This window comes from Cheilinus undulatus, linkage group 15, assembly GCF_018320785.1.
Source record: "Cheilinus undulatus linkage group 15, ASM1832078v1, whole genome shotgun sequence".
Lineage (NCBI taxonomy): Eukaryota > Metazoa > Chordata > Actinopteri > Labriformes > Labridae > Cheilinus > Cheilinus undulatus.
In genome coordinates this window covers 24,982,448-25,052,055 of record NC_054879.1, presented here as the reverse complement: position 1 = coordinate 25,052,055, position 69,608 = coordinate 24,982,448, and the positions used below count along the sequence as shown (strand labels likewise).

Sequence of the window (69,608 nt, the reverse complement as noted above, 5' to 3'; positions counted from 1 at the left end):
TCAAATTAATTGAGATAAATCTGACACCCCTGTGTTGCAATAATTGTCACAACTTATGTTATAACTTAACTATTATTTACCTATGGTTTAGTGTAGACCTTATTCCATAGCTAAAGATATAATTTACACATTACTGATGCAACAGGCCTCAGAATAAAAGGAAAACAAGGCATTTGACCTGTAAAAATGTATAAAATATCTTCCAACCCTCCTAAAACTAATTTAGTTCAACATTTTTAATTTTGTAAATAGCTTTAGTAGAGTCATGGCCCTCTTTGAGTCACTTCACAACATCTTTTTGTAGTATGTTGGCCTCACAGGATCCAGCTTTTAGTATTTGAAGTGTAACAATGAGTCTGACAGATTTCCTGAACCAGGAGTAGAAAAAGGCGTAGATCAGGGGGTTTAGACAGGAGTTAAAGTAGAAGAGATATATGACAAAGGAACCAGATGAAGCATTGAATAAATAGTCCTGTTCTGAAAGTGCGACACAGAAATATGGGCAAAGGCAAACAAGAAACACCACTACAACAACCCCAAGAGTCCTGGCTGCTTTGATTTCAGATTTCTTAGCAGTTGCTGATTTGTGGAGGGAGGAAGCTGCAACATGAAACCTCATGACTCGAGCCTGTAACACAGCCACCACAAAGACCCGCACATACAGAACTATGATGACAGTGACAGAAGCAATGAAAGTAAAAAATAGATCAACAACTCCCGTAATATAATGTTTAAGAGCAACACACTCTCCAGAGCAGGAAGTAAACTTGCCTGGATGTTCAAAGTCCTCTTTCATGAGAATATTGCAGTAAATAAAAGAACAGATCCAACAGAGAACAATAGAGACTGAAGCTCGTCTCACAGTGACTTTAGTTAAATAGTGCAGGGGATCACAAATGGCAATATAGCGATCAACTGATATGAGCACCATGTTTCCTACAGAGGAGGATGTAATCATAATGTCAAAAAATAAATACAGATTACACATGTTGTCACCAAGGTACCAGCAGCCATCTATGAGCAGAAATTGAAACAATATGAGGAGGCCGACAAAGAAATCGGAGACAGCCAGAGAGAGGAGGAGGAGGTTAGTAGGGGTGTGGAGCTTCCTGGAGGTTAAGAAAACAACAAATATTTCAGCATGGCATTTCACTTCAGCAGATAAAACATGATCAAGTAAGAATGAAATTGGAATCAGTTCAAGATTTTGTTTGTCTCAGTAATGATAACCATGTTTTAAACAGTTAAAATTAGTACTTGAAGTGAAAGATGGAGATGATCACCAGCAGGTTAAGAATCACAGTGAGCACTGAGATAAAGGAGAGCATGATATGAATCAGCACAAAGCTAGAGCTGTTTCGCTTTTTGCAGGAGGTGTTGAGATGTGGAAAACAGAGTTCATTCTCCTCCATCATCAGAGAGAGGAGGGGATGCAACACCTCCTCACTGAGGCAGTGTTTGACTAAGGCCTGCCTTTTTATAATCTAATACTAGGCTTTTGATCCTCATCTGACAACCTCTTTCTTTGGGGCTGATAAGCACCTCCTACCTTGCTCTTTACATCTTTTCAGTTAGATTTTTTTCCTGAAGATAAATCCAGACTTTTCAGAATGATTTATGTTCCCACAGCTGGACTCAAAAATGTCAAAGAGTAAAGTGTCACTGAAATGCTCAGTTATGCTTCTTTCAGGAATCAAAATAGATCTGAATGGTTTACATAGGGCTGTCATTGTTAATGCATGAGTCGCAAAGCAGTGAAGGTCAGACATTAACTTGTTAATATTGTTTTAATCTCATACAGTTATGTTCTCAGGCTAACCATTGTTTAGCTTCTGCAGCAGGGAAGCTGTTGAGTTCTAATCACCCTTTTTACACAATAAGGCAGTTTACACCAATTTGTTGTGGTAAAGCTCTTGCCATTACTTTTGATCTACCAGAAGTTCCTGGTTTCCTGTCAAAATAAATGTAGGCTTTGATTGAACAGATGGCTAAGTACCCTAACTTTAGGGCAATAAGGGGTGTGACAAGATGCTTATCTCACAAGACGAGACAAGATTTGGGCTCACAAGAGCGAGAAAAGATGAGATTTTACACTGGGTTTTAAAACTTTGATAACAAAATATATGATTTTTTTTCTTCAATTAAAGTGAAAGACAAAATACAAAGATTGCAGGTCCATTTATCATCTAGCACTGAATAATAACACTGCAAACATGTCTGCTGTAGTTTATGTCTTGCTATAACTCAAACATGCATTTAGTAGTACTTCATATCAAATACTCATGAATGTTCATACTGTCACTTCCTCATTACTTCATTTCCTATTCCTGTTGTACCAATGAGAAAGAGAAGTGGATAAACAGTTCGATCAGTCTGAACTATATTTACAGTGCTTAACAAATTTATTAGACCACCTGTCATATTTGCCTCAGAGACCATCCAGCATCATGAAGTGCTTTAATGCGGACTCTTTCATTTTTAGTGAGCTCTCCATGTTTTACCATTTTGAACAGAAATAAGGAATTTCAAATTGAATTCACCTTTTTATACACAAATTTGAGCCGGCTCACTGGGCTTCTCTGAGAAGTCAGAAATTAATCAAGTATAACATTCAACCACTAAAACTATTTTTTTCTGTTCAGGAATGCAAGTAAATAACTATAATTTGACATATTAATCAAAAAATATTAATGTGCTTTACTATTTTTCAGGTTTTTTGTAAATCAGTACATTTGAAAATTCATGGATAACAATAATAATTATATTTTAGCATTAAAAATATCATTTCGGTTTATGAGCTTCTACATATTGGTGTATTAACCATTGCAGAAGCATAAAAGTATTTCTCATCCTCTTTCATCTTTACAAACCCTAAAGGAAATCTGTTCCCAAAATCCATCTTGAAATGGAAAAAAAGAGTTTCGGGTATGCTGCTCCTGCAGCCTGGAATCTGCTACAGAAGACCTTGTGTCTTGAGAAGCTGATCCCTTTAAATCTTTTGAAAGGTAGATTGAAGGCCGGCAGATGCCTCAGTTTATAGATGTTTTGACTGATGACTTTGTGCTCTGTGACTCAGGATGTATCTCTGTGATTGTAACTATTCTGTTTTATAATTCTGTGTCTTTGATAAATGTGCTGCTGCCTGTCTTGGCCAGGACATTCTTAGAAAGGAGACTTTTAATCTCAAAGAGATCATCAAGTCAAACAGAGACATCTGTTTGACTTGATGTGATTCACTAAGAAGCTGCAATTTATTATAATATAATACATAAATGGTATCATGAGTCTACCTGCTTGGTTATCAAGGAATATTCAGAGAATAATGATAGTTTTGAAGTGTGAATTTCTCAACTCAAAAAAATACAAATACATTATAAGGTTACTTCTGCAAAGTGAAAATGATGAGGCAATATTGTAAAAAAAAAAAAAAAAAAAAAAAAAATCCAGACTTTTATGCTGTTATGTATGTGGTGCAATAATTGTCTTTCATATGCCCTGAAAATATGAATAATTGGGATAAACTTTTAAAATTCAGTGACTCAATTTGATTGAAAATAATAAATTATATGGAAGTCAAAGCCCTAGTACAGGTCAGGTAACATTCCCTTTATATTGTTTCATGTTTTTTGTTTGTTTGTTGGTTTGTGCATAGTGCATACTACATGGGAAAAAAGTCAAATTTTGTAACCTAGTAATAATACATACTGATGATAGGAGCTCTCAAACTGAGATTGTAAGAATTTCCAGCTCAAAACATGACATCTATGGAAATTTCCATAACACTCAACTAAATTTTGATGCTTGATGCTGATGTTCATCTTTTTGTTTATTCATTTTTTTCTGTTGCTGGTAAAAGTTTGACTAACAGTTTATTTTGTGCCAGAAACTGGTGGGAGAAATAGCACAAATACAACGATTTGCATAGCGCTGCTTTATTTGAGAAGAATCAATGAGCATCTGATATTTCTGCAATTCTCAGCAAAATATCACAGAAGGACAAAAGAGAAATGTAACATAGTGAACTGGTTGTAGTGCAACAGGAAAACAGGCCCTTACATTTCTTTTAATGGTGATTATTTCAAGGGGTTTAAACCATTCATTACATTTTACTCTAGTGGATGCCAGTAATCTTCAGTTTCAAATTGTTTCGAACAATGCACACATTTTCCTATATCTTGAAAACACTGTGGGATTAAAGTGAACAAAGAAATTCTTGCAATAACAGAAAAGACCAACCTATTCATATGAAATATAAGAGGTCACAAAGAGGACTATTTTATTTATGATTTTCACATGCTGTATATCCATAAGTGTTTATAATTCAGTGATCATGGAAAATTAATTAGTTGTTGCTCCTGTTAGGAGTTAATGGTACACCATGTTCATGTCAGATGCTGCTAATCAAACCAATATCTTTCCAATACCACAATAAACATTTAAACTATTTCAGCAGAAACAAGCCAGAAACCAAAGATAGATAAAAATAGTTTTCATGCTGTAGACATTGGTATGCTAATCTAATTTTGACAAGTCTACTGGCACAGATTAAGGATGATAGTAAGTGGTTCACTCCTCATCAGAGCAGATAAAAATCCAGCATTGATGGGGTATTGATCTCATTGGTCTGTCCAAATCTTGAGAGAAACCTGCCAAGATAAACAAACCAAAGTTATGGTCAATTCATTCATAAATCCTGGACACCAAAAATAGGGGTTGACTAATAATTGGTCTGTCCGATTATCAGCACTGATATTTGGCATTTTGGCAGTAATCGATATCTGTGATTTTTTTGACTGATCACCGATAAAATTAGTTGATAAAATCTGCTGCTTCTTTGGCTCAGTTGCCACTCTCTCTCTATACTAAATATCTTACCACCAGCACAATCTGATTGGCTAAAGCCCAGTTCAGACCAAAGATTCGCGGTGAGATGAGTTGAAACTTGCAACTGATTGCAATGTTTCAATCTATGATGCTCTAAACACCTCCTAGTTCACACTGCTGCGATTGAAGGAGATGATGCATCGTTTCCATGGCAATGACAGCTGTGCAATTTTATGGCACATATGTATACAAAAAGGCTTTGCTAGAAGATATCCACTGAGTATTTTTTTTTCCCACGGACAGATTTAGTGAAGACAGCCTTTAATTTCTCCCATATTAGCCTATCTTACAAAGTGCCGTGTGTCCTGTCCGTGCGCAGCTGGAAAGAGAGAGCCTTTTCAAACGATATAATCTATTAACCTTTTATTCTTTTTTATATTATGTGTCTCTTGGAAATGATCACATCGATCCTTTTTGTTGTTATTACACAGAAACTTTATTCTGTCAGCTGCGCATTGTAGCCTGATGTGCAGTTGCTGGAGGAGGCAAGAAGTTTCACAGCAAAGCAACGCAGCTCAACAGCACATACAAACACAAAATTACTTTTCTAGCTCACTCATATCATAACGAACATATCCACTGAGAAAAATACATTTTCCACACACAGATTAGCTTATTCAGCCTGTTAATTTCTCATGGATTATCCCAAAAAGCACAGTGTGTCCTGTCCATGCACGGCTGGAAAGAGAGAACCTCTTCAAACGATAATCTATTAACCTTTCATTAATTAAATTATTTATTTATTTATTGCATTATTTTCCTCTTGGAAATGATCACATTGATCCTCTTTTTTGTTTGTTTTTACACCAAAACTTCAGTCCTCAGTCGATGCAAGCCCAGTTATTTCCAAGAAGCAGATAAATGTGAAAAATTGAAACAGAAACATTGTTTAGAAAAGGCACTCCGTTACTTTAGCTCGCTTCATTTTACGGAATGATCCATGAGAAATTCAAGGCTGCAGGAGCTGAATTTGTCAGTGCAAAATTAATTATTCTCAGCGGACATCTTCTTTATAAAAAGACTTCTAGCAAAGCAGCTTTGTGTTTATATGTGCCGTGAAATTTCACTGCCATGCTGCGACAGTGATGACAAGTGATGAGGATCGATGAGGAAAGAGATGTGTCTAAAATTAACAGCATGGTTATCTGATGGAACTGGCATATATGCCTTTCAAAACAAGATTTATATTCCCCTTTTCACACTTCTGTGCTTGCTGCATTCCAAAGCCCCTCTCTGGGATGTGAAAGGCTGAATCGCTGGCGACTACATCAGACAGCTTGATTTGAGCTGCAACTATCGGATCAGACTGCTGCGACTCTAATCAGGGACATTCAAAAACTGTCTCGTCGCGTTGCGTATATTTGTTCTGAACTGGGCTCAAGACATCACATGAGATCTAGCCAGTCAGCTCTACAGCCTAACAAGAAGTGAAAAAACAGCAGGCAGAAGAAGAATGAAGTAGTCTGCTGCTTTTTAAAGGTCATGCAGGGGTTATTACTGAAGTTCCCAAAAACACCATGGTCCTGTCGCAGTTTCTACGATGATAAGCCTGTCCAAAAATAAGGATGAGTACCGAAACCTGGTACCAACGTGGCACCGGTGTCAACACGTCTGATACCTACTGAACCAAATCAAAACAAAGATTTAATTGCTGCATTTCAGTGCTGCACCGCTTCAACGCACCCCTCTCCAGTTCAAACGCAGTCCTAATGCAGTTCACGTTGTCCTACACTCGTGTGTCTTTATTGTATTACCTTCATGAGTTGTTTCTGATGCAGCGCCAGTAGATGAATATTAGGTGAGCATTTTCTTCGAGAAGTCAACTGTTTATTTTGTGTATTCTGGTATTTTGGGTATTCTAGTTAGCATGTTTTAAAGATAATTGTTTGAATTGTTTAGGCCTATGGTACTGAAATAGCCCTCCTCAGTGTTTAAATTGATTCACTTGAGCACGCTACTGCACTGCTCTTAAAGTCTAAAAATAGTAATCATGGTACCCACTGTTTTTGTTCTGTTTCAGAGAAATCACTCTTTGATGACCAGGATAGATAACTGTTTGCTTATATTCATAGTGGAGGGAGGGAGGGGAGGGAGAGATCATCAACGAGTGATGGCCTGAAATGGAGAGCGTGGTGTGCTAGGCACTGTATTAACAAGCTCATCCCTGCAAAAAAAAAAAATATATAAAAAATCAGACAATGAAGGACTTTTATGGACTACTTCTCACACTCTCTAAGTCCTCCATCTCATCCTCATCAAATAAATGTCTACTTACTGTGCTGTACATTGTGATTATGGACCACGCCTGTGTAATTGTGTGATGTGAAGTTTGGAATTTGTTTCAGTTTGAGCTGCCATTAGTTCTCCTGTAAAATAATCCTGAATGTCCAAATTGATTGTTTAATAAAATATTGATTTCTGCAGAAGGAAGTTTAACACCATATTGAAGTACTAATTGTGGGCAGTTTAGCCTCTGAAGATAATCAGTGCAAATTCTTTTGTGAATTACTTGCAAAAGAGGAGCTTTTTGTGGGCCCATTTTTTGCTCCGGGCTAATAGCACTAACTTAAGCACGAAGGAAAAAGTTTTAGTGGATCAGCCCCTTTGTTTGGCTGCTAACGTGTTCGGCAGCCTTCTGTTTAAATCAGTGGGGTTTGAAACAATGTATTGAGCCCCGATTAATGTTTCTTATAAAGTTACACTGGTGTCAGTGAAACAGGGACGTATTTAAGTTTCCTGACTAGTAATGTAACATTACTTACCTGTTTGAGTTCAGGTTTTTATGTTATGTAACGTAACATTGGCCAACAATCACATTTAATTTTTAAGCCACTTAAAGCATGCTGAATGTGTTAAAAAGGTTTTTAGCTGGTTCATCTTGTAACCAGATGTCTAAACAATGAAAGACTATGCCTCCATTTCAAACACTTCCCATATTAGAGCTCCCTAGAATAGTCACTGTGATGAAGCTGTTTCTGGTAACATTATAGAGGACATACAATTGTTGTTGTAATAATTACAGCAATTTACAGCTTATTATATACAGCAATAAAAATGATAGAAATAAAACCATTTTTGTAAATACTCACGCACCAGCCAGCAGGTGTGCACTGCACTTTAAAGGCATCAGAGATGTTGCTCTGATTGGTCTAAGTGATGTTAAACCCAAAACATGTATGTATAATCAGGGCACAAAATACATCATGGTTTTGCACCAAGATTATGTGCTGCAAAGATAGCAAAATGTAGACAAACACACCCCACATAAGTTTGCACCACATACGTTAGACAAAATCCTGATCAAAATGGGGCCCCTAGTACTTTAAAAGGAACCCTGCATGATCAGACAAGTTCATCTTGTTGGATAGATTTTTGCATCTCTCATATACATAATAAACTATAAAACTCACATTATCTGCATTTTGAGTCATTTGAGTTTATAAATGAGTTTATAAATTCACCCAGAGACCGCCATATTTTGGTCCGTGTCGGTGCTGTGATGTCACAGTTCCGCGGTGATCCTCACCGTTCCTAAGCACTAACAGCTGTTTCAGACTGGCAGCCAGTGTTAGGGCTGCATCTCAGAAACGCAGCACATCTCACGCATGGAGAATTTTAAAATTTGAGGTCTCTTCTATCTTATATTTGCACCACAAGCAGTTATCTGTCCATCTAGACAGGAAAATGATAAATACAGAGCCATATTGACCTTGTTGTAGCAAATATGTACGTCCACATGGGTAGAAAATGTTTGAAATCTGTTTCTTGATGAACCAGATGAAGGCCATGAACTAAAATGTGTCTGTTTAATAAAGTTGTTCCCCGAACTTCTACTCTTTATGAAGCTTTCTGTTTCCACACGGTTCAGGTAAAGATAAACACAATACATAAGGAAGTTCAGTTTGCACCTTTCAAAGTAAAAGTCCACTTTAGCATTTCTTTGGAGAAGCTCCATTCGTATGTAATAATACTTTTATTTTGAAAAGCACGCTTCCACTATACACTGAATTCAGTCACTTGTAGGAGGTTTATTGAGGTAAAATTATTTATTGAGGAATGAGAGCTTTGACAGCAGGGATACAAAACCAACACACAGCAAACTCATGGCAGCAAGCAGAAAAACCGTCTGAAAAACGGTTACTGCTTAGCAAGGGAGAGGAGCGCTGCGGAACAATGACATCACATTATCAGCACGGATCAAAACATGGCAGTCTCCTGCTGAGTCTATGAGCTGAAATGTACTCAAAATACAGATATGTGGGATATTTAGTGAGTTTTTTAGTTTAATATACATTTGAGACATACAAATATCTATCCAACAAGATGAACTTGTCTGATCATGCAGGGTTCCTTTTAATAGCCGTTTTTATGGAAGGACAAGATTTTCTAATTGTATGCAATGTCCCAGACTTCTATTTCCTGTAATACAGAGAAGTGTTTAACTCACTTAAGATGTCCAGGCCATGGTAATGAAGGCAGGGTTCTCATCTTCATAACTTGGCATGATAGATCTACGCCATCTTCCAGATTGGGTGCATTTCTGAAGGCAAATAAATCAAACATCAGTGTTTGGGTTTGGTCAGTGTAAGTATTTGAGACCAAAATAATTCTGACTATTTTTACCATGAATTTCCTAGTCTTTATTCCAGTATTATTGAGGTGATGGATTATTATTGAACAAAACAACTTTTGTATTCTTTTTTGATGACATTCAAAGAAGTAGGAATACCGGTACACAGTCGTGTCCTTGCTTAACACAAAGCTGTACTTTGCAGTGCAAGTAGACATCGCTATTCTTTGCCGTGAACTGGAACGTGTTGAAAGAGAAAACACTGTCTGTTCCCATTCCATTGTTCTCCACTCTCACCGTCTCATCAGCAGGATTAGGGCAGCTGCTCAAAAACATGAAGACAGTCATGTCAGAAACTGGCAAAAGAAACAACAGAAACAGGTTTGATGACTGTGAGCATATCTTTGTATCTCACCCTTTGATAACCAGGTCATATTTCAGGTTTCCCGCTGGTGAAGGCTGATCGGTAGCCCAGCATGAGTCAGTCACCACATGGACTAAAGTTTCATCCAGCCCTTCTGTCTTAAGCTCCACCCAGATTCTCTCATTGAGTGAGAGATCAGTATTTGAGTCAATGGCTCCCAAACGTGCAGGATCGGTATAGGCCTTCATTGTCAGATTGTAACTCCAAGCTCCAGAAGTAATCTTCTGCTCCACAGAACTGGAAAGAAACACAGAACTCAGTCCACTTAAACTCACATACAGAAAAACTGAGTGGAGCACGTTTTCTGTCCTAATACTATCAACTGTTTTCCCTCAGCAGTTATTTTCAATGAAGTCAGCTTATGGACAGATATTTTGTGTAAGCCTGTGGTAAAACTCCCAGAATCTATATACACTTACAATGCAGCATTTTCTTTGTAACTCTTTCAAGCTCTTTTGTTATAATAACATTTGCACAATGATTACAATTATTGTGTTAGCTTTAGCTTTAATATATAGGAAGCAGCTAATGTAACCATTAATTTCGGCTGCACAGAACAGAACTAGACAGAATTGCATTGTTTATAGTGCAGGGTACAGGCAGAGGATTGAAGTGCAACATTGTAGGTAAAAAAAAAAAGTGGTCTTATTTCTCTCAGGATGTTTAAAGTTTATTGTCCTTATAGATGCTTTTTAATAGGGAAATACTAAGATTAAACCAGTTGTCAGATTCTCAACACGTGGAAAACAACCTGGAATATACCAGTATGACATGATAACAGTATTTGAGCTTCCCACCCTGAGTGTGATGTCACATGAACATGGCTGTCAGGGTCCATCAGGACTACTCCGGATGAACCTCTCTGTGCCCACCTGTGTTTAAGTTTGAAGCCCATGGTTTTTATATCCGGCTGATTGTAGTAACAGGAGAAGTCAATGTGCACTTGGTCGTGACGGTAAATTGGACCAGCTGTGGAGATGCTCTGTGTCGTGATAGTGTTCTTGTAGATGATTTTGCTGCCATTCACCTAAACAGTCAACCAGACATCAGCATTGTTGTTGCATAATTTGCTGTAATTATTTCTGTAATTTTCAAGTTTTTAATTTCTGCAAATTCTGAAGACTTTCTCGTTTTAAGATGGCAGAATACATCCAGAATTAAGAGTAATTATTAACACCAAGAGAAGGTTCTCACCTTGGCCACTGTGCCACAAGTTCTGCTGCTGTTGAAGCTGAATGTCACCATATGAGTCTCTGGCTCAATTTTGCCTTTGCAGGCCTGGTCATTTAGGTGTAGAACAGAGTAGTCTATGCCATGTTCCTCCAAGAGACATTTAGCCAGCGTTACTGAAGCCCCCTTGTGTTCACAGACAGTAGGCTCTCCTGAACACACAGAACAAACATCATTGCTACATCAATGTATCAGTTAATTCTGACCATTTCACACAGAGACGGCACATGATAGTCAAGTATGTGAATAGTCATTTGTTTATAAGGAATAGAAGATTTTACACAACATTCAGCGCTATGGTCTGCTTCGGCATGGGTTTGCAATTGTTGCAGGTGGGATTTGCCATTGTGTTTAATGGCTGCAGTAGTTATTAGTTTGGATGTAGCTGTAGGAAAGTGTCTGTGTAATTGGAACTGGACTACATTTCTTTTTTACAACAAGAGCAATTAGCCACACTAAAACTTTGTCTCAGCAGAGTTTTTGCATATCTCCCGACTGGCCTTGGCATCCATTTAAATAATCGAGAAATTCTGCCATTAACAATCTGTGGCAGCGGTAGCATGTCAGCTCAAGATTAGCGCACGCATACAACATCATTTTGTCCTGTTGCTCTGATTGGCCCATAGTGAATGAGACAGACACAACGTTCCTCCAATCACCTTACAAGAATTTTTTGAAAAACCTTTCATTTCCAAACACGAACTATTGGAGCTTTCCCAAATGATTGTGAAATACTTCCATGCAATGGATATTTGAAACAGTTGATCTGGTCTGTCAGTTTATGTAGTTTTATTACTGCTGCATAGGTGATATACACATGCCACACCGCAGATCATTTTAAGTCATAAATTTGCTTTAAATGGCCATTTTATCTCTGATCCAAATCTGTATTTTGTTTTATCTCAACTGTATGTGAAGATTGACAACACAACTCTACCTATTTTCAGATAAACACTCAACTAGCTAGTCCATAGAAGATGGTAAAAAGTTGCTTTCAAGCTGTTCATAATACCACTTTAACCTGTATGTTCTAGTAGAAGACCAGAGTTGCCAAAGCTGTTTGATAAATTTCTAACACTTCCCAATAAAAGTCTTCCAGTTTCCATATCTTGTGTCTCGACTTACCATAAGTGCTTTCGGACCTGTACTTGGAAGCAAAAATGGCGCGACACAGGCACTGGGGTTGCCCACCGATGAACTTCTGTCCACAGAACTCGTGATCACTGCAGAACTTGTCCTGACAGGAGGGCTGAGCATCTGCAAAAACATAGATGATTTACTACAGAAAACAAACAAACCCTTAAACCTTGTGTGATTAAACAAGACTTCAGGAGAAAAACAAATATGGAGGAGGATCAACCCCATCTACTGGCAGTCCTGGCATGCCTGTATAAGACAATATAAAAATGCCCATGTTGTTGCATTTTTACACAAGAAGTTTTCCCTTTGCAGTATTGCAGGTAACTCAGGCCCTAGTTGTGTTAGTTAGCTGCCATGTTTGTGAGCTTTAAGCATGCAGTATCCAGCTGGTTCACACTTCCCGGTTTGCTTGATCTCATTGGCTATTGTAGGTAGAAAGCAGCCCGATCAGGAATCTTAGAGCATCTCCTCCTCTCTCAAATTGGAAACTCTTATAAATATCTGACTTAATCAGGAGTATCACACTTGGGTATTTAGACAAAGAATTAGTTGCGAAAAGACCTGAAAGCCAGCGTTATAAATAACAGCCTTACAGCATCTCGTCTTTGTCCTCCAGTCCTCCATCTTGACTTTTCCATGATGGCCACAGGCCATGGCATAGGCCTCCAGAAACATACAACTCACTCCATCCACTGCTGGGTATTTGCACAGATTGTCTGTACAGGCACTTATAAAGGGCTCTGGGTTGATGATGTTGTGACAAGCTGTGAAGGGAGCCTGCTTCAGGAGATTGCACCTTGTGTGAAAATGCAAAAACAAAGTTAAGCCATGCAGGACTCTTAAGAAAGACTAACACATGACAGTACGTGCGTCAGATTTTAAACTTCAATATAATACAAGTGAACATGAAAAAATATCGATGCCTGTATCATGGCATCAGATATAGAAGTCCAAGCCAATAGTTACAGTAACAAGGCTGTAAAAATTCAAGGTTGGGTTGTCCACTGACTTTTGGCTATGTAGTACAAATTTGCTAGTGCAAAATTTACGTAACATATTTGTCTAATTAAGGTATCTAATCTGCATTTACCATTTAGTTTGGGCATCACAGTTTATAGTACCATCAGCAGTGTCCTCATGCTTCATGTCACACCTGTGGAGAAACAAACATCAAAAGATTAACAACATGACAACATCCAAATACTAAAACTAAAATAAAACTCTTTTGCTCAAGTGATTAGCTGTGCAAATAAGATTTGTTGTTTGAGGTCTCACCCTCTAGAACTGTATTCTGCAACTTTTTCTCCACCAAGAGGCCCGCTGGATTCTCCACACAAACCTTGGATGGTGGCTTTGGGTTCTGATCAGTTTAAGGAGGAAATATAGCAGTTATGTAAATGTATTCGGAGCTCATCAATTAAGAATAACACTCATTAAAAATGCTATCATCATTTGAAGTTGAGATTTGCTTGATTGATTTAAATCTATATTATAAGCAAACATTATTCTATCTAGTCAGAATTGTTGTATTTTTCTGTGCAGATGACACAATTTTAAAAGAGTTCCACATTTGCTAGCACAGCCCATCTCTAATCAGAGCAGAAGTATTATCAGCCAGAAAATCTGAAGGAACATGATTGTTTGGAAAGACTTAACCCTCTCTTTGTCCAGAAAAAAAAGCCTAAAATGAATCTGGAGATGGGATGGAGTTAAATATTGTGATTATAGAGATATTAGAGTTTTACCCGATGTATGGAGTAGCACTTTGTTGCCATCAAAGAAGACTGAAACCATGCTGTTGGAGGCTAATATTTTAGCAGTTACTCCTCTTTCATCCTTGGAGAGCTCCACACCATTGAACACCAGAGCAGTTGCGTTGAGCTTTAACTCTTCACCATTCATCTTCATGACAGTAGAGAAGAAGACACAGGCAGAGGAGATGAGTAGTAAATGCAGCTGTGGGCAGTCACAGTAAATCTACTCGAGTACTGTACTTAACTACATTTTTGTGTATCTGTGCCTTATTTTTGAGAAAACAACTTTGAATCCATTGTAATCCACTTTTAATTTAGCTTATGAAATTTCTTTTCTTCTCCAAAAGCAGATCACAAAGATGAAAAACTGTAATCATGTCGTTCTGCATGCACGGTTAGTTTTGACCTTGACCTACAATCTCTAATTTCAAATCAGTTCATCCTTAAATCAAAGTGTACATTTGTGCAAAGTTTAAAGAAGATCCCTGTAATTTTTTTTGAGCTGTAGCATTCAGTGGAATGGTATCCATGAATGCACAAGGATGACATGCAGACTTTACAGAAGAAAGTCTTGTTGGCAAGTCTAACTTACACTGAGCGACTGTGACTGTACAAAACCTACCATGACTCTGCCACCTTGTTCTAGGGAAATCTTAACACCGGCTTGATCCAGACTCAGTATCACATCTTTTAAAAAGCTGACATCTTTGCGGCGTTGTTCCTGAAACACTCCATGCACCTTGAGCCCTGGGAAAGATGCAGGGCTCAACAGAGTGTATCCACACCTATCTGGGACAGTTTGGACTTTTCCATCAACACCGATAACAGCAGAGCCAACCACGGTGCACATGTTGATTGGGACACAACTGATGAGGAAAAAGAGAGAAGACAGAAGCAGAACATTGACATTTTAGTGGTAGACCTGCAAAAAAGTAATGAAAAAACACATCTGACAAACTTAGGGTGCTTTCACATTTGGCACAGATGTTCTGCAATTGCCCCAGTATCTGGCTCCTACTCCCCTCTCCCCCGTGGGGTTGCTTTCCCATTAGCAAAATCGATCCATGCCTGGGCCCACTAGCACTTGTACTCAGTCTTATACAGCAGGGGGCAGTATGCACATAGCTGGTTTACAAATCTGCCGGGGGAAAGAAGTTTTGCTTTTACAATTATGTCATAATGCTTTGTCCCAACTCGAGGAGTGATTGCACCCATGTCTTATTCGATCCTTGCCGGAGTTCTCTCAAATCAAGCCCGAGACCAGTTTTCCCAAGTGGGCCAGGGCCCTGTGCCAGGATGCAGTTCATTTGCATTCACTCTGACCAAAATGAACCAGACTTTGGGCTCAAATATAATCAGATGCTGAACTGTTCCCCTAAAGTGAAAGCACCCAATAAGTTTAATGTAAGAAAATGTAGCTGTGATGTTTAGATATCATTCAATAATCTACTTTTTGATCAACCTTTCTTGTGCTATGTTTGTGAGATTTAATTACCACCATTATTCTCAAGTATTTACCTCCCATCACCCTTGCAGTGCTCCATAGGACCACATTTACTGTACACAGAGGCAACTCCCTCCACATCACAGATCACAGTAGAGCAGGTTTTGGGGTCTGATGTTGATGTGTTTGTCCTATAAACCATACCTGGATGTTATAAAAGATTTTTGTTGTTAGTTTTAACTGTAAGACAATTTATGAACAGCATCAGCATCATTTGAGGAGTACAAGGCAAAAGATATACTGGGGTTTAGTTGCACTACAAGTAGGTAAATATTTGCAGCCAGTAGAGCAATTAGCTTTGATATAGCTATAGCACAGTTTTTATCAGGGCTGGACAACATTTCTTTAGGAAAAGAAAAGCAAAGAACCACACTGAAAAGCTTTTCCTGGTTCTCCTGGCCAGCTCCAGGAAGAACTTAACTTCCCAACTGGCTCCACTGATAGTGACCTGCCTGTCAAGCTCATGTTATACACTTTACTCCCTAGGGCTGTGCATGCCCACTACGTCATATATTTTGTTGCTCAGACTGGTCCATAAGGAATGTGACAGAATGTTTGTCCAGTCACCCTTTGAGATATTTTTAAAGGTTATGCTTTTCCTAAACACAGCCAATGGGCAGTTGCCCAAATGGATGTAAAAATATCCCATGCTGTGGATATGTTAACAGTCCAGCTAGTGTGTCAGGTTAGTTTCATCAGCAATGGGCAGTACGGTAGTACTGGCCAGCAAACTCCTGTAGGATGGGGCACTACCAACTTCCTATAGCAAATCTCAAATGAGATAGTCTTTAGTATCTTAAAATACCAGTGTCTATTTCTTTTGGACATTAATAACAAGCCAACAACATTAGCAGTAGCTGGTCTACATACAAACCTCACACATTTATATGGTTAGGTTGGTGATGTTAGCTTGTGGTCTGCTCATAAAATAACAGTTGTGCTGTTTCATTCATGTAGTAGGGTTTGCAATGAGGGAGCATGCTCATTGTACCCGCAGTGGACTGCTGTGTTAGCTCTGGCAGCCATGTTTCTTTTAGTGGAGCACCAACAAGTTGCCATTGGTTGCTTGCAAGCTAGTATTCTGCTAAACTGTTTAGAGCTGGTTTACACAGGGTAAGAATTTGACTGGTGCTTGATCCATCATATTTTGACCAAAGCATGGTACAGTTATTTCATTTAGATCACAGGGGACTGTGTCAAAAGACTGTCATGTTTTACCTTCACACTTTCCCAGATTTATCAGTGGACTTACCGGAGAGTCTGCATCCACTCACATCAGTGACGACACCAGAATTTGTATCAGATGTCATAAATTTCTGTTTAGAAATGGTTTTGCCATCTACTTGGGAATCTGCCACCTGGAAAAAAGAAAACAGTAAATTTCTGACACAGAGGATGATTAATGAACAGGTCAGGATTTCAGGGTTTTAACAGGTGCTTGAAATACTTGTAAAAGCTAAAAAGCGCTAAGATTTAGTACAGATAAAGTACTTGGAAATACCTGCATTAAATGTTCCTCTCTCTTACGCTGAATAATAATTACTTCTCTGTGTGGCTTACAAAAACGTTAGTTTTTATGTGAAGTCTGAAAAAGCCTGAAATTATGATTATTAAGATTAGGTCAATCAATAAGTGGTCTGGCCTGATTATTGCCACTGATATTTGGCATTTTACATTATCAATATTGGCATTTTGTTCACCGATCAGCAATATATAAGTGATTAATTAAAAAGTCTACTACTTTGGCTCTGCTGTATGTGTGTCGTCCCCTCTGGTTCAGTTGCCACTGTCTCTCCCTTACCAGTCTGACTGGCTAATGACGTCACATGAGATCTGCTCATTCAACACTGCAGCCTGACCACAAAAAAATAGATCAGGCATCAGCGAAGCGGACTGCCGATGCTGCTTGAGAAAAAAATACAGCGGTCATTCATGAAGCAGATTTTTTTAAATTAAAGTTACAGTAGCGCCAGTGTTATTTGCCGTCACATTGACATTGACTATAGCGTGTAATGTCAACTCACTTACAAAGTGTTGAATGTGTTCGAAAACATCGTTTACTGGTTCATCATTTAACCAGATGACTAAACAATGACAGACTATGCCGTTATTTCTCACACATCGAAGTTCCCTTTTAACAGTCACGCTACTGAAATGTCCTAAACCAGTTTCAGGAAACATAAGGAGGGGGTAAATTGCTGTAATAGACTTTAGGCTTAATGCTGTATCCTAGACATCTGTAAACCCAAGTGGTGGAATAATAACATATATTTAGGACACTCATGTACTGTATATTTGAGGTACTTAACTGGTACTTCATAAATACCCTCCATCACGGATTTAGGTTATCAAATAAAAGTCTACTTAGACATTTATGTGCTTTCCTGATAAAGCAGTTCATCTTACTAAGTTTCAGTTTAACAATCTTTAACATTTAGGTAATTAAAACATTAATGCATCAGTAGTTATAATCAAGTTTTACAACATTTTAAGAAATGCTGTTTTACTTTTGTCACATTAAATGTATTTTGTTTAACATACAGAAATTAAATTTACCTCCATAACGTTTTGAGTGTAGCTGTAGAAGGTGTAACACTTTCAGAGAACTACTCACCTTTATTGCTTTTGTGCCTACCTATCTTTACTAATTCCAATTTAGAATTTGAATATCAGTAAATAAATGTCAGTTTCAAATAGTGGTTATCAATTTCATGTAAAGATGGGTCCTGAATCCGGTACGTTTATAGGTACCGACCAAATCTGTCGGTACTCCCAAGTACCGATTCACGTAAAATCAAACAGTACCCTGTTTCGATACCTAAACACATCTTTGTGCAAGAGATTGGTAGAGTAGTCAATTTTCCATACCAGGCACGAACGCAGCATTGCACGCACAGGAGTAATGACGTTGGTAGCAGCTTACTGAATCAACAAAACAAGTATGGATGATAGGAAGCGGTTGAAGGTAGCGCTCAACTTTTTAAAATACGACGCAGGTTAAGCTGCAATATTTGTGACATGAAGTTCAAGGTTTACCACAACAAAACTTCTAATCTGAGGAAGCAGTGAGATGATTGATGATTCAGACTGGCTCCCGCTGTTTCCTGCTTGTTCTCCCTCCTCCCTCTCTCTTTTCTCTCCTCCCTCTCTCTTTTCTCTCTCAACAATTCCTCACTTTAAACACAGTGATTTGCCTGTTTATCGTGTGGATATCAACCATGGAAATATACAAGATAGAGGGATATGTTTGTTCGCTCGATCACCTAACACCAACTCGATTAGGCACGGCATGGGTTGCCTTCTGTGAGTGCATCCTAAAAATTGCTCTCCATCTCTCCAACTTGGCAAAGCTGAGGCTGTATGAAGCGCTCTGTCAGGATGGATGGATGGATTTAGTGTGATTTCGATGGAGTGACAGAGCCACCCGCTCATCCTCACTGCTTATTATCTCCATCACTCAAGAGCAGCCACCGAGCCAAATGTCACCCAGCTGACTCAGTGTAATCAACGTGACGCACGGTTGTGAGATAAATGTGTGATGTCTGTAATAACAGCAACATACATCAAACATTGAGTTTGCTCAGTTTGCAAAGCTTCTCTGTCAAACCTTTCTGTGGCTTCGACACAAACTGTGAGCTGCAATATTTCAACTTGGTTTGACTTGAGCCCAGCACTACAACCATTTGTGTAGTAATGGCTTAAACAACTGTTTTTAAAGGTGTGTTTAACTCATGGCTCAGATGTTTGAAGTCTATGATGATGCAATGAAGTGAGCCATGTAGTTAAAGGAGGTTTGAGAAGCAGCAGTAAACATAGTAGCTCTGTACACTCACCCACACCTCTGCTAAAGCTTAGTTAAAAGAATGATAAACTGAGAACTGACAATAAAAGTCTGTAGTTTGTTTGTTTGTTTATTCTTGTAAGGCTTTTTATGAATGCCCACATCAGGGAATGTAGTGTTCTGAGTAGCAGCTTGACCCACATTAACAGGAGAGAAATGAAACTTAAAACTAGAGGTAAAAAGAAGTGAAAACATTTAGATTTATAAAATCATTTTCTGACATCTTATGCTTAGACATGAGTTGAGTATGCCATCATAGGCCTGTTTTAGGGGAAGAAGAAAGGTTATAACACCTGAATATAACAGCTGAAATGGGATATCTCTTTCAATTATGCAATATAATGAAATTACCAAAAAGGGCAAAAAAAAAAAAAAACAATAAAAAATACTTGCATATAGATTGTAGGCCATATCTTCCAGCCATATTAACAATTTTATTCAAATTGCCTGAATATTTGTAAGTCAATCCTATCACTGACCAACGTTTTATGATAGTCAAGCACATACTGTGCGTTTTTGGCCATCTACAAGCCACCCATTTTTCCAACACCACATACTTCTACTTACAACATCAGCATTTGTGTAGCCAGAATAGGTCTTGATGGCTAGAATTGCTTGTGCCCCAAAGTTGCCGAGTTCAACTTGTTTTATCTAAAAGCAAGACATCACCACAAAACATGCAACAGAAGATTGGTTACACCAATATGTCATCTTATTTGATTGATTATTTCACAAAGGAAAAAAAACAAAAAAAAGCGCTAATGGAAAAAAGACTAAAATTAAACAAAAACTGTTAACTTACGTCCGATTCTTGATTGTCCTTCAAAGGGATCACATTGACACATTTGCCAGGGCGATTCAGGATTGGCAGAAGTTTATGAATCCCAGATCCAATGGGTATTTCTTTGGTAAGAACTTGCAGGAAACCTCTGTCAGCTGTCCCTCCAGACATCAGGATACAGTCATTTTGAACTTCAGGGGAGTATAAACCATTGAAGCAAAATGCTAATTTGTTAGCATCACTACTAACCTGTAAGAAACAAGACAAAAGAGCCCAAATCAACACAATATTGAACAGATAGGTTTGATTTTTTTCATAAACTTAAAATGTATGCTTGTGTACTTGTTATTTAAGTTGTATTTTTTACACTAAAACTATAAATCTGGTACACCAGATAGTGTTTCGTTTATCCATTGCATGGATCTATTTCACAATTATTTGGGAAAGCTCCGATAGTAAGTGTTTAGGAATGGTAGGACTTTTCAAAAAGTTCTTGAAAGGTGATTGGAAGAACATTCTATCTATTGCATGCATGACAGGCCAAACAGAGCAAAATGAGACTTTTCCTCTCTCTTGAGCTGACAGGCTAAGTCGGAGCTAATCAGTCTACTAGCAGCCACTGTACCAGTCACACAGCAATTAACCCCAGTGGCCCCTGTAACAACCACAGACTCATGCCGAAGCAGGTCAGCAGAAGAGGGAAAACTTCTTTAACATCATGAAAAGCTTATGGTATTTTTATTCTTTGTTTCATTCGGACATGTGTTCCAGTTCTAGTAAAATTGTCGCTATGCTGAAGCTACACCCGAGGTAATCACTGCGCTGAGGCCCTTATGCAAACAGCTTTAAAAACAACTAAACCCCGCCTGTCACTACCACCTTCTTCTCCTCAGCTGACTCTGATTGGCCCAAACAGTCTTCGGTGTGGCACAAAGTTTGTGCATCGGAGCTTTTCAAGATAGATTTTCCTGATGACAGAGATGGAGTCTGGCAAATCCATCTGCTTTGCAAGATTATTAAAAGGGAGTTGATAGCAGAAACTTTTTAACGTATACAGATGTTTTAAAGTAAATTTACTCACGAAGATCTTTTCATATCTTTGTCCAAAATAGGTGATGGGGCAGGAGGAGATGTTCATCTCTCCAGAGCTGGTAAAAGTTTGATATAATGCTGCAGAACCTGAAAATCACAGACAAAAAAACAACATGTTCTTTTATATCCAACCACGGTTGATAAATCAAGGTGTTATAAAGGCTGACAGAAGTTTATATATTATAATATTTGCAAAGAATGTTATAATAATTCTGAAGATTAATACAGGAGTCAAGTGTAAATTTAGATCTAAAAAGTCTAAATAATGTAATACCATGTATGTACCACTGTGACAAAAATCCACTATTATCACAAAATTACAAAAAAAGATACATTATGTTTAGTTTTTTTTTTTTTTATTGTTTTAATTTTAGACTCATGATGTAAAATGAAAGATCACTAGATGGGGGGTTGTGAGCCTGACTAATTCTTTGATTTGGATTCAGTGGGAAAAAATTCAGAGCGATCTTGAGCCCTCTCACCTGTCAGGAGGCTGAATGCAGCCAGGTAACGCACAAAGCCAAACATGTTGGTCGTCCACTCACCACGACCTAAAACAAAGAAGACAATTTGATGTTTAATTAGGACTGGGCAACATGGACCAAAAGTCTTATCTCCATAGTTTGAGGCTTAGTATTTATATTGATTTTTATTTATTTATTTTTTATAATAAAACAACACAAATGATTGTCACTTAACCAGAATAATGAACTTTGTTATGATACTTGTAAAACTCAAACCAGCAGAAAAACCTGTTTGATACCGCAACAACAAAAGTCCTAGACACCTAGTATTCTACATTTTTCATTTTTAATTACAAAATATAGCAGATAATTCCTTCATTCTGTTTAAAATATATTTTAAAAAAGGCAAAATTACTGCAAATTTTCTATGTTTTTGAATACCATGTGTTTTCAAATGATCAGTGGTGTCAAAACATACAGATACCTAATGATCTTCGGTCATATTTTTTAACCAAAAGAAAAAGAGCACTGACAACATTGCGCAAATATGTTGGCAACATATGGTAAAATGTACAGAGCTGATGAGAAAGAGGGTTTCCTTTCGAAAAACGTAAAAATAAATGATAGGTCCCCTATTCAGACTAAACATGTCAAATAGATAATCTTGTGGTCAATAAGCATAGGGCTGTCAAGATTAATCAAATTAATCAAGATTAATTTAGGTCCACATGTAGTGAACTATTTTTCTAATTGCATGATTTATTGTCCTTTTAGCACACCCAAGTCAGCATCTACAGCCGCAGTGATGTAAAATAACTCCACCACTGCTCGTTAATGTCTCATTTTACATTAAAAAAAAAACAAAAAAAAAAACAGACACCTCAGTGGAGAAGTCAAATATCATCCGCACTTTGTGTTATTGAACATTTACCTTTTTACTATCCCCTCATATCCTTTTCAATCCAAAACAAGTTCCTTTTTCTGTACTTAAGTTCATAAAATAATCTTTGAACTACCTTCAATATCAGGTCCATGTCCAAACAGGAAGTCAAAGTGACACAACAACAATTTAAAATGCAAAATAGTGGAAGACTAAAGTGCAGGGGGAAAAGAGTGCTATTAATCACGATTAACTGCAGAAATTCTGAGATTAAAAGCCCTAATATTAATGTTTGTGGTTCTTGCAGTAACCTTTCTTTTTACTGATCATTAGGCTTGGCATCTTGTGTTTTAAACCCACATGACTGTAAAATAAATCAATATAAACAATACTCTCTTATGCTTTATTGTATTTGAAAATACATCTTTGAAACTTGATTAATTGTTCGGCCTTGATATCAACCAATAAGTGAATCCTTGTTTGTGCACTTAATCGCTTAAATATTCTGATGCAATACATGTAGTTTTGACAAAAAAAAAAAACAACTCAAAATAATCTCAACAAAGACAAAATGATTGATTTATAGACAATCTAGAAGCATTCCTCAGTTGTACTGAAGGCAGAGTAGAGTGGGTAGTACTTTTAGGGTTCCCTGGGTTATCTGGTGACATGAGCAGCACTAGCTGAAGCCAAGCAATAAGAATTGGTTGTTAATGTTCAAATACAAACAGCCCATTTTAAGGTGAACCAAATATGAAAATATAATACAATAGAGGTGTAACAGTTTTTGTATTCGTCCCAAACCGTCATGTTTCAGTGCAAGAAGTCCCACAGCAAATACATTGACAGATCTTATTGCAATTATCCCACAAACATAATATCTGCTGATGACAAACACAATATGTAGCCAAATTTCCTGACCAGTTTACAGACAAAGCTCAGGATGTTTTATATCACATCTTTAGTTAGAAGTCCTCAAGCTATATGTCGTCCAACCAACCTAAGAAACTCCTGAGGGGACTGAAATATGGTTTTCCACATATTTCATACAAGCATTCTGCACACAGGTTTTAGAAATTTGCACCTGTCTCTTTATATGATCAAATATGCATGCAAATTATTAAATCAGAGACAAGTTACTTTGATTTATGAGTAACACCACCAGGGCCATTCATTGACATTATACATGTACAGTATGTGAAATTATTACAATTTTGAAAGCTGAAAATGTACCCTTTACCCAAACAAAAGTAGTGCATTTGCTGAAATATTACAAAGAAAGCTAGAAAATCAGTGTTATCTTTGTGGTTTACTCTACTTGTTGGCTTTTGTTTTGTTAACAGGTGTCACAGTAGGATACAATACAATACACTTTATTGTTCTCTTGGGTAAATATGTCTATTTAATGCACTAGTAACCCCAAACAGCTGCTAAAACCATCTGCTCCTCCTCATCCTATCACACCTTTCAAACACCAGCAACCTTACAGACAATGTTACACCAGCTAGGATCAGGGTGTAAGATTTAAGTTTATTTCTGCTGATATTTGAACTATCTCAGCTGGTCCAACACCTTAAACAACATAAACTGTCTCCTAAATTAAAATGTGTTCAAACAACACTACCTGCTGACATAGCTGGGACACGCCAAGTAAATAAATCTAGATGTCTGCAAAACACTTAAAATAATTCTTTCACATATTCAGACTTATTTTAACTATAAATGTAGATTTCTATATTCAGCTAAATGAAAACCTTTAGTAAAGTCAGACTAATTAAAACCTGTAAAGTTCACTTGTTAACTTACCCTGTGCTGGAGTTGTATAATTTCAGTGGCGTGTCTAAGCTTTGTGATGAAAGAGAAGCTTCACCGGATGCTTTAGCAGTCACACATCAGCTCTCTGTGTGGAGAATGCAGCACTCCCTTTTTGTCCCTCTTTGTCTTCTTACAGTACATGTCCACAATTTAGTTGACTCCCCATCTGAGGGAGAAAAATGTCACAGGTTCTTGTGGCCTTTTGTCCGGTTAAACTGGCTTCAGTCACGAAACATTCCAGTTAAGAAAGTACTCTGTAATTAGCTGAATGATTCTGATTCAGACTGGTGTCATCTTATCAATGCCTCCTTATTTCTTTATCTCTGAGGAGAACAGCTACTTATTAAGTGAGATTATAGTCACAGGTGCTAGTACACAATATTCTTCTTTAGGCCTGCACAATAAAAGAAAATGCGTGTTTACATTGTTCAGTATTGCATTATGAAATTCACAAATTTGAAAAAATTAGCTATATCCTTTCCTTCTGTTTTTCATGCCTACAACTCCTGGTGTTTCAAACACATTTGTCCTGAATCTTAAATATGTCAAAACAATCTCTTTTTTCCCCTAAGTAATTTTTTATGAATAAGCACTTGCTAATTTGGGCTTCAAACAACATCAAAATGGTGTGAAAGCATGGTCATTATCACCAAGAGTAAAACTGAAACAATTTTCGTATTCAGCTTGAAAAATCCAGCGTTGGGTTGCAAAAAAGTTCAAACTCCACTTATTCTGAATGTAAGTTGTGTCCATCTCTTCAGTGGAGTTATACTCTACTAACATTTAAGGTGTAGCACCAGTTTGATCATTTTAACAAAGACTTCAGTCATATCTTCCTCTTATAGGTATAAAGTCCACTGTAAATTTGGTTGTCCTGAAGATTCCTTCTCATTACTAATATACTCTATGTCTCGTAAAATTGAAAAATGAGCTAAAATACTTGATATAGCCTACGATCACAAATATCTCAAGGATATCATTGGTTGAATTTCACAGATTTCTTCCTCCAATTTTTAAATATATTCTTACGATTTTACTGCACTAATAGGGATGGTGATTGACAAGATTTTTTGATATCGATGCCATTTATCAATGCAGTGTTTTAGTGCCTCGTTGTTTCACAAAGGCAAATGTTTGAATGATAACAGAAATGATATCAGGTCCCAGCAGAATGAGTGACTGAATCTTAAATCATCAGCGCAGCAGCTCACTCTCTCTCCCCCTCATTTGCATAAACACACACATTCTTTCGGTCAGTTGTGAGTGAACACTGAAGGGGACTGCTGACAACCTAGTATTTTCTCACAGGTGGCAGAGAGCCGCTAACTAGCCCATCCAGATGTAGTTACCAACATATTCGCGATCAGTTAACTCATCCATAATCATCCTTTTCTTTGTACACTTCGCCTGTGCAGAGTACAGGCTGATCAGAGATGACTGGTCCAGTCTAATCTATGATGGCGTTTGTTTTTTTTGCACTGCAAATCTACAACAGCAACAGCTCTTTTATGGCAGCTATATTAACTCTCAAGAGACTCACAAGGCATTTAACTAACAAAGTGGTATGTTGCATGTTTACATTAAATTTAATACGGAGTCATGTTACGGTTAGAGATGGCTGGATTATGAAAATCAGGGCTGGCAGCCATATCAATGTCTAAAATAACAATTTGGCCAGTTTGTGATATTTATGCTGATATTTTGTCTATATTTTCTGCCATGTTTGGGCACACAGACTGCAGTTTGTCCAACAAGTCAATTCTTCTGCCCATTAAAAACGTCGTCTGACTCAGAAGGTAGGTTTGCCAGATGGCACCATTTATTCAACAGGACACAACAGAACATAAAAATATGCTACTGACAACTGGTCATACCACATTATTTGCCAATGGGCTGATGTCTGTCAAAAGGGCAGATATTGCCCAATACCTTTGTTTACATGATGCATCAGTGCATCCCTTTTACTGTTGATAGACAAATGGGTAGGTAGGTAGGTCGGTAAGTAGGTAGCATAAAATTTCAATGAATTTCGCTCCATGTCTGGTTAATGGTATGGTATCTGGGCACTTTTTGTTTTGAAAGGTATAAACTGAATTGCTGTAGATAGGTGCTGCAGGAGTTGATGGCAATGGCCAAATAAAACTCTGTTTTTGTTCATATTAGAGACCCATGTTGATGTGTCCTAAACATGAAGAGACTTAAGGTGCAAATAATAACCCTCAGTTACATTATCATCACTTGTTTTGTCATTTTAGAACAGATTCTTGAAGAACTGATGTGCAACACCCCACAGAAAACAAAGTAGGCCACTGGAAGACCACTGTATGTCTTTGTATCTATGGTAAATAAGCACTCGAGCGGGGAAATTACTCCTTAATACCCATCCCTGATTCTGGTGGTCCTTGGGTACCCCAGTCTTTAGTCATTTATGTTAAATAGAGTGCACCAGTGGTGACATGTTTTTGAAAGGTCAACCCAGAAGTTAGCATCATGCAGATTCTATTCACCAAGAGCCGGTGCATTTTTCCCTGGGTTTTTGGATAACTGCTGGTAATAAGGGATGTGGAGAATGCCCTAACACATTTTATCTATCGTTGATACTACACTTTTTAAACACATTTGGTGAACATGAAAAACAAACGGCTACAAAGGAACTACACCCCGTTCGAATGATTCACACATTGTCACCAGGACACTTCCATCTTTTATTTGATGCTCTTACATCTGCAGGATTTGGGCTAGGATAAAGTAATACAGTGCTGAATTGCTAACCCTGATTTAAAGCCTGTCAGTGTGTGATACACTAAGAGTTCAGTTGGATTACCTATCGATTTATTTCTAAAGAATAAAGAGTCTCTTTTATGTCTGCAGTTTTAAAAGAAAAATATCCTGAGGCTTAAATGTTCACATCAAGTGATCCAGGGAGGAATGTAACAGGGCAGGATAGAGTGTGACAGCTCTATTATCACAATGACACTGATGAGTTTTACCTGGAGGGAACAGCTCTCACTGATGCAGAGCTCAGATGTGCTTACATCATCATGAGCATAGTCAATCTGATAGAAACTGCACATACACAAACACAAGTTATCAGCACATCTTTTTCTGAGTGAAGGATAACACTTCTACAAGCTGTAATAGTATGTTGACATGTGTGTGATGACACAAAGCCAGCTTTTTAAAATCAAAGAATATTGCTTCCTGATTTGAAAATGCATCAAATTTAGTTGGTTTAACTGCTTGCCTGTTCCACATCTGGCACTGTGTAAAAAGGAGGCAAAGCCTTAAATTTGATAGAGAGGAGACTGGAGTCTTCTTTGTGGTTTTACCTGACTCTCTACTGTTTTTGCTCATAGAAACAGAGAAGTGATGCTCCCTCACTAAGAGAGCTGTTTGAGAAAAGAAAAGAGAGTCTGAAAAAGATGTTGTTGATCAAGTTTTTCAGGCTGGTTGTTTTTCTAAATTCTAAGAAAATCCTGCTCCTCAATAATTAAAAGAAAAAAAACTTTGAGGTTGTTGTGCAAATGTTCCAGAGCTTTTCTTGGGTGTGTTGTGAAGCGTGATGTGTCAAGTTACATATCAACATGTCATACATACAAGTCAGTGTCAAACCCACTGAGGCTGTCTGCTAGATATCTAGATCTGCTTTAAGCAACAATATGCAACTTTTCTACCTTTCAACAGTAGTTTCAAAATTGATCTAAAAGTACAATAACTTTAAATGTTGTCTACTTCATTTCCACCAAGAGTCCTGATCGCTTTCATCACTATGTAACTTTGGCAGCAGGTCAGGGTCTCTCAGGAGAAGTGCATTCAGTTTTACAGCATTATTACTTCACAAGCTTGCTTTAAAAAGCCATCTAGTCTTTCATGACTTTATGTGATTTACGAAGTGGCATGGAGCTGATTATGTTGATAACAATGGAAAACATTGGATGGGAGAGGATCTTGAAACTAGTATTGACAAAAAAAGACAGTGGCAGAAGGTTGGAACAGATCTAGAAAAATTTCATCACAGAAATTAAGGTATCAATTGCTGGAATGCCTTTTTTAGTACAGCATTATTAAAAACTACTAAAAACTACTACTACTACTAACCTGTTTCAGCACCCAGCCTTCTCCAGGGAGCTTGATGATTGTTTTCTGGCCATGTTGCTGTTATATCATGTGAACTTAAGCAAACATGTTGCAAATAATAGGCCATAGATGCTAGCAGAATCTTATTCGGTCAAAATCCAGTGCTATACAGTGGTTTGGTTCAGTACAATTTGGTACATTTTGTTACGGTAAACCCTGAAATTGCCGGCATTTCTACAGCCAACCGTACCCATACTTGGTTGGGAGGGGAGTAAGCCAGCAGTATGTCTAGCTATGATCTTCAGAGTAATAGGTATGCTTGATTTTCCAACAGAAGAATACCAAAAAGTGGGGTTGCATGGATTTTATTTTGGTACCTTTTCCAACTCCTCATATTGGAAACACAGACAAAATTAGACTGTACCAAAGGAGTATTACCCCTACGCAGATCTTTCATTTGCAGGTGTTTGTGTGCAATGTAATTTAAGGGCGAGGGGGTGCAAATGCTGCGCCATAAAGGCAGCCCTATTTCAGTTGCATTAGCAACTACCGTTATCAAATCTCTTCACCACGTTTTCTAGTATTGTTGGCAAGGGCATTGTCTAATACTAATGTGCTCAGGAGGGTAGGAATGAGAAGGATCAGCTGCTTGTTACAGGAACAGCAGCTAGACTTTATTGGACCTGGCACGCTGTCCCAGATTCAGCTCACTGCATACAAGGTGCAGTACCATGTGTGTCATGAAGGGGTCAGCAAGGAAGATACATGGAGAGATGGGGCATGGGCCTAGCACAGGCCAGATGATCATTTGGAGGTCGGAGCAGTATAAGACTAAGGTTGATGCAGCGAAGTGCCAAACTGGCATGTAATCCCTACCTGTCCTAAGTTTGCTGATGTGGCAACTGCCATTGATGGGCTTCACAGTGCCTCTTTAGAAACTACTGGGTGGCATCACTGAGTGTAGATCTCACTCATTTATTATACACCGTCAAGTAAAATGTCTAGTGCATTTAATTCTTTAAACATTTGTTGAAAGTGTTAAGGACTCTGACATTGGTCAGCTTTTTAGTTTGAAGGTCTAAGGTCATAGTTCAAGGTCATTTGGCTCTTCTCCACCGCTGTACTTGCACTGTCTGGCAATTGTAGACCTCACTGGGATGTTTAACTCCCAGGCGATAGTTCTAGTTTCTACAAGCATTGAAGCAATGCTGAGCAAAACACAATGAGGTTTTAACACTGCATGCTTGTGAAAAGGGGCCCTGCAGAGGTATTCTATAATTGCCAATGCACAGCTTCTTCAGTGAGTTACGTAAGAAGTAAAAGGACAGCTGCTATTGTCAACACTTTTTAACACCTCATCAAACACTGGTGCATCCTGAACCCCCTTCACATCTGATCGATTGCTGTGGTTTCATAAATCTAAAATGTGCCTTAGGCACTGGTCCAAAGAAGATCTGCACAGCTTCATCTGTTCTTGTTGATGATTACATGTTTCTGTTCAATGATGTTCAGACTCTTTCATATTCATGAGAGCATGAAGCTGGGTGATGCACAACCAGTCTACTAGCATTTCTACAGAGTCAGAATTACCAATGATCTAAAATGTAGCTGTCAAGATAAAGTACACTTTGTTTGATCTATTGTAAGATCCAAATCTGACGTCAACATTAGAGTGTCAGTTTGTGAGAAAAACAGCCACTTACTTTTTGAAAGTGATGAAGCATGGATAGGTGTAACCAGAACTAGCTACAGTTACTGCAACTGAACAATGACCAGAAACAAGGAGAAGCTCATGCTCTTCATGGGTCTGGCAGGGAAGAATTTCAGTTTTTGATCATTCCAACAGTAGTATATCTGTTGACAGACATTCCTAAAGGTAGAGTTGATACAAAGTTAATCAGGAAGATCTCTAGGGACCAAATTATAATGACAAGACGACCGGGTCAGGGCATCTTTTGTCTTTTCCTTTGTTTTCTGCACTGTGACCTGTGGTCCAGGAAAAAAATCAGTAAATAGTAGAAGTGGGAATCACTAGTGGCCCCACAATATGAAATCACCACGATACTTATGCGATTCTATATTGTTGCGATTTTAAACATGTTGCAATACAGTGAGTATTGCAATACCATATATTGCAATCTACACCATTTTTCAACTTTTTAGCTGATTTACCATTAGTCTTGCCCTCATGTTTGTCGTATTTCTGAAGTATTTTATTTTCACGTAGCACCTCTTGCAAACCTCATGTGTCAGGTCCATCTTATTCGTGCTCTGCTTGCATTCCAATATTCCATATTTATCGTGCTAACTTTCTCCTGCTCTATGACACCTCTGCCAACCTCACTGGACAAACAATTGTCTTAAATAATTGACTTTATTTTCCCATTATCATAAACTTCAGTTCATATTAGAAATTAATTTGAAAAAAATTGACACTTGGTGGACGAGACGATACGATATATCATCAGACAAAATATCACAATACTAGGCTGTATCGATTTTTTCTCCCACCCCTAGTAAATAGGCCACTTGGCTATGGTTCCTCTGGGATTATCTAGTATAAATCAAAGAAGACTTTTAGAAATTATTTGGAAAGATGTTTTCACTCTTCTGCTGACCTGCTTCTGCATATGTGATAGCTAAGGGAGAAGGGTTTCTTATTTGTTCTAAAGCTGTGACATCTTAAGGAGGCAGCACAGCAAACGTGTCAACATCTCAATCAAAGACATGCAGCCGAGAGGCAAAAGCGTGTCTCACTACAAGACCACTACATGCAATAAACACACACTAAAAAGCAGCTAATCTATATTGAAATCTAGTGGTGGGCACAGGGCAGTAAACCAGTAAAAGTACTGTCAGTGGTAAAATTTCTGCATCACTGTCATTACCAGTTTTTTAATGGGTGCGTTCAGTTGTAGAGCCCACGCGAGGCATAACTGACACCACCGCTAGCGCAGCAAAGTAATGGCTAAAGGCTTATTCTGAGTCCAGTTAGCAGTAAGTTTTGCTCTAGCAGTACGAGCAGCCAGGTAACTAACTGAACATCACTCACTCGCGCCACTGTATTTAATCCAATGGTTCTCAACTGGTAGGTCAGGACCCAAAAGTGGGTCGTAGAACCCTTTTCAGTGGGTCGCAAATGTGTTCCTGGAATTGAAAAGTGCACCAAAAAGTCCATGAAACTAATTTAAAACTTGCTTGTTTTTTCCCGTCTCTTTGTTTTGTCATGTGTGTTGCACTGTTCCAGGTCCAAACATTATAATTTTTTTTTTAAATCAAATAAACCAAATTGGTCGATAAATATCTGAAATATGGGTTGCACTTTCTCCGTGATGAGTTGGTGGTGGATCCTGAGGCTTGACCAGTTGTGACCCACTGATTTCATCTGTAATACAGTAAACAGGTTAAACCTGTGTTTTTCCTCTCTTAGTTTAATGTCTGTAATAATGAGGACTGTGTTTGCTTTGTAGAGCGTATCTGTTGATCTGTCTGGGGCTTTCACACAAGCTGGGTCGTCTCCATTTGTTTTTAGCTCAGTGCTGCCATGATTCAGCTCAAACAACAGTTTGAAATGTGTTTAAACCCCTGACTTGTTTAATAAGTCCATGTTCAGTCCTAGAAGCGAGCTGTGGTGTTATATGAGTCAGAGATGTGTGTAGAAATGCAGCTGTAAACGCTGCACTTGCAGAAAGTCTCTGCGCCGCTGCAGAAGCTTAGCTGAACAATGATATACACACTACTTCTGACAATTCCTTCACAAAAGAAGTCCGTAGCTGTCAATATTTATTGAGCGCTTTTATTGTGAACACCTAACAATGCAAAGCAAATGGATCCGCTTGTTTCCGTGTTTCTCACTGGTGAATCCATCTTGCAAAGCTCTCGTCTGAACCATTTGGGCTCAGTTAGAAAGTGACAGGACCAATCAGTGACATACTTTCAGGGGTGGAGGAGTCATGACATAAGCTAGCAGCAACAAGAGGCCGATGCGTTATACGGATGGAGTTTATTCTTCTGGTAGGGGTGCAGCTTGGTAGCGGCTACGTCACGTGTTTTGTTGCTCCGATTGGCCCGTAAGGATGTGACAGACAGAACGTTCATCCAATCATCCCCGAGTTTTTTTTCAAAGGCTTTGCCCTTTCCCAAACGCTGTGTATGAGTGTTTTTCATCCATCTGGCATGTCAGGTCAGTGAACACCCCCAGTAGGAAATATGGTTTTGTCCATAGAAGCTTGACTCACCTTAGCATTACAGAAGTGAAACTAAAAACTACAGGAGCAGTTACAAAGAATTGAGCGTACAGAGATTTTTAAAAATACCTTTTCTGTCATGTTATGCTCAGATATGAGTTCTGTATGCCATCAAGGGTTTCTGTAAATAATTGCAGCCTTCTGTGTTGATGTAAACAACTCTCCTTGCAGTAAACTAAGTGTATTTTTTGAGACCAAATTACAGCTTGCTCTTACCCAGGAGGAAAATTCAGTTGGTATTTATTATATTTAATTCATAAAATAGAAGATAAACATGCTTTGGTTCATTTATTTGTCATTTGTGGGTTTTAAACAAGGAAAAGAAAAAAGTATAAAATCATAAATCTACTACTGTCTAAAATAAATTTAGAAAAATCGGCACATTGGATATTGGCAGAAATCTAAAACTGCGTCCCTTTTTCAAAGGCACAGACTTCATAAGCCATACAGGTTTTCTTTGTGATAAGAAAACTTCATGTTTGTCGTACTTTCTCAACAAGGAGAAGGTCTTTGCATATTCAACAGTGGAGACCAGGAGAATTGTCAGTGAAGGAGGAGCACGGGGAAAACTAGTATAAAAGATGAATGCGACAGTAGAACAGAAGGAGGGGGGAAGAGGGAGAGTGATGGTGGTTAATTCTGTATGAACACTCAGCATCCTCTCAGCACCTCCTCTACGAGATGATGGAGAGCCTGGAGGAAACTGAACTCTGCTTTCCACAGCTCCTTAATGCTTCATGCAGGAAGATGCCACATCCTAAATATGTATCGATGCTCATTTACACCATACTTTCGATTATATGTGTGATCACTGCATCTCTCAATCTGCTGGTCATCATCTCCATCTCACACTACAAGTAAATCCTGTTGTGTTTTTATTCATGTCTTCTCTAACAGAGAATTATTGATGTTTACAGCATAGTATTTCTCTGTTGTGTCTGCAGGAAGCTCCACACCCCCACTAACCTTCTTCTGCTCTCCTTGGGGGTCTCAGATTTCTCCATTGGCCTCCTCATGGTGTTTCAAATCCTCAGCATAGATGGCTGTTGGTTGTTGGGGGACTTTGTGTGTGGTTTTTATTTAGTCTTAGACTACACTTTCACTTCTGCCTCAATAGGAACCATGGTGCTCATATCTATTGACCGCTATGTGGCTATCTGTTATCCCATGCATTACCCTAACATGATCACTTACAGAAGGACTGAAATCTGCGTGTCTATATGTTGGATGTCCTCTCTAATCTTCCATTGTATCAGGTTTAAAGATAACCTGAAACACATGGGCATGTATAACTCTTGCTATGGAGAGTGTGTGGTTGTAATTGATTATGTATCAGGCATCATTGATCTGTTTTTCTCTTTCCTCGGTCCCGTCACTGTTATCGTGGTCCTGTATATGAGGGTGTTTGTGGTGGCCGTGTTTCAGGCACGAGCCATGCGCGTTCACACCAAAGCCATCACGCTGCAGTTCTCAGTGAGCATAATCACCAAGAAATCTGAGATGAAGGCAGCCAGGACACTTGGTGTCGTGGTGGTCGTGTTTCTAATCTGTGTCTGTCCATATTTTTGCGTGGTACTTACTGGTCAGGACACGACGCTCGGCTCTACGTCTTCTGCCTTTATAATCAATCTGTTTTACTTTAACTCCTGTTTAAACCCTCTCATCTATGCATGTTTTTACCCATGGTTCAGAAAAACCATCAGGCACATTATAACACTCCAGATCCTGAAGCCTGACTCATGTCAGTCCAACATACTTTAGAGAGGAAGAGATGTCATAAACAGAAAGCTGGTGTTGTTGGCTTTTTTTGCACGCATCCAGGTTTCAAACTTGTCTTTGCCTAAAAAGATCAGTAAAGACTGAACTAATTATTTCTCTTCAGACTGTATCTGTGCTAGAGCATCATGGTGTGTTTATATTTTCTTGTCGTTTGCCTTGCTTGTGTTTTATGCAGAAATGCACCATGTGGACAAAATATACAATTATCTGTTCTTAGGGCTTCCTGGTGCATGCTTCCCTCTACATAAGGGTTGCATTTTATTTATTGATTCTCCTGATAGAAGAAAAAAATTGGCCTAAAAATGATCAATTTGAATAAATAAAGTAAGACACAGAAATTCAATCCACTTTTCTTTTCTCACTGAAAACCAGATGCAATTATTGCTGTTTTTTTTGTCTTAATGTAGCTTCGTCACCATTTCATGATACACTTATTTATTGTATTTATTGTATTTCATACTGTTTCCTCAAATTTCTATATTTTAATGTATAATATATAGTACACCTTCATGTCCAAATAGAAAAGTTGTCTTGGATTACAAGGGCAGAGATTTTTTTCTTTCATATATTTAATGTATGTGTGTATGCATGTACGGATATGCTTTTTATTTTTCTTGCAAATTAGTATTTGAATGAGAGTATCTAATGTCATGTCTGAAAGAGGCTGGGTGGGATGAATGTTTTTTTTTTTTTTTGTTCTTATGTTTTTTTATGTAAAAAAAAGGAAAAGATCTACAATATGCTGTCTGTAAATGTATTGTGGAATATGCTAGAAAAACAAAAAAACATTATTCAAAAAGTAAGTGTATTATGAAATGGTGACAGAGCTACATTAAAACAAAAAAACAGCAACTATTGCATCCGGTTTTTAGTGAGAAAGGAGAGAAGTAGATTGAATTTCTGTGCCTTACTTTATTTATAGCATTTCAAGGCAAATACAGCAATGTTTTCTTAATGAATCAAGTCAATACAACACACATGCTTGTTGATAATAGATTGATCGATTGTTTGATTGATTGATTGTACTTTATTTGTGTGTCATGCACCCTCATAGGTTTATAAGACACTAAAAATACAAGTGCAGTCTTTTACAAAAAATAAAGTCATCACAATTACAAAGTTGTGTGATCTTTTCCCAGCTCAGTAGTAAATACACTCCGCCTTTTCTCCCAGGCTTTGCAGATAAAATCTGCTATAGCAAAGGTTCCTTTTCTGAAAAAGAACTCAAGTTTTTCATATTCATCAAACCAGAAAAAATCAGCATAAATCTAGGACATTTTCCTAAAAAGTAAATCCCTTAAGTCATCATAAATTGGACAGTGAAACAGAAAATGAATCTTGTTCTAGTTTCCCCAAAGTTACACAACAAACACACTCTGTCCTCATAATAATGCAAATATGAAGTTGTATGATAAATATTTAAAAAGATGATAAATACAGTGCATGACAGATGCAGCAAATATGAAGGTCATGATCACAATAGTACCACTTCATGATCAGTTTACTGTGTATTTAATTCATTTCAGTGAGTAACAAAGCAATGAATTAATAAAAGAGGGATGTTTACTGATCCAGCAATACTAAACAAATATGAGAAAATATACTGTTCATCAGAAAAATATAAGAAACATAATGTTTAGGTCTTTTTTGTTCAAAACAGTTGAATATTGCAAGTTTCGTCTGAATGTCTCAGATTTAAATGAACAAAATAATAATGATGCACTAAAATAGACATGTTTTAAATAAAAGACACATTTATCTCTGTGTAAATGTGCAGATATGTGAAGCAAAGTAATGTTATTCATTATTCTGAATCACCAAATTTAAAAAAAACAAACACTGAAATCAGAGATAAATCATTCCACTTACATTTGCATGAATGACGTGCAGCAGCCTGACTAACTTAAATATCGCTGGCATCAGGCCAAAACCTCACTGTGACCATTCAGTGTTATAATAATAATAATAATAATAATATTAATAATCATAATAATAAAGCATTTTTCACTCTTTCTCTGTAATATATCAATTTTGGAGATAGGATGTCATGGCCTGACCACAGCTATATGTAGGTCTGAATTAAAACAAAATATACAGTAAATGTTTACTGAATATGAGGTTCAACAGAAAAATTATAACAAGATATATAATGTAGGTGTTGTTGAGGCCTACGTAGATTTTAAGACAGTTGAATATTAAAGATGAATTACAGATGAAGTGAATCTCTCAGATTTAGAGGCTAAATTAATAAAGATACACTAAAATGTAATACACATCCGAAAGCAGTGGTTCTTAACTGGTGGTCGGGAACCAAAAGTGCATCACAAAGCTGTTTTTAGCGGGTCTCGAATTGATGTCTCTAAAGAAATTGCAGCATAGCAGCAAGGGTGTAGAAAAGTTTCCGGTTGACACGTTCCCATTTAACCTAAATTCAAATACACTCTGTTTTGAGCAATAAGGATTAAATTCTGGTTGTTCTGTTAAGATTTTGACTTATTTATCCTATTATTTTGGACAGACTTATGATTTAGAAAGTTGACTTTCCCATGAGGATGTCTTTATTATTTAAATATATATTAGAAAAAAAGCAAAGTGACCAAAATCTATGTTATCATTGTTAAACAGAATAAAATAACATGTTTGCATACATGTCCTTCCAAAGTTTTGCCCAGTATCTTTGTTCAGGTGTACATTTTGTTCTATCAAGGGTCCAAAATGCAACATTTTTGTTCATTGAATTTTAGTCCTTGAAAAATGTTTGAAATTTGTTTGGATTTCATGTTAAAGAGGTGGTGGTGGGTCCTATAGCTAGAACAGTTAAGAGCAAGGTTTGGATGTGTCTGTTCACATTCCAGTTCTTTTTACTTTTCTTATGAAAGAAATCAGAAGACATTTTTCCTTGAATCATGAGTAGCACCTTTTTAAATCTGTAATTAAATAATGTCCATCACATTGGCATTATTGATGTAGTATTATGGATGAGTGTAGAATAAGATATGAACAGATATTACATTTTTAGTTTTAATTTTAAGGATTTAGCTCACTTTAGGAATTTATTTTTTGTTTATTTTGTATGTATTTATTCAATTAAATATTTATCATTTCTTCTAAATGATAGATCATGATAACAAAGTGGTGTATTTGTAGAAAATAGATAATAGAGTCAATGTAGCAATAAGAAAAAAATACAGGAAAAACTAATGAAAAACAGTTGTTGCTGTTGTTGATGTTTGATGGCCTTTTTTATTTGAAGATTTAGAAACATTTAAATATTGCAGTTTTGTCTGAATTCCTAAGATTCAAAGGAATAAAAAATAAAGCTGCAACAAGGCCTCTTAGCTGACAATGCATATCAGAGCAAAAATCCAAGCCATGAGGTCAAAGGAACCGCTGTACAGCTCTCAGTGCAAAACACAGGAAGCCTCTTTGGCTTTCATTTGGAGTTCTATTTATCTGTATTATTATTATTACTATTTATTTATATTTTTTTATTTATTCTTTTGCAAACTCCACTTTCTTGTGTTTTGCACTGAGGAGAGGCATCCATCTATCCTCTCACCTCTAAATCCCACATCAGTGGAGGGCTGCAGTGATGGTTGCCACTCACATTTGTATAAATAAAATAAACTAACGGGGTTCTATTAAATATTACTGAGAGATAACTTGAGTTCTAAGGTATAACAGGGCTTTCCAATAGTCACTTATTAAAAATAAACTGAGAAATATTGTTGAAGTGTAAAGCTAAATAAAATTTAAGACTGTGAATTGAATTTAAGAGCCTGAACCTCTCTGTCATAAGACCTCCATAAAAGAGACCAGCACAGTTTCATCTTTCAGGTTTGAAAGGCCTAATAAATGTGGTTATACATGAAAAATGTTTTTAGACTAATCCTTTCACCAACACTGTGGGCTGAAATATATAACTATATGTGGCTTTGATAAAACTGGATCTACTGCATCGACAGACTAATGTTTCAAATGAGTGACACCTGACATTACAGGATATTCTAAAGAAAATATGTTGATATTGTTGTTCACACTGATGACACAAACAAAATGTTGTGTACCAGTTTGTGTCCATGAAGAAACTGTTTATTATGGCAGCTATTTTAAATGTAGTCTGAGGATTAAAATTACTTTTTTATTTTAGAAATGTTTCAGTCATTTACACTCCTTAAAGCTTTAGTCTAGTTTTACTCAAAAAGTCCTTACATTTTAGTCTTTACTTATTGTCAAAACATGTATTCTCTTTGAAATTATTCAATTAGACAGTTTGTAACAATAAGATAACTGTAAAACATTCATATTAATTCAGCATCAACACTTCCACACTCATAAAATATACTGATTAAAAAACTGTCTTTTAGACTGGCTCACTTTATATTAGCCCCTCTTACCTCCAGATGTGCATTAATACATAAAATGAACTCCTTTTTAAAATCAACAGTTGAAAAAAAACCCAATTCTAATCAATAATCAGCCATCAGGAGTAGGAAGTTATCATACATCACTACTAAGTTAGATTTATCACAGTTGAAAACATAATTTCTGTGCCCCATATCTTCTATTCGCAGCATAATTCTGCCAAAACGATCATCATAAATGATATTTTTTGGTTAATATTGAGATCACTGTTATTAACCATGACTGTTTCTTGTTTTTAGGATGAGAAATGAGATCAGAATTAAGGACCACATTGCCTTTTTTTCATTCTAAACATTAATAATTGCTGATTTTGCAAAGGCCAATATCAGGGTTTTCTTGAGTTACTGTGCAGCTCTACTCTTGAGTATCAAAAGCAAACCCACACATGTAACAAGGCCACACATGTAACACATCACAGCCACAAGGTGATCTGCAAATGTAGTCTCAATCATAAACACAAATAACTATGGTAGATAAAATGATGCATTAATTTGAAACAGTGACTTAAGTCAGTAAATGTGACAGGCATGTTTCCTCTGTCCCTACACTACAGTCTCACCTCAGTGACCTGAAGAAAACAACAGTGTGCAGAAGAAAGATTTATTTTCTGACTGACAGCTCCCTATAGCACTTGAGCATTACAGGAGTCAGGCTCCAGAATCTGCAGTGTAACAATGAGTCGAATAGATTTTCTAAACCAGGGGTAGAATAGTGCATAAATCACCGGGTTAACACAGGAGTTAAAGTAGGTCAAACATATGACAAAAGCAGCAGATGAAGCATTGAGCAGGTTGTCCTGGCCTGTGAGAGCCACACAGTAATACGGGCAGAGACATATCAGAAACACAATGACCACAATACCCAGAGTCCTGGCTGCTTTCATTTCTGACTTTTTAGCAGTCGTCCTCTTCGAGACGGCTTCAGAGCGAATCGCACGAGCCTGAGACACAGCCACCACGAATACTCTCAAATACAGAACAACAATAACAGTGATGGGGAGAATGAAGGTGAAAATAAGATCTGCAATCCCTGCAATGTAGTTAATAAAAAATATACACTCTCCAATACAGGAGTGATACCTCCCTGGTTTCTCTAAGATATCCTTTAAAATCAGACTCTGAAAGAATAAGGAGCAGATCCAGCAGACACAGATACAAACCTGGGCTTTTTTTAGAGTAACTGTTGTCGGGTAATGCAGAGGGTGACAGATAGCCACGTAACGGTCAACAGATATGATGACCATGGTTCCTACACAGGCAGATATCACTATGTAAGCTATATACTGATATAAAGTGCATATTAGATCTCCAAGTAACCAGCAGCCGTCTATGAGCATGATCTGAAACAACATGAGGAGGCCCACAAAGAAATCAGAGACAGCCAGAGAGAGGAGTAGGAAGTTGGTTGGAGTGTGGAGTTGCCTGGAGAGGAAAAGGGACAAAATGCTTATCAGTTACCTTTCCATCATTCAACAAAGAAATGCAACAGAGAAAAAAAGCATTTAAAATAAAAAAAAATCCATAGCCTTTTAGTGTTGTAAAACCTGAAATACTGAGCTACCTGAAGTGGGAGATGGAGATGATGACCAGCAGGTTTAGAGCCACAGTGACCAGAGAGATGGAGGACAGCAGAATATAGGTCAGCATGACCTCAAAGTGTGGACGAATCGCCTTCCTGCAGGATGCATTGAGGAGCTGTGGAAAGCAGAGTTCAGTTTTCTCTAAGGTCTCCATCATGGGAGAGAGGAGACGTGACCTTCAGCCCCAGCAGTTTTATGATGAAAGCTTCTCGCATCCAGACAACTTTTATATCTTTACGCCCAGCCCTACCATGATGGTGTTGTTGTTCTCTCCATGACAACTAAAGGTTAATCTACTTCTCAATATTGGGAAATTTATTGCCCTCATGTCTCCATCTTGGGCTTTGAGACAGATTTAAGAGATGAGTTACTTTCAAGGTCGGTGGTAGCCAACCTTCATGACCCACTCATACAAAAAAATGATATTGCCTTGAAAATCAACATCAATTTGAATTCTTTCATTGACTAAATGCTAAGAAAATAGGTCGGGCAACGGTCAGTGGTCATTCTTTTAACAGTCATCGGCCAATGGCAGTACCTGATGTGAGTGCAACGTGGAAAATAAACAAATCTAAAGTGCACGCTGATGTGAGAGAGGGTCCTGAGTCCAGGTCCTGAGTACTGTCGAAGTGCCCTTGAGCAAGGCACTGAATCCCCAACAGCTCCCGGCAGTGCTTCATTGAGAGCAGCAATTAGTGCAATAGTGCATGTCCATGAGGGATCCTGTTTGTGCATGTGTATTTGCATGTAATTCAGCCTATTTGTGTGTAGCATAGTGTAAACTGTAAAAACTTCCCTTCAGGGATTAATAAAGTATGACTTACTATTTACTCAAGTTACTGTAATTCAACAGCTTTTTTTGTTCACTTGTGCTTTTTGAGTACTTTTCAAAATCACTACTTTTACTTAAGTGGATTTTTGAGGCGGGCTGCAGGGGTTAGCGCTGATGCCTCACAGCAAGAAGGTCCCTGGTTTGCTTCCTGGTCAGGGCCTTTCTGTGCGGGGTTTGCATGTTCTCCCCGTGCATGCATGGGTTCTCTCCAGGTACTCCGGCTTCCTCCCACCACCAAAAACATGCTGCTCAGGTTAACTGATCACTCTAAATTGGCCGTAGGTGTGAAAGCGAGTGTGCCTGGTTGTCTGTCTCTATATGTCAGCCCTGCGATTGACTGGCGACTACTCCAGGTTGCACCCTGCCTCTCGCCCAGTGACAGCTGGGATAGGCTCCAGCCCCCCCACAACCCCCAACGGGATAAGCGGTACAGAAAATGGATGGATGGACATTTTTAAGGCAAGTATTGTACTTCACTACATTTTAAAAAGCATCAAATACTGAGTAAAAAAAAAAATGCTAAAAGTCAAAACGTGGAGGTTCTAGCTTTCTGGCAACAAGAAAATGGCAAAAAGTTTGACTTTCACAGCACATGATGGTCAGTAGTGAGAGAATGATCCCAAATTTCATCCTAAACAGCTGTTGGATTTGACTTTAGGTTAAGTTTCACCTTTTAAAAAACAACCTGGTTATAGATTCATATTATCTAGTAGTTATTTCACATTAAGAAAATATCATTTTTTACTGTATCAAAGTATCAACTCAGTACTTTGAGTAAATTTTACATGACTTACTCTTTACTTTTACTTAAGTAGATTTATAGATTACTACTTTGACATCTACATAAGAAGATTTTATCCAAAGTAACTTTGCTTTTTACTTGAGTACAATAGTCTAGTACTTTTTCCACCTCTGGTAAAATGTAAATAAAAACAGAATGCAGTGATTTTGCAAACCTCATAAACCCATATTTTATAAACAATAGAACATAAATAATATATCAGATGTTGAAATTGCGGCATGTTAAAGAGTATCAACAATCTGGGAAACACTACATCAAAAAGTTGTGAAACAATTTCAGAAAAATGTTCCTCAATGAAAAATAGTGAATATAACATTATGCCAGGCTCATTTGTATATGTTAATTCCCTCCCCCCACTTTTACCCCGTTTATGTATTAATGTGCTTGTTTTGAAAAACAGAGGCAGTCTGTTGCTCCTGACTCAGTCCATCACTGAGTCGTTCTACAGTATTGGCATCACATGAGTCAGGCTGCAGTATTTTCAGAGTTACAATGAGTTTGATTAAATTTTAATCCAGGACTAGAAAAATGTGTTTATTAGAGAATTCAGACAGGAGTTAGAAATAAACAAACGTAACAAAAGCAGAAGTCGAAGCATTGAGTTTTCTTTCCATTAATTTTGTTGGAGTGTTGTTTTGAGAGGTGTTAGTTGGCTTTTACTGACCAACACCTCTCAAAAAGTGGCCATTGATATATGATAATACAGTATATGAATGATAAGTATAAAAAAGTTAGCGTCATACAGTTGCCTCTCTGTAAAAGTCTTGGAATTATCTTTGATAGATAAACATTTATCGTCAGTAGTAAAGACGAGTTTCTTACAGCTTCTAGGGAAGGTAAAGCCTTATGTCCCCGCTAACAAGTTTGAAAGCGTCATTCACATATTTAGAACCCTTGCTTGGACTATTAATTTGTTGTACTTTGGCACTGATCCTTCTTTCGCTGTTTGCGGCTGGTCCGAAATGCAGCACTACATCAGTTTACCTGGAAATATTAGAACTGATGAATATTTATCAGACTTTGAAGGATGATAGAGAATATCCAACAGAGATAAATATAGAACTGAGCTCTCTTTGGTGTCAGTTTTGAGGAGTACCGTAAAGGCTGGCAAATGGCCACATAGCGATCATATGAAATAAACATTACAGGCACTGTTGAAGCATTAGTGATGATAAAAGCTAAATACTGATAAATAGCACAAAGTAAGTCACCAAATAACCAGCAACCATCTATGAGCATGAGCTGGAGGAACATGAGGAGGCCCACACATAAATCTGCTACAGCCAGAGAGAGGAGAAAGAAGCTGGTCAGAGTGTGGAGCTTCCTGCAGAGGAAAAATAGAAATGCATTTTCTTTTCTGTCTGTCATCTGTGAGGTGAAAGTAGAAAGAGCATCAAGAACATCATTGGTTATGATAGAATATATCAGATCAATAAAAACATCATATTACAGCCAAACAGTTGACATAAGAAGAATGATGTTTATGCACTTGAAGTGAGAGATGGAGATGATGACCAGCAGGTTCAGACAGATAGTGAGCAGTGAGATGGAGGACAGCAGGAAATAAGCAAACATGGTCTCAAACTGAGTTTGGCATTTTGCCTTCCTGCAGGAGGTGTTTACCAGTTGTGGAAAGCATAATTCAGTCTCCAGATTCTCCATCACTAAGGATAGAGTCTGCTCATCTAAGAGCTTACTACCCATGCTCTCAGTCTTAACCTTGCCTTATCTCCATCCTCCCTAAACGTCCTTCCTGGGGAGGCAGCCTTAGACTTTTCTCTCTAGAGTCTCCTTTCATTTTGACTATAGTTACTTTTGTTAAAAGTTTTCCAAAAGCTCCTCTGGGAATTTTAAGGTATAGAGCATCTCAATAAACTAGAATATCATAAAAAAGTTGATTAATGTCAGTAACACAATTAAAAAATGAAATTCATATATTATATAGATTCATTACACATGGATTAATACAGTTTATTTCCTTAAATTTAAATGATTATGGCTGACAGCTAATGAAAACCCCAAATTCAGCATCTCAAAAAATTCTGATATTGGGAAAATGTTCAGTATTGCAGACTCATAGGGTGTGTCCGAAACCACACACTCATCCCCTACTCCCTATCCACTATATAGTAAGCAGCATACAGTGGACTATATAGTGGACTCAACTGCAAAACACAAAAATGATTTCGGACACTACTCCAACTGCGTGCGATGATGTAATTGCCGTCTCACAAATAACACGTTTAGCAGAGTCTCATAAATTTCCTCGACAATGGCTGAGGATCGATATTAACGGTAGAATTTCACGGAAAACTGATACTGAACGTAACGTATTTTAACAAAAAATAAAAATACCAATCGATAAAAAAGTTTTGTGTCTTTAGTGACAAAATGATATATATTTTTGTGTGCATTATCACTTATTTTTGCAAAAAGATGATGTCTCATGTCTTGTAATCCTCATGGGGGGAAAAGTTACTCCATTTAGAATCCTTTACATATTCTTACAGATTTGATCAAACCAACGAACAAAAAAGCATTGAAATGGTTTCTATATCTTCCTGTACTCCTCTCATATGTCCGTCATGTTTGACAGCAGCAACCGCGATGCATTATGGTACATATTGCTGGGCTAGTGGGCATCGGTTGCTCACTACTTTTCACAATGCATTGTGGGATAGAATGAGTGCACAATATAGTGAATGAAAAATGTTCACTCAGAATTCAGACACCACTACAAAATGGCGTATTCACTACATAGTGCACTATATAGTGAATAGGGTGTGATTTTGGACACAGCCATGCAGTGGTGTGCATGGGGGGGGTTGCCTTGCCCCCCCGTCGTGGCCCAATTGTTAAAAAAACCCATGCTAAAGTGCCCTCTTGGGAGGCAAAATGCATGTAAAGTGCCCTCTTGGGAGGCAAAACGCTTGTAAAAGTGCCCTCTTGGGAGGCAAAATGCATGTAAAAGTGCCCTCTTGGGAGCCAAAACGCGTGCTAAAGTGCCCTTGAGAGCCAAAACACATGCTAAAGTGCCCTCTTTAGAGCCAAAAGACACACTAAAGTGCCCTCTTGGGAGCCAAAATGTATGCTAAAGTGCCCTCCTGGTTGGCAAAGCACATTAAACTGCCCTCTTGGGTGGAAAAAAAACTCACTAAACTCTAGAAGATCATTGGGACCAAGAAATACTATGTAACATTACTGTTGCAATGACTTTTATGTTGGACCCTTTCTTGATCTATATTGAGCCAGAACTATTTCTCACAAAACCGGTTTGGATTATCTGGTGCTAATATGGTGTTAAAATGTACTAGAATACAGGAAATGGCATCTACTTAATTGAAAATGTTCTTGGGGAAGACCCTCAGACCCTCTAGGGATTTAGTCATTTATTTCTGTGTGTTCTTCACAGTCCAATGTTGACTCTACACAGTTCTTGTGGATGCTGATCCTAACTAAAAACTAACTTGAGTAGTCTGTCTAGTTAGTCTGTTTTAAGGCTATCTAATGTGCCACATATATAAACATGTCTAAAGTGCCCTCGAAAACATGCAAAACTTCGTGCCCTCTTCAGTGGCGAGAACGTGCTGTATGTGCCCTTTTAATTCTTTTTGCCCCTGCCCTTGAAAAAGTCTGTGCACGCCACTGCAGCCATGGTGTCACATCCTAATCAGCTAATTAACTCATAACACCTGCAAAGGTTTCCTGAGCCTTCAAATGGTCTCTCAGTCTAGATCAGTAGCCTACACAATCATGGGGAAGACTGCAGACTCGACAGATGTCCAGAAGACAGTCCCTGACACCCTCCACAAGGAGGGTAAGACAGAAAAGGTCATTGCTAAAGAAGCTGGTTGTTCACAGAGTGCTGTATCCAAGCACGTTATTGGAAAGTTGAGTCAAGAATTTTGGGGAGCTTCACAAGGAGTGGACTGCAGCTGGAGTTGGTGCTTAAGAGCCACCACGCACAGACAGATTGTGGACATTGGCAGCATTAGCTTGAGATCCAGTGTAAAGTGTCCACAGTCAGTGAGGGTTTGGGGAGCCATGTCATCTGCTGGTGTTGGTCCACTGTGTTTTATCAGGTCAAAGATCAGCACAGACATCTGCAGGAAGTTTTACAGCACTTCATGCTTCCCTCTGCTGACCAGCATTATGGAGATGCGGATTTCATTTTCCAGCAGGATTTGTCACCTGCCCACACTGCCAAAAGTACCAATACTTGGTTTAAGGACCATGGTATCCAGGCACTTGATTGGCCAGTAAATTGGTCTGACTTAAACCCCATGGTCTATCTGTAAATAGGAAGATGAGAGCAACTGACCCAGCAATGCAAAGAGTTGAAGGCCTCTATCACAGAGACCTGGGCTTCTACGACACCTCAGCAGTGCCACAGACTGATCGCTTCCAGGTCACGTCACACTGGAGGAGCCCAAAGGAGCCCAGACCAACTTTTGAGTGCTGTACGTGTTCATACTTTTCAGTTGTCCAACATTTCTATGTTAAAATTTATTTTTATTGGTTTTAAGTGATTTTCTGAGCAACTGAATTTCGAGTTTTAGCTGTAAGCCATAATCATTACAATTTATAAAACTAAACACTTGAAATATATCAGTCTGTGTGTGATGCATCTATGAGTTTCGCTTTTTGAATTGAATTACTGAAAACAAAACAGCTTTTTAATGATGTTATTTTTATTGAGATGCACCTGTTGATTAGATGCACAAGGTATGGCTATTAAAAATGATACTAATTCTGTAAAACTTTTTTTTTTTAACATAAACTTTTTTTAGTGTCTTTCTCTATCGATTCAGCTCAACTGTACCTGCCCACTTTTTGGGCGATTCTGGTTCTGGAAGTAAAAAATGCAATTCAAATCCCCAATAGACATTTCATAAAATCCTTACTTCAGTGCTTTCAAGTACTGAAGTACTGAACTACTCAAGTAGTGAGTACTCGTGACTATCAAACATTTGATTCGATTTGAAATGATAATGTTGTAATATGTCATAGTTTGAGTATTCATCGCTCCATATTACGGCAGCATGTAATGTCATCATCGCCAGTCGACAGCCTTCTTTCACAAGCTTGGCAGATATTTCCATGGTAACTGGAAGAGACATCCCCTTAGGATTGTGGGTATTGCATTATTTTTGTCTGAGATCGCAGATAAAGTATTCTTTAAACGAGGTCCATATCTTGCAAACTTTTGGCCTTACAGGATCATATACCATCATTTCACGCTATGGTAGATCGTGGTAAGTCTGACTTGGATACTTCTGATAATGTGGCTAATAATCAAAACAAATGAGATTTTCAACACACCGCTGCATTCAAGTCTTCCACTGATCAAAGCAGTGCAGTAGATCTTCTTCTGAGACAGTTGTCTCAGAACCTCTGTGGTTCTCTTCTTAACTTCTGGCACAGACTCTAAACGTGTTCTTGCTTTGTGCTGCTTTCTCTATCCTGTCTTGACTGAGGATGACATTGGAAGATCTAAGTTTCATCACATGTAACCACTCCTAAAAAACAGGTTTCCTTTTGTGATTCAGGATCTTTGTTTAGCATGTCTCACAAACGTTATCATGTTATGCTCCTCTGAAACACTAAAAAACTCTCGTTAAACTAAAGACTGGTTAAGGTATGTTTAGTCTGCACTGTGTTCTCTGCTCAGCAGCGGCTTCTTCTTCTCCTTATCTAGAAGAAGGCCTAGCCTTATCTAGGCTAAATGATGGGCCATGCACCGTTACGCCACCTACTGTTCCGGAATGTAAAAAAACGCCTTTAATATCAGTGGATCTTATCAGTTAAAAATACATTATTGGTATAATAAAATTGTATAAAATGCTTGCAATATTGTCATTAATTTATGGATACTAATAATTAGCATGCTTGAATTTGTTCCAAATGACTCCACAAATTTGTTTGCATTATTCTTTTTTCTAATAGGAGTCAGAAGTTTAAGGACAACTTTGGCACACACTTTTGTTTTGTTCCAATTTTCATGTCAAGTTTTCTGAACTGTCTCTTTGTCAGTGGAGACCATTTCTGCTATCATTCTTATACGGGGTCATTGATTATTTCAAACAGTCTGTTCAATGTGTTGATAAAAAGCCAAGATGGCTGTCCGTTCAATATGTTGAATGTTTTCAGGAGTTTCAGCACATATTTCCATTCCAACAGATGCAGCGTCTCACTGTAGTGGTCTGCAAGGAGGTCTGTCTGAGATCTGTGGTCTGCAGCCAGACCAGACCAAGTCATTTTGTACATGCATTCCTGTATAAAGATTATGTTTTTGGGGCTTTAATTTTTGCCTAAGTTGGGCAGGACAGCTGAAGAGGGACAAGAATTGTTGGGCCCTGTTGCTTTACACTGAACTAAACTTGGAAAATTAATTTAAAGCTTTAATGCTTGGAATATATAGTGTGTTATGAATAAATGTATTATTGATTTATATTATTTATTATATTAGTTTTGGATTCAGATTTTATTTTCTTGTCTGTTTCGTTAAATTATAACTGTCTGGGTGTTGTTGATTTTTTATTTTAATCAGCAATCAATCCTCATTTTATGAAGAGAATTCAGACCCATCTCACTGTGATTAGACGAAGAGAAATGTAGAAGATATCAGTATATTAAAGTTGTGTTTTGCTTTTCTCCTTCACACATTTGACAAGACAGACCAAAGCCCACAAGACCAGATCCTTGTCAACACAAACATCCTTTGTTAATGCTCTTGTCATGGTTTCACACCTCCCTGATCTGATGTTTGCAAAAATCCAATCTCAGAGGGATCAAGCCAATCAGAGGTGTGAAGAAAAACAGCAACAATCTTCACGCAAACACATGACGCCTACACTGAGGAGGCAAAACAATGAAATATATTCCAAAACAGTGTGATGCAACTTTACCAAAGAGACCAACAACTTTCAGTGTAAACAAAAGAAACTTCAGATTTTATCTGGTGATGATGTGTATTTGATCCTGCACATAGAACAAGTGCAGATTTAAGTTTCCATTAGTTTCCAAAGAGTCAAGACGATTAAGGAGCCAACTTTAAAGTGCAGTAGCTGTGATTTGTTGTGTTTCACGCTTACATGAAGGTGAACGATTACAAAAAAACACACACACATTGAGTGCATTGAGAAGTTCTGTCACTGGATGTTCCTATCTTATTTTTAACATTTAGGCGTTTGACAGCCGGAATGTTTCCACATGAACAAACAGCATGAAGCCCCAGTGTCATTCAGTAGCTCCACACCCTCCAAAGGATGTTTGTAATTGTTTCAGACTGTTTCAGGAGCTGTCAGACACGGATTATGGCTGCTTTTGTTGTTCCTTGACATCCTCTTTGTCTCATAAAGTTAGCATGAGAAGAAGCTTCTGTGGCGGCTATAGTTGGACTTATTACTCCAGTAGACAGAGAGTCATTGACATTTCAGGAGCTGTTGTCGTTCATTCAGTTATTTGGACCCCAGTCATTTTAAATTACTTACTTTCATTTGTAGCTGTTGTCTGGAATCACAGAGTTTTCCTTATAATCATTATCAGCTCATATTGTCATTCTTAAAAGAACTAGCGTTGATTTTACAACACACTTTTAGAAGATTTGTATACTATATTTATACTTTTGTCAGGTATCTTCTCAATATCTAATTTAAAAAGTTGCCTTGTTATTCTTTAAGTACTAAAACTGTTACATACTGTAGTCCTTCTACAGTATGAAAAAATAAAGCTACAACCTGGACAGTCAGTATACCATGTACCTCCAAAGTATATTCAGGTCATGTTTGAGCCAAAGTGGACATCTACCATGAATTCATTTCTCCATTCAACCATCAATCATCAACCATCTACCAACCCATCCATCAATCCATCAATCAATCCATTCACCCACCTGTCCGTCCATCCATTCATCCATCCATCAATTTAAAATCAAAAGAACACTATTGTTTTTAATTTTCATAAAGTTTGTTATTGAACAAAATAAACATTTTTCTATTTTATACAAAGGGAACCTGACTTCCTAAAAAAATATTTTCATTTACATGCTTTTAAGTTTCCCCATCATGTTTCCATGGTGTTTGCTTACCAGTCTTTTTCTGTGGTGAGTTGACTTTGTTAAAAAGGAAAAAGGTTGACTAAAATATAAAACATGTAATATATAACTTTATTTTTTTCCCTCATTTTCCAACAACATAAACAGCACAACTGCATTTCCAGAGACATATCAACATAAACATAAAGGTTTTCAGGGACATTACAAGCATTCTTCTCAGTCCTACATAGTCGAATCATTCTTTGGTATCACTTTCAATGTATCAAACATGTTATAAAATAAGATACATATTAACATAACTTCCAAACAATAAAGATTATATTTTCAAATTAGATATGGTAAAGAAAACAAAATGATAGGGAGTTAGACTTCAAATAATGCATGAAAAGTAATTCTGATTTGTTGTAGCAAAAAAGACTGGTGCTTGCTTTACGGTGGCATTATGCCACTGTTGGAGCAAAAATACAACAGTTTGGCTTTGTTTGATAGATTCCAGGTGAAATCAGCATTTTGTGCTCTGTATTACCTTGAATTTGTCATCTGCCATTCTTTACACATCATCAAGTGATGCTTTAACCATGTATTTTACAGAGGTCTTTTGTTGGTTTTATTTCATATTAGTTTATGCTGGCCTGAATGGATGTTGTTCACATTTTGGTGCAAGATTAATCTCCCTAGAGCAGGGGTGTCCAAACTACAGTTTGGAGGCCATTTTTGATTGGTCTGCGGTAAATTCTAAACATTAAATGAAATATGGCCCCTATCTGAACATGAAGCTTGTGCTTGTGTTATACTTCGTAGTTTCAGCACACGGCAGTGCCACCATGCTATTTCTGTAAACAAACATTCTGTTTACGTTTTTTTGCCACTGAATGAAGACAACACTGTAAATGGAAAACATATTGGCAACCCACATAATAATAATAATAATAGTAATAATAATAATAATAATAATAAATATTTTGATTTATAATGCCTTGATGGATTATTAGGGCTTATGGCTGTACCGATGGTGTTTTAGGGGAGGAACCAGTGGTAGCCAAGGCCGACCAGGGCCTCCTAAAATCCGACTGGCTTTCCAAATATCCTTAAAACTATTGGCTATGTATGGTTAGAAAATTGAGTAAGACAGAATCTAAATCAACATAAAAGATACAAAAAAATAAAAATAAAAAATAAAACAGAGTTTTGTTGCCACTGTGCCATCTTCATCTGAGGTCAAAATGTTTAAATCAACTTAAATAACTGAACCTATCTGGAGTTAAAAGGGAGAAACTTGCCAATATCTGCCTGATCTAAAAGGAATTTTCTGCAGCATTTGGCCATTTGCATTTAAGGCATTCACACAGGAAACAATTAGGTAAAAACACACACAAAAACTATTAAGGCAAGTAAATATCACATAATTAGAATGCTGGTCACAGAATTAACAGAATTAGTATCAGAAGTAACAATAAACTGTACATGTTAATGTGCTACATAAAGGAAAATATAATGTTCCAGACATACATGAAAGCAGATGTGCAGGAGAGCATTTGAGTGATCTTTGTCTCCCTCTGCTGTTTATCTACAGCAGTATATCTTTCTGACAATATGACAAAGAGATGAGGTTTAAAAATAAAAGGTTTACAAGCATGGTCATTTCTGACATGTCTGTGTTTTTTCTTGTCATTTTGACCAGTATTAGGCCACCCTTGGAGGGATTCAGTTTGAGGTTGGGTCATTCAGCTGCCCATAGCACATCATGTCAAAGTCTGGATTCCTTTGTGGTGGAGCTTTCCTCATTTCCACGTACGTGGAGTTTTCAGGATCACAGGAGTTTTCAATGCTCTGTAACACAGAAAAATAGGCCCTGTTAGGTTGAATTGGCACACAAGCTTAAAGGCTCTGATATGAGGTGTTACTCTGTTGAAAGAGGTTACAGTAAAAACCAGTACTGGTGCTTTTACGCAGGAAGGATTGCGGAAGACTGAAAGAAGTGATACAATTGCCACAGTGGCAACAAGTAAAAAATTTGTTTGGATTTCTTTTTTCCCCCTTAATAAATAATATCTTCATTTAGAAACTACATTGTGTCTCAGTCTTAACATCTGATATGTTGTCTATGTTCTATTGTGTATAAAATATGGGTTTATGAGATTTAACAATGATTGCATTCTGTTTTTATTTAATTTTACTGTGTTCCAATGTTTTGGGGAATTGCAGTTGTATAACATAGGAATGATCACTTTTAAAATCCAGTTAATTCTAAAATATAATTAATATTTTCAGTGAAAAAAATCAACATTATAGATCTATGGTGTGCCGTGTTTTCTTTCCTTTTGTAATTTAAGATGATTTAAAGGAGGGGTATTTTCATGGAGCTTGACAGACAAACAGAAATAGATGTTTAAGAGACACTTGGACTAACAATTCTTACATTCGCTCTCTGTCTGAAGCAGAACAAGGTGATGACACAGCTGTACAGGAACGTCGGAGCCAGCAGACCAATCAGAATAAACTCCAGGACAGTCCATTGATCAGATTTGCAGTGAGCTTCATTTTGACCTAAAACATAAAATGAGATACAAATGCATCCTTACAACCAACTAGATCCGAGACCGTTTTAAGGGTTGCCAACCGTCCCTTAAAATACGGAATCGCCCCGTAATTGACTGCTAAATGCAGTGTCCCGTTTTAAGTCAACACCGGACGCAAATTGTTCCGTATATTCATCCTTCATGTCTTACTCTGCTACTGATTGGTTAATACCCGTTGCATTTGTCAGTTTGATTGGTCTGCTAAGACGTAGAGCCAATCCGAGGCAGAGGAAGGCGGGTCTCCTCCCTGCAGAACACCGAGCGGGAGCAGGGATGATTCAAACACTCGCGCGGCTGGAGCGATTATAGATACCCGGAAGTGAGCGGGAGAATTAAACCTTTAGTCAGACAGCAGCGATGAAAGTGAGTACACATATAAATGCAGTTTGTGCTTTCAAGTGTTTTCTGTGGAACACAGTGGGCTGACGGACGTGAAAAAGCTACCAGAGAGTGACAAAGACACAGGACTTAAAAGAGCCGAACTGTGGTGTTCTTTATTACCTAAACATTACCTGTGACTGATACGGTAATAACAGCTTTTTAAGACTGTTTTGATGGGACTTTCATTCATGGGAAATCATGAATCTTCACAAACTTCATGAATCATGAGGTTTTTCTGTCAGCCTGTGAGCTCCACTCAGCTCAGAGAAATAACGCGGCAGGGGGGCGTGGCTGCGGATGCTATGTGTCCACATGAGAAGAAAACAACTGTGATAGGATGTAAGTTTAGCCAAGCTGAAAAAAACAGCATTTATTCATGGGAAATCATGCAGTCCTTCGAGTAAAAAAAAAATGTTACCTTATAATTTTTGCCCAGATTAAAACTGTTGTTATGTAAAAGTTAGCATTTTTTGAAGTACCTATTGATCCCTTCATTCAAAATTTTAAAAATGTAATTATCATCTACATAAAATGGACATATGTATGAAAAATATTTAAGAGCTATTTTAGTGATATTTTAGAGCTGTGCTCTCATTGCTGTTTTAAGTTTTGATTTAAATCGGAGGAAAAACTTGAAGAATTAAAGCTGCAAGCAGCATTGGTCGGGTCCTCGCTCTGTCGCACATCCCTCATGCCCCTTTGACCTCCACTTTGAGGGTTTCATCCCTTTTTGACCCTTTGACCTGCTCAAAGTTAGACTGAGGTGTGTACCTGCACCTCTGTCAGGAGCCTCAGACTTTATAATGGGTGTGCATAACACATTCTGTTTTCCCGCCTTCAGTGAGTCACATGACCAGCTGCTTTGAACTGTCAATCAGTGAGTGACATCATCACCAACTGCTCTTTTTTTCAGGAGTCAAATTGACAGGAATTTTTTTAACCTCACCTCACAATTTTTTCCAAATCTCTAAAAATAAGATATTTTTGTTGTAAATTTTGTCAGGAATCCACCCATGTAATTTTTAAAGCTGTAGGACCTTTGGTTTTTTGTGTAGAGGCCTAACTGCCACAGCTTATGTGGAGCTGAATCCTACTCACCCCATTCATTTGAATGGGAGGAGCTGTGAGGGCTTCTTCGGGGTTTACCAACTTTGAGGGCTTGTCATTCGGAAACCGTTCGAGAAACAACAAATTCCTTCAGAACTTTTGATCAGCATGGCCTAGTGTGTCTTCTCTGCGCGTTTCAAGCTGATACCATTTACGGCCTAGGCGGAGATACGTTCTGTTTGGAGGCCTATTTGCCTGGAAAATTTTATTCTGAAAGGCAAATTTCCGGCTTCCTGTTTGAGATAGGTTAGGGGTGTCAGCGTGTGATTTGTGGGTCTCGATGAGACGAGTGTTTCAACGTTGGTTTGATCTCTCTATGACATTCCTACTGCGTGAGGGCCGTTTCAGTGTGCCTAGGTGGCGCTGGAGAGCACATTTTGGCATGTTTGGAGTTAATTTTTTTCATTTTATCAAATTTTTTGCAGAATCTGAGGTGTGTGCCATTTTGGTGAGTTTTTGAGTGTGTTTAGGGGGTCAAATTAAGGTTTAAAGTGGTTGTGGAATAATAAGAAGAAAGAAACGGACGAAATACAACAGGGTCCTTGCCCTTTGGGCAGCGAAGACCCTAATAATGTACTCAAATTGAAGTGTAGAGTCTTTGAAAAAAACTTCAGTAGAAAAAAAATAATTAGTGAATGATGATGGAAAGCTTGGACCACTATTTTTTTAAGTCTTAGTTTTTGTTAGATGCTGTGTAATATGGCAAAACTACAATATTTTTTCTCAAAAATCACCTGATTAAATTCAGTGATTTAAAAAAAAAAGTACAAGGAGGCCTACAAAAAAAAGCTAAAAAGAGCAGTAATAACAGACATGTCACTTGCCCGCGGTGGCTGTGGCCCTGAGGAGTGTGGGGCTTCCCTTATTTTTATGCACAAACGTTAGCAACCCTAAGTCCATATCAAGCTTACAGATGAACACTAAATATTACAAGTACACTACGAGAGTTTTCTTTCACTCTGTTTCCTTAAACATACCCTCTAGCAGTGTGGTCGATGTATTTCCTGTTCCGTCATGATGGATGTTTTCATGTTCCACTGTGAACTCACACTGGTATTTTATTTTCATTGCCTTTTGGTCAATGTTGAATATGAAGAAAATGAACTTCTTGTCATTCTCTTGATACAGGACCATGTCCTTACAGGGTTTCTTTCCCTTCTGGCAGAGCATCTTGGGTTCTCCTCTGAAAGTATACAGTGATATCAGAAAGTTAAACTACAGTTCCGAATCCCCAACATGGATACAGGCAAAATATTTTGATAAGGAACCCATGACAACATGATGTAATGCTTTGATTTTCTGCCCTAAGATTGTGATCATCCTATACTGATTGATTGCTTATTTATTTGTAGGACTGCCAATAGGCAGGCACTAAAAATGTCCGATGAAGGTCCAAAATTGACATTAGCTGCAGGGTTAAGCTGCCTAAATGGAGCATCAGCTGAATGCTTCTCATAGTAGCATCTTCCTGCTCTCACAGTGATGCAAAATCAGTCCACCACTGCTCCGTAACGTCTCATTTCACTTTTAAAAAAAACCTCAGATATGTCATTGGACAAGTCAGATGTTTCTGAGATATCAACATCATTTGAATGTTACCATTTCTTTTAGCTGTTTCCTTCACTTTTCTGTCCATGCCTAGTACTTTGTTCCATTGTTAAGTTAATGTTGTTACTTTAAGTCTACTTGAAATCCTAAGTTTCTTTCAAAATAAGATCACTTTTTTAATTTAAGCAGGATACAAAGTACCCTTTTTATAAGACAGTACAAATTAAAAGCATAACAAGGGGTTTGTTGAGAAAATCTATTATCCTTATTGTTAACCTTAAAGAGGTTACTTAACAGAGAAAGTAAGTAAATATGAACTCTTGAAAAGTTTAATGCTGTATCATTTGTTGGACATCATTGGATGTCACTGAGTCATTTTTTACATACACTCCTTTCTCAATGTGTAACAGTTTTTAACAGGTTATTTGACATACACGCCTCAGCCACTTTATTAGGTACACCTGTACAATTGCTTGTTAACATTATTAGATAATCAAACAATCACATGACAGCACCTCGGTGCAATGGGGAAGAAAAGGGATTTAAGTAACTTTGAACATGGCATGGTTTTTGCTGCCAGATGGGCTGGTCTTCGTATTTCAGAAACTGCTGATCCCCTTGGATTTTCATAATAAGGCAACTCCAAAGGCCAAAGGGGGTCCAACCTGGTAGGTGTACCTAATAAAGTGGCCGGTGAGTGTAGTTGGCACTTCAAAGCTGTGTGCAAGGTGTGCAATGGTGAAGAAATCTGCACCTTTTGATACCAAGCATTTTACTGTTTTAACTGATTACTTTAAATTAGGGCTGTTAATTACAATTAAATGCCCCTTTTTGAAATTCACTATTTTACTTAGTCCTCATTTCACTTTGGATTTTTGTACTATCATAATTTACTAAGGATTATTACTTTCTTGTTTGGATAAAAACTAGCTTTTATTTTGAAAGATAATTAGGAACTTCAGGAGGATTGTAGATTATGAAATGAACTTAGACAGGGGAGGAAGAACCTATTACACTGGACATCACTGAGTCATTTTGTACATGCACTCCTGCATATACTAACATGGGTTTTACCTTAAAGCTGTCTCCTACCTCTAAGTCATGGTTTCAGACTACATTGGTGTAGCTGTGCAGCATTCTTTTAAATAAGCAGTTTAGAAATCAACTTCAAGCACAGTAAATCATTTTTCTATCCTATCAATATTGTTTAAAAACATTTTAGGATTTTCAACATGAATTTCAACTGTTTAAATGTCAGTTACTCCCCATAAATGGAACGAAGCAACAGAAAATGTTTTATTTTTTAAAAATGTATTTTTATTTCATTTTTATCTTATTTTATTATTTTATTGTTAACGGGTTAATCTCTTATGAGCTTCATATTAAACTGTGAAAGGTAAAACACGAGAGCTTGTGAGAGGAAGTGCAAAAGAGTTATAAACACTGATTACATCAAGAAAAGAAACAGAGTGACATTCAAACCACAACGTGCACTTCAAGGTGGATCAACAAAAACCTCCTTTTGTTTGTCTATTTAAAAACTCTGCACCTTCTTGTCATGTTAATTTTTCATGTGTTTACATCAGGAAACTTACGATTGAATGCTGTTGAGTCGAACATCCAACACTGTGCTGGCATTTGCTTTGTGTTCGCAGCTAATGGAGGCTGATCTGTCAGGGTTTATCATCTGAGTCTGTGGCTGGATCACCTCGAACTCATAACCTGATTTAAAACATGAATTAGTTCCTCATGGTAAAGATAGGCCTAATGAAAAATTAGTTACATTTATAATTTAGATCAGTGTATTATTTTTATTTATTAATCATTAATAAGCCACTTACAGGGCTAATAAGAGGCTTATTAATGGGTTATAAAGTTTTACAAGTGTTATTGTCACTTTATAGTGTAATTGATGTTAATTAGGCTTAGTGTCATTATGGTGAATGACTGGATAAACTATTGACATCTCTGATAGCCTAACAAAAACATCTGAAATTAGGGTTGCCAACCGTCCCTTAAATACTGATTTTAGAAACCCAGAAGTGAGAGGGAGAATTAAACCCTTTGTCAGACAGCAGTGGTGTAAGTGAGTAAACATGCAGTTTGTGCTTTCAAGTGTTTTCTGTGGAGCACAGTGGGCTAACAGGTGTGAAAAAGCTACCAGAGAGTAACAGACACAGGACCCAAGAGCCAAACTGTGGTGTATTTTATATGTTTATTACCTAAACATTACCTGTGACTGATACGGTGATAACAGCTTTTTAAGACTGTTTTGATGGGACTTTCATTCATGAGAAATCATATATCTTCACAAACTTCATGAATCATGAAGTTTTTCTGTCTGCCAGCCTGTGAGCTCCACTCAGCTCAGAGAAGTAATGCAGCAGGGGGGCGTGGCTTTGGATGCCATGTGAGAGAAACAGCATTTATTAAAAATTAAACAGTCCTTAGAAAAATATTTTAAAATATTTTACCTTATAATTTTTGTCCGGATTAAAACTGATGGTAGACATTCCTGTGTATTTTTTATTATAATGTTCAAGTTACATTTTTGAAGTACTTACCTACTGATCCCTTCTTTCAAAATTTTCAAAATGTAATTATCATCTAGTACATAAAATGGACATATAAAAATATTTTGGAGCCATCTTTGAGATATTTTAGAGCTGTGCTCTCATTGCTGTTTTAAGTTTTGATTTAAAGACTAGAAGAATAATGTACTCAAATTGAAGTGTAGTGTCTTTGAAAAAACTTCAATAGAAAAAAAATAATTAGTGAATGATGATGGAAAGCTTGGACCACCATTTTTAGGTCTTAGTTTTTGTTAGATGCTGTGTAATATGGCAAAACTACAAATTTTTTTCTTAAAAATCACCCGATTAAATTCAGTGGTTTAAATTTAAAAAAAAAAAAGTACAAGGAGGTCTACACAAAAAAGCTTAAAAGAGTATTAACAATAGACATGGCACTGGCCCGCGGTGGCTGTGGCCCTGAGGAGTGCGGGGTTTCCCTTATTTTTATGAACAAACATTGGCAACCCTAAATGTTATGAAAGTGAAATTATTCCTGTCAAAAGGGGACAGATTACTTTGACTTGTCCACTGAGCTGTTTGTGACATTTTAAAATGAATTACCATAAAATACCAATTAACCACCGGGTCCCAATTAACCACCAGGTGTGGCAGTACATTTTGACAAATAAATCCCTGTTCCAAATAGCCGCCTGGTCCCGAAGAAACGCCTGGTCTTCTCAGGGATTGAGACAAATAAACGCCGTGGCTATTATTTGGTATTTTACGGTAAGACATTAAGGACCAGCGGTGACCAATTTTCCATGTAATGAATAACCTCCAGCTGCTGCCTAGCTGTAGTGTCTTAATGACATACACCTTAAAGGGAAAAATTGCATGTGATAAATGCAGTTTAAAAATGTAATGGGATCATTTGGAACCTAAATCTCTTCCTACTAAATGTATTAATACTGGCGGCCATTTAAACAAAATATATTACCCAGTATAGGGTCCCTTTTACTATTGTTGCCATGATAAACAGGCATTAAAATTATTTAATTTATGCTGGAATCAAAATGAAGCTTGAAATTCTGGTATCAATTGCACAAACACACTGACAACTTTTTGGAACCAAACCAGTAGTTCAACCTGTCTTAATTCTACAAACACAGTATGCAGTTAAGACAATGTGCAGCTGTCTGCCTGCAAGTTTTTATAATAAAAACATGATCTGAAACTATCCTAAGCATCCTGTTTTAAGCCTTTCTATCTAAACAGGTTGGGATATTGGTTTTTCATAAGTATCATACCAGAGTTTCATCTTGGTATTTTGACAACCTTTTCAGTTTCATTGATGTGAAAATGGTCGGTTTTATCATGAGGTTATGTAACACTCTGCTAAATTTCATTGCTTTAAAGCAGTTTGAATATTTTTAATGTGTCAAAAATTATTTTTGCAGCAGCAATATGTGATTATCACAACTTCTATCTAAAAAAAATGAAAAGTTAGCTACAACAGTATTTAATTCATATGGTTATTATAAGATCAAAAAAGAACGGCATAACTAGGAAATGAAATGCAGACGCTTACCTTGACTAATGCTGAAGATGTAGCTCAGATAAATCATGAGAACGCTAAAGCAGCGTGTTGTCTTTCTTGCCATTTCTGCTCCGTCCGTTTCAGATCTAACACTAGTCTAAAACTTTAACCAACATGTTTGAGAAATAGGTCTGTCTGAAGGTGAAACAGGAAATGGTTTTGTGGTGGCTGATGTAATCTGATTGAGTTTTTTATTTTGGGGGGGGGTTCCAGTCATCTCTCTCTCATTAACAGTCAGCTACATTACAACTCCAGTCCAACCTTTCCCATGGAACCTTTCAGTTGTCAGGACTAAATCTACTATTCTGTATTTGATTTAAATTTTGGTGTTCCCCAAGGCTCTGTTCTGTGTCCTCTCCTATTCTTTAAGTATATGCTACCACTCAGACAAAACCACTAAGAACCGTGGTATCTCTAAGCACTCATATGCTGTTTGCTTCTGCGACATTGAAAGGTTCATGTAGAGGTGTGACTCTTTCAAAATGTCAGCGTTTAATTTCAATTCCGGAAATCATGATTTGATTCAGAGTTTATTTTTAATTCAAACTGAATGTTATTTTCACCCTTTTTGCCTAGTTAACCATAGAAAACTGCCAAAAATGTAATTTTACTTGGAAAAAAAGTTGATTGCTTGTTGATTTTTCTTTTTTTCATTTACATTTTTTATCCTTTTTTTTTTCTTATCGACATCAAATACAAACAATCTCCCCTACCCCAAATGCCCATCTCTAGTCAACATCACATGGGATGAGTATCAAAACCTGGTAATGACATGGTACAATACCTACCTAATATTCAACTTTCAAAGGATAGTAGACTTGCACAACACAAAAGACATCCAGATGAGATCTTTAGGGTTACTATTCATGTAATAAAACATTTTTAATGACTGTTTAATTCTAAATAACAAAAAACAAGCAACTTTGATCACAGTGATAAACTTGGTAACTACAGGTACTGTAGCTGAGAAGAGATTTTGGTAGAAATAGGCCTATGTTGTATTTGCAGGTAGTCACTGCCAGATGTGGTTTAAGGGTTTTTATCTTTTTTCAGCAGAAAATATCTGTGGCAGAGAAGGAAACTCTGGTTTGATCAGGTTATTTAGACTCTGCAGTTTTAATCCACATCCTGTTGTTGAAGTTTGAGCTGTGAAATCTTTGAGCGGTGACGTGAGGCAAAAAACAACATGAATTCTATTCCATTACTGTACATATAAGGTCTGCTATATTTACTTTCCACCTGTACAAATGTCATTTTCTATTTTTTGTTTTGTCTGTGTGTTTTATCTGTCAAAGTGATTTATGATTATCTTTCTGACTTACTTACTAAAAAAAAAACAAGCTGAGGTAAAGCTCTTCTTTACTGAAAGGTCACAAACTGTAAGCAGTGCAGTGAGAGATAACTAACATTTAGAGATTTTTTTTTTTAAACCATCCGGCAGCTTGATTATTTTAAGACTGTGATGACAAATCAGCCAGTTAAAGTTAAAGTATCAAGTATTACTCTGATATATAAAAGCTCCACTTCAAACATGGAAGACCAGTGTTGTAAATAGAAAGTAGTGAATGATTCCCACCATAACCCCATTCTTCCCTTCTTTCATTCCTTCTTTTTACCTCCCAAAATGACACCCATTAAGAAAAAGGTGGGGTTTCACAAGACTCAATCCTCAGACTTTCTCATTTGTAAGTGCCTGCTTATTTTAAGGACAGGGCTGCAAATAAGGGGGAGACAAAGAGGAGAGCTTTCTGGGGCCCAGGCAAATGGGGGGCCCATGGAGGTCAGCAAACCTACTGTAAAGGTAAGCTGTGATAACCATATTTTATTTATTACTTGGATAATAAACACTCTTATCAAAGCAACAAATATTTGTTAAATGTATTTAGGCTGTAATTTATAGGCTAATTTATGTTAACCCCTTTTCTTAAAACAGAAATAAATAGAGGCAAAAAATGGGAAAACATTGTAAAGAATAAGTGGCAAGGGTCAGAAATGTGTAAACCAAAAAGTGTAAGCAGTACAATTGGCAAAAAGGGGCAGACAATGTAGTGAAAAGGAGTAAAAACAGGCAATATGGCAAAAAGTGGCAAAAAATGGATGGAAAAGGGTTTGGGAAATAAGAAGACAATTTGGCAAAAATGGGTTAAAGGAGGCTTAGAGTAATTTAAAGTGGCAATAACCGGCAGAAAAATGGTGAAAAGTAACAAGTGGAAAAATGTGTAAAGGAAATGATGAGATGTTGTTAAAATTGGCAAAAATGGGCAGAAAATGAGGGGGAAAAGAGTACATATGGCAATATGTCTTAAAAGTGGCACAGATTGGTTAAAGGAGGCCAAAAATTGGCTTTAAAGTGGAAAATAATTGGTTAAAAGTGGCAATTATAGGCAGAATAATGGTGAAAAGAAGTAACAAGTCACAAAAAAATGGTTAGAAGTGGCAAAAATATATATACCAGAACGTGAATGCAAATAAAATTGGCCATAAAACACATAACAAGTGGTGAAAAGGGGTAAATAGTGGCATAAATTAGTTAACAGAGGCAACAATTTGCGGAAGGTGGCGAAAATGTAACCTTGCAAAGCAGATGGATTCATCCGTTTCTGTGTTTCTTACTAGCAAATCCATCTTGCAAAGCTTCCACCTGAACCGTTTGGACCCGGTTAGAAAGTGACAGGACCAATCAGCATCGAGGGGCAGTACTTTCGGGCATGGTGGAGTCGTGACGTAGGCAAGCAGCAACAAGAGGCCATTGCAAGTATGGCAGAACACATTAGTGTGGATGCTGCTAAAGTGTAAGTTTTATCAGAACTTGAAGACATTTCTTTGTTAAGAGAAGAACAAAGCACGCCAGTGAGTCGTTTTCTTTTCAAAAACGACAAAAGTCATGTACAGAAATGTCTACAGTTGCCATGATTCATGTTATGCAGTTTTTTGATGGAGTTTACTCTTTCAGTAGGGGTACAGGCGCAGCTGGTTAGCAGCTACGTCATGTTTTGTTGCTCTGATTGGCATGTGAAGATGTGACAGACAGAACATTCATCCAATCACCCTCCAAGTTTTTTTTTTTTTCAAAGCTTCTGCCCTTCCCAAACGCTGTCTATCGAAGGTTTATGTGTAAAACACATCCATCTACTGTGCCAGGTTAGCAAAAATGTATAAACCACTCTTTTATCCGGTTCAACCCTTTTTTCCTGTTAGAATTAGCTAAATAATGGGGTGCAATCTCTGCAGCATAGTCAAAACTTATTTACTGGCCTGAATTTGTTTTCATGATAAACTGTCATTTTTTCAGTCAAAACCTGACATGTTAACATCTGCCCAAGTTTGTGACACAATAATTGAATAAAATCAAGCTTCATCCCTCAAAGATGGACATGTCTCACCATTATGAACAATTTAGAAAGTCCTTTTGGTTAGTAAACACTGGCCTGCAGCTCTCTTTAACCACAGGAAGTGTTTCAACGACCATGTCAAACACCAAAGTCACTTCTGCTGCATGAAACTGGGTCAACATAAGTGCATGTTATTTTATGTTTTATAACTTCAACACAATGAGAGATGAATTATGAATGAATGGAGACCAATCTGAGGAGGATGATCATACCTTTGGATCTGAAAACAATTCGTAACACCAGCAAAGGTGCAAACTCCTTGATGAGCCAACTAAAAACAGAGAGAGGCTCAAGACAATTTCAGCCAAAACCAGTAACCTTTTTTTTTAATGTTTTGTCTGTTTACAATACAAGGAGTTAAACTGTACTGAGAGTCTTCCAATGGCTGCCTCCACTGCTAGAAATACCTCAGATACAGCTTAAGCATAAAAGCTCCTTTTAACTAGAACTGGACTACATCTATGTATGAAATAAAGAATACAAACAACCCTAAAAGCTATTCATGTTGGGAAAGATGTTTTCACTCTTCCTGCTGCAAATGAGATGCATATCCAGACAACAGCTTCCTGAGGCAGCGTTCCTGAGGGATCTGAACCCATACCTCATGTGCAATGACCTCCAGTACAGTAATACTCTTGCGTCTGCATTAAAAGCCACATAAAACCAATTACAAAGTCAGCTTACTGTCACCTAAAGAATATTTCTCAGATTAAAGGACTAATGTCTTAGCAGGACCTTGAAAAACTAGTGTGTAATTTTATCTTCACTTGAGTTGACTACTGTAACAGTATCTTTACAGATCTGCCTAAAAGCTCTGTCAGACCGCCACAGCTGATTTAAAATGCTGCTGCTTCACTAGGACCAAGAGTGTGGACCATATCACTCCTGTCCTGAGGTCTTTACACTGGCTCCCTGTCTCTCAGAGAGTAGACCTTGAAATACCCCTGTTGGCTCGTAAAGCTCTTAATGGTTTAGGCCCAAAATACTTCAGAGACCTTCTAGTACAGTATGAGCTATCCAGACCACTCAGGTCAGCTGATGCAGGTCTGCTCTGTGTCCTTAGAGTCAGAACCAAACATGGAGAATCAGCAACCGAGCCTTTGTGGAATTTAAGGTATGTTTGGGGTCATTGTCCTGTTGGAAGGTTCAGTGATGTCCAAGCTTCAGTTTCCTCAAAGACAGCAGGACGTTTCCTCCTAGGATTTCCTGATACTTCAATGACTCTTGCCTTCCACACGCTGCAGGTTTCCAGGGTAGGAGTTGCAAAGCAGCTCCACAGCATCACCAAGCCACTACCATGCTTAACTGTGGGCACAGTGTTCTTTTCAGCATATGCTTCATTCTTCCTCCAGACATACTGCTGATCCATTGTGCCAAAAATGACGTTTATGTAAGTTCATGCAGGACACGGAAGTCATATGCCCAGCTGTTATCAGCTGACAGGCTCATGTTCAAATCACTATTCCCAACACTCAACCAATCACAGCGCGTGTTTGGTAATAAGGCGGCGTATTTAAATTACGTCTCCACTCTCACCTATCCCTGCTACACCTATGCTCCCCTGCCGCTGCTGTCAGAAATATTGAACGCTGCGCCTGGATCAACGCTGTGCTCTTGCTTGAAATTCCAGCTACCTTTTCAAACGACAGATAAGTTTACCTTCACTCTGCATTGGCTGTATCTGTCACATCTCTGACCAAGAGTAAAGCACGTTCTTCAGATGAGGATTAATCCCACCAGGCGTGATAAATGAAGCGGTCCTTGTGTCCACGCTGTGATCTCCGTTTTACACGCTAAAGACTGCTGAATGCTCATTCCTGTGAGAGCTTCGTGCCTGATACATCTGAAGTCCAGCCGGCTTTCACCAGAAACTCCAATAACTTGATTAAACTCCGCCTATGTCCGCTGAATAATCCCGGGTGCAAGCGGAAAAGTGGCACTCCGCTCTGCACGCAGGTTCGTCTTTTAGCCTTACATCCTCAAAGGAAATCGGCACTATATTAATGCTAAGATATTTTCCTCGGTGTAACACTATTTCCTGTCTATATTTAAATGACCCTGCTGTGCTGTTTCCACCGGCATCTGGCTCGCTTCCTGTTGACATCATGCCCCAATGGATCCTGGGATCTGGAGTCCAGTCTAACCAGGGGGTCTCTGCTTTTTGCTGCTGCTGCACTATCCTTAGTAAACTAGTATAAAGAAAAACAAATGATATAATGATGATGAAATCAAATTATAAATTATTAATAATCAATCCAGGCGTAGTGCCAGGATTAAAACTTTGGATAGGCCCGCCAGTTCTGGATGGATCTGTTGATTTAAATCTTAAACTGCCCCCACTTTCTTATAGAAAAGTCCCATAACCTACTATTGAGAAATTCCTGGAGATATTGAATCATTTAACCTATGATAGAGACAACTCTTTTATGTGACAGCTAAAGAATCATTAATTGGGGTGCAAGTAAAGCAGGTAGTTCAGTAACCTTCATTTTTCTGCTAAGCTAAAGGCATAACTAAATTCTCAGATGACCGTTCTCTGATTTCTCTGTTAAAAAAAAAAAAAAAAAGGATCATCTGATGATCTGAGACATGCGTGCACATGAGTGCACCAGTGCTAGTTTTACAAGCCATGTCCCAGTGTGTTTAGTTATGACTTCACACCTGACATTATAAATCTGCAGGTTTTAAAAGGAAACTGTTTTAGGTTTAAATGGCATTTATGTTTGTATTAGATAAGGTATAAACAAGCAAAGCATATCATTTTCAAAACTTTAAAGTGGGCCAATGGACAAGGTGGTGGACACAGGCCCATAAGGCCCACCCATAACACTGCAGCTGAATGAAAGAATTTTAGTAATGTCAAATTAGTAGCTTTAAATCATTGGGTAAATGGAGTGATGGGTGAAGAGTGGCCTGATTTAATGTTTCGAAGACGAGTGTCACTCACTCAGCCTTGACATTTATCCATAAGGAGCTGGGACTAGCACTAAAGCTAATAAGGAGATAAACTAAAACAAAGCATTTTGGAAAATAAAGACTTGGCTAGAAAACCAGTTTAAAAACGAATGGCAGCTGGACTGAGGTCGAACACGAAGGGTGAAGACGAAATGGAGAACGGGAACTAATGAAAAATCCAAAACTATTATAACCTTGGTAAAAGCTCACTATAACCTGTTATGCTAGAGTCAATCCACTCAAATAATCTACAGAAATGCTGATCATATGATAGAAATGGTGTGGCTAATGGGTACTGCTATTTCTGAAGGAACGACTGAGACGGTGCTTCCAGGGTGTGGGCCATGGGAGTCCTCGTGCTTTATAAACCCATTGATATAATTTTGCAAAATAAAATTAGGTTTAAATTATCTTAAGATACTCTAACATGTCAATTTCTTCTTAAAGTCATTTAAGTAACAAACAACAAAGTATAATTAACTTGCATGTCCCATTTGAATATTGTCCAGAATGGGTTCATGGTTAAACTGGTGCTGAACTAACTGGTGGCACCCCTTGGGCATTAAACCTTGCCTAACACAACCCTTGCTGCATTAATCGCTACTAGGAAAGGGTTTTATTGTTAAACTACATTTTGAAGATAAATTTCAGAATATATGTGACTTGCAGATGCCTGTCTAAGTATAGCAGGTATTCAGTTCCATTTGAGATGTTTAGATCCAGCAGTATGTAGCCTGTATGGGTACCCCTCCATTCGTCTCCTGTTCAATGGTCTTAAAAAGGAGCACCCAGACAGCAAGGATAAGCACCTTCCATTTACTTTATCTTTAGTTCACAAGCTGGTGTCTCACTTAAGACAAGGGTGTTTTGGGGCATATGTAGATTTTTTACTTGAAACAGTTTTCCTCAAAGCTTTTACGGGTTTCTTAGGTGTGGTGAATACACATCCAGCTCCAAAAGCTTTCCCCTTTGCACGACTTCACTGTTTCTGATATTTCTGTAGATCATCACTCTTACTCAGTTTATCTTATCATTCCAAAAAAGATAGAGATCATAAAGGTTCATCTCATAAACTAACACTCTCTTCTGTCCCCTATCATCCATGACCCAGTACCTGCAATCCCATCCATCTGCAAAACCAGACGAGCGCTGATTCCTGACCAACAAAGGAAAAGTCATTTCAAGATCCTGGTTCACCTCACGACTCCGTATCCTCTGCCAAATATGTGGTCTCCTTCCTCAACTCTACAACCCACACTCTTTCCGCATTGGAGCAGCTACCACTGCTGCAGAACTGGTTCCAGCTTCTACTTTGAAATTCTGGGACGCTGGTCTTCGTCAGCTTACGAATGCTACGTTCGCCCGGGTGTAAAGGAGATCATTACAGCTCAAAAAGCCATGAGCAAAAGTTCATGATTTGACACGTTCAATGCACATAAAATCCTTGAATCAGAAGAGGTTGGCTGGGCTTGCTCAGTAGTTTAACCAAGGAACTTAGGAAGCACATCTGCATCTTAGTCCCAAAAGGGTCTACAGCATGCTTGCTGTATCACAGTTTTATTTACATTTCACTTAATTCTAGTATGACCTATTGAGGATGCATGCTTGCATCATTATTTCTCTTTTGGGGGTCAACAGCATGCTGCTGTATCACATAGAAGTTTATTTACATTTCACTTAATTCTAGTATGACCTGTCTAGGATGCATGCTTGCATCGTTATTTCTTTCTGGGTGGTTTATGATGCATGCTGCATCATAAATTGTTCCGGGGTCAACAGCAGGCTGCTGTATCACATAGAAGTTATTTACATTTCACTTAATTCTAGTATGACCTGTCTAGGATGCATGCTTACATCATAGGATCTTTCAGAGGTCTACAGCAGGCTGCTGTAACACATAGGAGTCTTATTCACATATCACTTAACCCTAGTATGACCCGTCTAGGGTGCATGCTTGCATCATAGGATCTTCAGAGGTCTTCAGCATGCTTGCTGTAACACATAAGTTATTCACATATCAGATAACTCCAGTATGACCTGTTTAGGATGCATGCTGCATCATAGGGTTTTGGGGGTCTACAGTACGTTTGCTGTAACACAGGTTTTAGTTATTCATCACTTAATCTAGCATGACCCTTTAGGATGCATGCTTGCATCTTAGTCATGCAGCAGTCTGCGGCAGACATGCGGCATGAAATATTTTAGTATCAAGCTAAATATTGGTGTTGGCTCTGTTGTTTTGGGGGATTTTGCATGCACTCCCTGGAAAGCCTAAGCAGGCTGCTTGGCTAACCCAGGGAGTACGCTGAAAAGCAGAGCTATAACTCCAACTCTAACTGTATTCCATTTGGCAATAAATGGTTCAAATCTATGATGAGAGTGTTCCTGACTGAAATTAAGTTTACGTAAGTTCATGCAGGACACGGAAGTTGTACGCCCAGCTGTTATCAGCTGACAGGCTCATGTTAATCACTATCCCCAACCCCACTCAACCAATCACAGCGCGTGTTTAGTAATAAGGTGGCGTATTTAAATCATATCTCCACTCTCACTTATCCCTTGTACATCTATGCTACCCTGCCGCTGCTGTCAGAAATATTGCCTCCTCCACCCAAGCCTCCTCCTTTTAAATCTCCATGTCGTATCCTATGAAGTCTCTATGTATGTATTTACCCATGTGGAGGATTTTGCATGCATTCCCTGGAGAGCCTAAGCAGGCTGCTTGGCTAACCCAGGGAGTACGCTGAAAAGCAGAGCTATAACGCCAACTCTAACTGTATTCCATTTGGCAATAAATGGTTCAAATCTATGACGACAGTGTTCCTGACTGAAGTTTTGTTTCATTAATTTTTTGTGTGTTTGAGTCAGTATTGGGGTTCGTCTTGGAGTTCTGGCATGGACACTGTCTACATGTAGGAAGCGCTTCACTGTACTCACTGAAAATTCAGTCCCTGTTGTATCCAAGTTTTGCTGGAGGTCTTCTGCAGTCAGTCGAGGGTTTTTCACAACCTGCCTTCTTAGATACCTGGTTGTAGCCATTGATAGCTTCTTTTTTTTGTTTTGCCCCGTCATGGTGGTGTTACCACTGTTCCTGTAACTCTGAACCTGTGAACTGTACTTCCAATGGTGTCTCCAGTGCCTTTGCTACCTTTTCGTATCCTGTTCCTTGTTTGTGAAGGGCAGAGATCTCTTCTCGTAACTTTTTGGACCATTCTTTTAACTTTGCCATATTTATAACATGCAGTCAATTGTGACACTCAACAAACTCCTCACAGTTTAGGTATTTTATGTGTTTCAGCTCAAGCAAACCTGGTGACACCGATGAAGCCCTTGATTTGTTACATCAGGTGTGCTTGAAAC

General features: G+C 37.9%; 5 protein-coding genes across 5 annotated transcripts; 1 reads left to right on the top strand and 4 right to left on the bottom strand.

The window, feature by feature from the left end:
* Window positions 1-280: 280 nt before the first annotated feature.
* Window positions 281-1,415, bottom strand: LOC121522208 (trace amine-associated receptor 4-like). The gene is made up of 2 exons (XM_041806361.1): window positions 1,258-1,415; window positions 281-1,109 (listed from the first exon to the last, which is right to left on the bottom strand). Exons 1-2 carry the CDS (start codon window positions 1,413-1,415, stop codon window positions 281-283), a joined length of 987 nt encoding a protein of 328 aa, XP_041662295.1.
* Window positions 1,416-9,331: 7,916 nt separating this feature from the next.
* LOC121522207 (alpha-tectorin-like) lies at window positions 9,332-21,266 on the bottom strand. Its single transcript, XM_041806360.1, has 16 exons — window positions 21,210-21,266; window positions 20,150-20,377; window positions 19,915-19,998; window positions 16,759-16,864; window positions 15,521-15,650; window positions 14,625-14,868; window positions 13,994-14,150; window positions 13,524-13,608; window positions 13,339-13,401; window positions 12,842-13,044; window positions 12,234-12,365; window positions 11,073-11,260; window positions 10,751-10,905; window positions 9,870-10,115; window positions 9,614-9,776; window positions 9,332-9,424 (listed from the first exon to the last, which is right to left on the bottom strand). Exons 1-16 carry the CDS (start codon window positions 21,264-21,266, stop codon window positions 9,332-9,334), a joined length of 2,334 nt encoding a protein of 777 aa, XP_041662294.1.
* A 12,121-nt stretch (window positions 21,267-33,387) lies between these two features.
* Window positions 33,388-34,464, top strand: LOC121523097 (trace amine-associated receptor 6-like). Its single transcript, XM_041807860.1, has 2 exons — window positions 33,388-33,560; window positions 33,648-34,464. Exons 1-2 carry the CDS (start codon window positions 33,388-33,390, stop codon window positions 34,462-34,464), a joined length of 990 nt encoding a protein of 329 aa, XP_041663794.1.
* A 5,065-nt stretch (window positions 34,465-39,529) lies between these two features.
* On the bottom strand, window positions 39,530-40,640 carry LOC121522924 (trace amine-associated receptor 13c-like). The gene is made up of 2 exons (XM_041807622.1): window positions 40,468-40,640; window positions 39,530-40,328 (listed from the first exon to the last, which is right to left on the bottom strand). Exons 1-2 carry the CDS (start codon window positions 40,638-40,640, stop codon window positions 39,530-39,532), a joined length of 972 nt encoding a protein of 323 aa, XP_041663556.1.
* A 9,669-nt stretch (window positions 40,641-50,309) lies between these two features.
* LOC121522849 lies at window positions 50,310-60,009 on the bottom strand. The gene is made up of 5 exons (XM_041807518.1): window positions 59,893-60,009; window positions 57,387-57,513; window positions 55,221-55,426; window positions 52,596-52,723; window positions 50,310-52,006 (listed from the first exon to the last, which is right to left on the bottom strand). The coding sequence occupies exons 1-5, from the start codon at window positions 59,963-59,965 to the stop codon at window positions 51,881-51,883; spliced, it is 660 nt and encodes a 219-aa protein (XP_041663452.1). The 5' UTR covers window positions 59,966-60,009; the 3' UTR covers window positions 50,310-51,880.
* Window positions 60,010-69,608: the final 9,599 nt, after the last annotated feature.

Excerpts from the sequence above, each read along its gene's own strand:
- LOC121522208 (XM_041806361.1), bottom strand. The coding sequence starts at position 1,415 with ATGATGGAGGAGAATGAACTCTGTTTTCCACATCTCAACACCTCCTGC. Across the intron at positions 1,110-1,257 it reads ATCTCCATCTTTCACTTCAA|GAAGCTCCACACCCCTACTA; the intron begins GTACTAATTTTA and ends CTTAACCTCCAG.
- LOC121522849 (XM_041807518.1), bottom strand. The coding sequence starts at position 59,965 with ATGGCAAGAAAGACAACACGCTGCTTTAGCGTTCTCATGATTTATCTG. Across the intron at positions 57,514-59,892 it reads CATCTTCAGCATTAGTCAAG|GTTATGAGTTCGAGGTGATC; the intron begins GTAAGCGTCTGC and ends GTTTTAAATCAG. Across the intron at positions 55,427-57,386 it reads CGACTCAACAGCATTCAATC|AGGAGAACCCAAGATGCTCT; the intron begins GTAAGTTTCCTG and ends GTATACTTTCAG.
- LOC121523097 (XM_041807860.1), top strand. The coding sequence starts at position 33,388 with ATGGAGAGCCTGGAGGAAACTGAACTCTGCTTTCCACAGCTCCTTAAT. Across the intron at positions 33,561-33,647 it reads ATCTCCATCTCACACTACAA|GAAGCTCCACACCCCCACTA; the intron begins GTAAATCCTGTT and ends TTGTGTCTGCAG.
- LOC121522207 (XM_041806360.1), bottom strand. The coding sequence starts at position 21,266 with ATGAACATCTCCTCCTGCCCCATCACCTATTTTGGACAAAGATATGAA. Across the intron at positions 16,865-19,914 it reads GCTACACAAATGCTGATGTT|GTGGCAGATTCCCAAGTAGA; the intron begins GTAAGTAGAAGT and ends TCTTTTTTCCAG. Across the intron at positions 14,869-15,520 it reads CACTGCAAGGGTGATGGGAG|TTGTGTCCCAATCAACATGT; the intron begins GTAAATACTTGA and ends TTTCCTCATCAG.
- LOC121522924 (XM_041807622.1), bottom strand. The coding sequence starts at position 40,640 with ATGGAGACCTTAGAGAAAACTGAACTCTGCTTTCCACAGCTCCTCAAT. Across the intron at positions 40,329-40,467 it reads ATCTCCATCTCCCACTTCAG|GCAACTCCACACTCCAACCA; the intron begins GTAGCTCAGTAT and ends TTTCCTCTCCAG.